The sequence below is a fragment of the Ursus arctos genome, unplaced genomic scaffold, assembly GCF_023065955.2.
Source record: "Ursus arctos isolate Adak ecotype North America unplaced genomic scaffold, UrsArc2.0 scaffold_30, whole genome shotgun sequence".
NCBI classification, from domain to species: Eukaryota; Metazoa; Chordata; class Mammalia; order Carnivora; family Ursidae; genus Ursus; species Ursus arctos.
In genome coordinates, this window is record NW_026622986.1 from 33,119,826 (window position 1) to 33,191,914 (window position 72,089).

Consider the following 72,089-nt stretch of genomic DNA (forward strand, 5'->3'; position numbering starts at 1 on the left):
CTCCCTATCAGGCTGTGAGGCACTTTGAGGTTCTTGACCAAACAGTGCCATGCAGAGCCAACCAACTCTAGGCAAAGCCCTAAAGGTGGCAGAGTTTATTTTGCAAGCATTTGGGTGTCCATGGACCTTTGTATCTGTTAGGATTGGGCTCCTGTGTAGGCTGTGGTATTGACAAAGAATAGAGAAATAGACCATTAGAAATTGACTTGTTCTTTCATAGTCCGCTCGATAGAGTTGACACAACAGGCCGGGGGGGGGCGGTGAGGGGGATACTGACTTAGTAAATGAGAACATTTGACTTTTGGTTATCTATCCAGAAAACCAAAACCCAATCTAATTTGATCCCACCTCACATCGCATATAAAGATCAAGTCCAGACAGATTAAAGTCTTAGATGTAAGAAACAAAACGTGAAATTTTAGAATAATGCAGAGGAAAATATCGACATAATGATGAGATTTGGGAAGTGTATTTTTAAAAAGACAAAAAAAAAAATGCACACCGTTAGGTAAAATATTGAGACATTTGACTATATTCAATTTAAAAATGTGCTGCCTATGATAACAACATTTTAAAGGTGAGTCAGAAGTTAGAAGAAAATATTTGAAACAGGAGAAATCAACAAGTGTTGATATGTATACAGTGGATAGACATATGTGGGTGTATTTTTTCATGTGTTTGTGTGTGTGTAGGAAAATGACAAAGTTGTAAGGGCATAAAAGACACAAAGAGGCATTGCATAGAAGATTTCATTAGGGTCTTCTGTGGACCTTAAAGTCACTAATAATACCTAATACCTGACAAGATTTAAAAAACCTATTATCGAAAGGTTCTGGGGACTGGACAGGAATCAGAAGGGTTTGGAGGGGAGTTGAATGTGAGGCAAGTCATGGGTGTAGAACACATTTCCATGTTTGTTACCAGCCTCTACAATGAGGGAAGCTTCTGGTGAGGCAGCAGCTACCCTGGGTGAGTAAGACTGGCTGGAGGAACAAGGGAGAAAAGCCTAGAGTGGCCAGAGTGACTGGAGAAAGACAGAACCCCGGGAAGGAGGAGGACAAACAAGGAACATCTGATTGTGAGTACAAGTGAAGGCCAAGGCTCCAGCCTAACTTTGAACCCCATTTGCACGGGGTGAACTGATAGTAGCTACAACAGAGGCTGAACTAAAATCTGTATGTCTTGGGTGACACCAGTGCAACGTTCTCCACACAAGAGTTGGGTGAGGTCATCGGCTTGCGAAGACAACAATGTCCACACTCTTCTGAGCAATGACAAAGTGTTCAGAACATACGTAACCCGGTGGATACAATTCCAAATTTCCTCACCTACAGAGATCCAGGACACTGTGACCTCATCTCAAGGGAAAAGATAATTAATTGATGCCAGCCCTAAGATGAACCCAGGTTGGAATTATCAGATAAGAACTTTATTTATTTATTTATTTTTAAAGATTTTATTTATTTATTTATTTGACAGAGAGACAGCCAGAGAGAGAGGGAACACAGGCAGAGGGAGTGGGAGAGGAAGAAGCAGGCTCCCAGTGGAGGAGCCTGATGTGGGGCTCAATCCCAGAATGCCGGGATCACGCCCTGAGCCGAAGGCAGACGCTTAACGACTGCGCCACCCAGGCGCCCCTAGTTATTTATTTTTAAACTCCAGTTAGTTACCATACAGTGTAATACTAGTTTCAGGTGTAGAATTTAGTGATTCATCACTTACATAGACAGGTGCTCATCACGACAAGTGCCCTCCTTAATCCCCGTCACCTATTCCCGCCATCCCCCACCCACCTCCCCTCCAGCAACATGCAGTTTGTTCTCTGTCGTTAAGAGTCTATCTGATTAAGAACTTTAAAGCAGTATTAAAGCCATGTGTGGTGTGCTAAGGGTAATACACTCACAGCAAATGAAAGTACAGAAAATGACAATAAGGAAATAGAGAATATGAAAATGACCAAATGGAAAATGTAGAACTGATGAACAAAGTACCTGCAATAATAAATTCACCAGAAGAACATCATTGCAAATTAGAGATGACTGAAAAAAGGTCTGTAAGGTTGAGGACAGATCAATAGGAAATATCAAATTTGAAGATGGGAGGGAAAAAATTGATGGGATCTTAGGGGACTGTGTCATAGGAGTCTTAGAAGGAAAGGTGACAGAGCAAGAAGAATCTTGGAGCAAAAGGAAAGTGAGAGCGAGACAAACAGTATTTGAGGAGATGATGGTCAGAGGCTTCCCAAATTTAGTGAAAGATGTAATTGACAGATTTAAGGCTCTCAGTGAACCCCAAATAGGATAAAATCAAAGCGAATCATGATGAGGCACATCGTGGATGAACCGCTGCAATTCAAACATAAGGAGAAAACCTTGATGTCACAGAGAAAGACCGACAAGTCCTGCACAGGGGGGTGATCCCCAGCAGCACAGACTTCTCAGCAGAAGCCGTGGAGGCCATGAAAAGGTGGAAAACATTTTAAATTGGTAAAAGAAGAAACAACATACACATTAACTCAGAGTTCCATGTCCAATAAAAATACCCTTTTAAAACGAAGAACAAAGACAATTTTCAGAAAAAGATAAACTCAAGGAATTCATTGCTGTGAGATCAGCACTTGAGAAATGCTGAACAGAGGAGCTTGGACTGAAGGAGAGTCATGCCAGAGGAAAGCTGGGTCTTCGGGACTAAATGAAAACCACTGGAAACGGAATTTGGGGGCAACCATGAAAGGCATTATTTCTCAATTTCTTTAAAAGCGTATGATTTTTAATTTTTACTTTTTTATATAATTTTTTAAAGTAAATAACACTGCCTTGTGGAACTTACAAGTATGTATGTAATATATAAGACAAGTAGAGTATAAAAAGTAACTGGAGAGGGTAAATGGGTTAATACAGTTGCATACTTCCGTATTTCACGTTAAGAGTGCAAATCCACTCTTAAGTAGTCTGAAAAGAGGTGAGGAAAGAGGGAAGAGACACAAAAAAACGGAATGACAAACAACTTAATACAATGGTAGACGTATCATATCAATAATTACATTAAATGGAGTAGATTAAAACACTCCACTTAAAAGGCAGAGATTATCAGGATGGATAATGAAGGAAGAACCAACTGTTTTCTGTCTATAAAAGATGATTTGCTTTAAATATACATAGTAGTTGAAAGGAAATGGATGGAAAAAAGTATGCTATCTAAATAATAAGCATAAGAGGGCTGGAATTGCTCTATTAATAGCAAATGCATGCATTTTCAGGACCAAAATTTTTTTTTTAAGATTTTATTTATTTATTTGACAGAGATAGAGACAGCCAGCGAGAGAGCGAACACAAGCAGGGGGAGTGGGAGAGGAAGAAGCAGGCTCATAGCGGAGGAGCCTGACGTGGGGCTCGATCCCAGAACGCCGGGATCACGCCCTGAGCCGAAGGCAGACACTTAACCGCTGTGCCACCCAGGCGCCCCACAGGACCAAAATTTTTATCAGACACAAGAAAATTCCATATTGATCAGAGGATCAGTTCATCAGGAAGTCATAGCAAACATGTATCTCTCTGTATGTATCTACTCCAAGAACCTTAAAATACATGAAGGGAAAATACAAACAGCATTATAAGGAGAACTAGGGAATTCCGCAAACGTAGTAGGAGATTAAAAAAATTTTTTAGCATCTGATAGAACAACTAGACAAAATTGATGAAGACATAGTCACTCTGAGTAAATCTGTTATTCATCACGATCTAATTGATAAGGAATACTGTGTCCCCAAACCACAGAATATCCTTCAAGTGCATGTGGTCTGTTTATCAAGGTAAACTGTATATATTGGGCCATCAAATAAGTCTCAATGAGTTTGAAAGTTTTGAAACTAGACACAGTATGGTCTCTGACCACAACAGAATTAAGGTAGAAGTCAATAAGTTATCTTGAAAACCCCCAAATATTTGGAAAATATAAACACCGCACTTCTTTCTTTTTAACTTTTTTAAAAAAGATTTTTATTTTATTTTTTTAAAGATTTTATTTATTTATGTGACAGAGAGACAGCCAGCGAGAGAGGGAACACAAGCAGGGGAGAGGGAGAGGAAGAAGCAGGCTCCCAGCCGAGGAGCCCGATGTGGGACTCGATCCCGGAACGCCAGGATCACGCCCTGAGCCGAAGGCAGACACTTAATGACTGTGCCACCCAGGCGCCCCAAAGATTTTTATTTTTAAGTAATCTCCACCCAACGCGGAGCTCAGATTTATAACGCTGAGATCAAGAGTCACATGCTCTACTGACTGAGCCAGCCATGTGCCCCCATGAACACCACACTTCTAAATAATTCATAAGTCAAAGGAAAAATCAGAAAGGAAATTCGAAAATATTGAACTGAATGATAAGGAAAAGACATTAATAAAGTTTAATAAAGTTTATAGCTTAGTATTTGTGGGATGCATGCAGTTTTATAGGGAGGTTGATAGCACTGAATGTTTATTTAAGAAAAGAAGAAAGTTCTAGAATTAGTGGTCCATGGTTCTACCTTAAAGAAGATAGGAAAACAAACGTGAGAACATCATTACTCACCAGAGAAATACCGGATTCAAAGTACTGTGGGCCACTACCACACACCCACTAGAATGGGCAAAATCGAGAACACTGATTATACCAAATGTTGGCCAGGTAGCAGAAGAAGTGAAACTCATTCTCTCCGGTGCAAATGCAAAATGGGGCAATCACTTCGGAAAATTATTGGGCAGTTTCTTAAAAGCCAAATGCCCATCCGTACGTGGAGAAATTGGAACTGTCACACGCTGCTACTGGAAACTTAAGCAGCACAGCCACATTTGAAAACTATCTTGTCACTTCCTCAAAATGTTAAACACGAAGCTGCGATACAAGCCGTCAGTTCCGCTCCTAGGTAAACACTCGTGAAAAATGAAAGCAGTTCCACACAAAAATATTCACGTGGCATCCTACAAAGTAGCCAAGAGTGGAAACAACCGAAATGTCTATCTGCTAAAGAAAGGGTAGATGAAATATGGTATAGCCATTGCAGTGGAACGTTATTAGGCCATAAAAAGGAATGAGGGATGATGCATCGACAGCACGGATGACCTTGCAAGTATTATGCTAAATGAAGGAAGCCAGTCACACAACAGCACAAATTGGTCACGTAGAATCCCATTTATAGGAGATATCCTGAAGAGCCAAATTAACTACAGAGACATGAATGGATTGGCAGTTGCCTGGAGTTGGGGGGGTTGGGGGGAAGGCATGGTGCCTTCTAATAGACACAGCATTTTTTTTGGAGTGATGAAAATATGAAATTGATTGTGGTGGTATTTGCCCATTTCTATGAATATTAAAAAAATAACATATTGCATGGAGCACTGGGTGTTATACGCAAACAATGAATCGTGGAACACTACACCAAAAACTAAGGATGTACTGTATGGTGACTAACATAACATAATAAAAAATTATTATTAAAAAAAATTGAATTGTATACTTTAAATGGGTGAATTATATGTTGTACGAATTATATCTCTGTAGAGCTACTGTGATATTGTGATTTATAATTAAAATGATCTGTTTGGTCTCTGCCCCCATTGCGTTCCTTGAACCCCAGGGGAACCAGCTGTGTGATTAGAAGGTTGGAACTTCTGACCCATTCTCCAAACTCCAGGGAAGGGAGAGTACCTGGAGGTTGAGTTAACCATCAGTGCCAGTAATTTAATCAATCGTGCTTGTGTAACGAGGCCTCCACCACATACCCAAATGATGTGGTTTAGAGAGCTTCCAGGTTGGTGAACACGGAGGTGCTGGGGTGGGAGGGCATGCCCTGAAAGGCATGGAAACTGCACCCTGTCCCCATACCTTTCTCTGTGCATCTTTTCCAGCCGGCCGTTCCTGAGTTGTATCCTGTATAATCTGTTAATTTAGTAAGTAAACTTTTCCTGAGTTCTGTGAGCATTCTTAGCAAATCATCAAACCTGAGGGAGGGGGTTGTGGGATCTATAGCAGGTCAGAAGCACAGGCGACAACCTACACTCGCACTGGTGTCTGATGTGGGGCCTTCTTGTGGGACTGAGCCCTCAACCTGTGGGATCCGATGTTATTTCTAGGTAGACGGTGTCAGGATTGAGTTAAAGTGTAGGACACCCAGAGAACTTAACAGAACTGCACACTTGGGTGGGGTGTGAAAAACGTCCACGGTCATGGAGTATAGAAGTATTCTGAGGAGGGAGAAACAGATGTTCCTTTCAGCTGTATTAAAAAACGTGTCCATCCACCACACAAACCAGCCCTTCCACGTTTAGGTATTTGCTGAAGAAAGATAATATATAGCCACACAAACGCATATGTATCAAAACTCATAATGTTTTTATTCACAATTCCTCAAAATTGGAAACCACCAAGGTCCATCAATGTAGGAATGGATAAACACGAAGTGGTGTAGTCAGAAAAGGGAGTACTACTCAGCAGTGAAAAGGGTGATAACCCACCACAACTGAAATAAGTCCCAGAGTGATCCTTCCGACTGAAAGAAGCCAGGTACCAAAAGACCTGTAGTGCTTGATTCCTACAAACCAGTCTGTGGTGAGTGTTGAAGGACTAATTGACCGAGCCACGGCGAGAAGTCTTTTGGGAGAGCTGAGGTGCTCTGTGTCTTAACGTGGTGGCGGGTTCATGGCTTGGAAGTAGGTTCACTCTCATTAGTAACTAGCGAGACACACATACAGATTAAAAGAGGGTAGCTTTTTCTTCTGACCAGATTGGCAAGAATAACGAGTTTGACAATACGCGTCCTTGAAAAAAACACGGGCACTCAGAGGGGTGTGTACAAACGTTGGTAGCTGCATGGCTCATAATAGCAAAAAGATAAAAACAAGTGTGTTCAAATGTCCACTTTTAGGCAAATGTGAAATAAATCTGGCTTATTTAAACTGTAAATATATACATGAGTGAAAGTTAATGGAATACTTGCTTATGTACCCACACAGATGTTCTCCGACACCTGATGTCAGGCAAAACTACAAATTATGTAGGGTAGAATTCCATTTATACACGTGTTGGTAACATCCAGGTGAAGCAGCATACTGTTCAGGGGTATAGACCACATCGGGGAAAACCTTAAGGACAAATACTACGATGATAAACACAAAATTTGAGGTCGTGGTTCCTTGTGGGAATGTGGAGCGTGTGTGATGGAAGGTGAGAAGGGTCTTTCAACCTTCTTGGTAGTGTTCCTTGGGGGCTGTGGGTGGAGCGTACTTCGGTATTCTTTACCATTATTCTTGAAACGATGCATATACAAAGTATGTTAAATGAGTGTGTTTGTTTGTTTTAGTTTATGGAAAAACAGACATGAGAAATAAAACTCATCCATTTTATATCTTTTTTTTTTGGTCTAGTGCAAAAAGATATTTTTATTAAAGCACAGGGACAGGAAGTGTGGGCAGAAAGAGCTGCACTGGGATCATGAAGAGTGATTGATCATATACTTCGTGTGTGTGTGTGTGTGTGCGCGTGTGCACGTGTGCAAAAGAAATTCACCTATTTTAAAGCAGCATAAGAAAATGTAGTATGCTCAACAAAAAGAAATGAGAAAAAATACGTAATACTGAATATAGGAAACATGAGTAAAATGATAAAGATAAATTTTAATATAATTTTGATTAGAATACATGCATTTGTGTCAAATTTGATAAAATTATAGACCTACAGATTCAAGGAGAGAAGAAAATCTAGCAATGCATGACCTATAATTGACATAGAAAAATACTCAGGTAGGTTAAAAATTACAGTATTGGAAACATGCAGGTACATCAGGCAAAAATAAAGCAAATGAATGAAAAAGCAATTTCACAGGGAAATACAATTTGACTCAGGACAGTCCTAAGAGACAAAGAAAAATGTAATACACTGGAACAATGAATCAAAAGATAGAATACAGGAATGATCCAGCCTAAAAATTGAGAAAGCAACTATTGATAAAAATTTTTTTGTTATGTTCAGTTGGCCAGCATATTGATACAATTTTAAGGAAAGTGAATTTTATTCAGAGATTTTAACACATTTGTTGGGAAATTTTAAACTCAAGTATACAAAACACACTAATAACGCAACATACAGCAGTTTGGTGTTTGCGGGTGTGTGTGTGTGCACGTGCGTGCGTGCACATGCACACACATGTATGCACTGTGTATAACTCTACATATCAAAATAGAAATCCATACTCTGCAGCCCATCTGGAACATTTACCCAAAAAAGATGATGTTGTAGGCTGCTCTGCATATCTTAATACATTTACAGGAGAAAAATAACAGTCTAAGCTTACTACAAATAGAGTCAAATTAGACCTAGGTAATAAGTAAAGCTGAAGAAAACCCCTTGTTTCAAAAAGCTAAAATCAAACTACCAAAACACTCCTAGGATTAAAGAGGAAATCATAAGAATAGTATAGAAAATTGAATGACCAAGAGAGCATTACATGTCAAGATGTGAGGGGCGGTGGGAAACAATACCCAGATGGAAGGGTCTGCATTTAACTGGGCACACAGAGAATAGAAAATGAGAATCAGGGCCGCCTGGGTGGCACAGCGGTTGGGCGTCTGCCTTCGGCTCAGGGCGTGATCCCGGCGTTACGGGATCGAGCCCCACATCAGGCTCCTCCGCTGTGAGCCTGCTTCTTCCTCTCCCACTCCCCCTGCTTGTGTTCCCTCTCTCGCTGGCTGTCTCTCTCTCTGTCGAATAAATAAATAAAATCTTTAAAAAAAAAATGAGAATCAGTAAAATCAAACAAGAAAGAAAGGAATCATGAGGACAGAAATCCATAAAACAGAACTACTACAAAAGCTTGGGCTCTGTAAAGATGAATAATTAAATCTCCGTAGGGCTGATGAGAAGAGAGAGAAAATGCAAACAAAAACCCAGAGTAAGAAAGAGAGAATTGCTGTCCCCAAAGGGTAGTTAGTCCAGAATGCAAGACAATTGTAAAAATTTCAACCTCAGAAAGTCTATGAAATAATTTCTCTCAAGAACTACAGGACAAGAGCCCCAGTATAATCTCCACAGACGAAGAAAATACATTCAAATGTATTGTATATATTTAAAAATCCTCCAAACATTAAGGAATGTTCTTAATTCTCTCAGTTGGTGTGTACTGAGGTGCCTGCTACGTTCTAGTCGTTCTTTCTGCCCTGAAATAGAACTTGGATATAATCCTTTTATTTTCATATCATGTTAATATTCTTGCAGAGAGGCCAACTCCTTCATGGGGAAGATAGTGAACCCATTTATAACCATTATGTAAACATCTAATGAATTGCAAGTTCTAGAACTGCCTCTCATTCCTTCAGATAATGATTTCACGGTTTTTTGTATTTGCCTTTATGGAGATCAGCGGTATTAGCACATGTATCAGATGTTGTTTCAGAATCCTGAAATGGAGATCCACAGTTAGGAGATAAACTGCAGAACCACAGACTTCGGATTTCAGAGGGTAGACAGCTTGTGTATATGTGTGTCCTTTGTAACTGACCTTTCTTTTCCTTGAAGACCCGGGAGGCATCCCCTAGACAGGTTCTTCGTGTTTCCTTAGATCAAAAGTGGCTCGAATCTAATTTTTTTGCAGGTGCTAAATAAAATCAAGATGGAGTTAAACAGATGGTCACACCTCCCTCTTCTCATCTCAGTTAGTCAGCCTGATTAAAATGGTCATTCTTCCAAAACTTGTGTATCTTATGCAAATGCATCAAATATTTCCACAAACCATATGGCCAATATCCTAACTTAAGCGCGAGTAGATTTATGTGAAAAGTTGGTATTGGCACCCGTTCTAAGAACACACTCTTGGAGACTCTCAAAGGGATTCTGATGAGTTGTTTTTGTTTGGTATACACCTATAAAACGTGGAGACTTTTATTCAAAGTATTACAAATATTGTCATAATTCTAGAAGTATTAATAGGAAGCAATCTGTAATCTGTACCCCCCAGAGGGATTCACGGTGCACTTGACAAAAGTGAAAGGCGTATGCCGTGCAGAAAAATTTGCATGTTAGCCTTAACCACGTTTTTTAAAAAGTCTTAATGACTTAAAAATAATTATAATTCTTTTCCTTCGCTTATTTAATCTGAATTTAACCAAAGCCCGTTCTTCTCAGGGATTTATGTGGAGCAAGCAGGTCTAGAGTTCTGAATGAATGCGTTGTCAGTTTATAGTTCTTGCTTATGTGGCTGACGTCCTCTTGAAGGGAGTTGGGTGGACTGATCATCCTGGTCTAGTGTAGACAAAGCTGTGAAAGTTTAAGAATAAAACCACCTCTACTCCCTTCCTTCTTCTCAAACTACAAATGTATATACAGCATATTATTATGCACACCCAGGGAAGAATATGTCACAACCTGACAACCGGTTTCATCCGATTAGCCTATTTTAATATTCTAGATCATTTTAAATCTAAAGAGCTTTGGGAGAACACCAAGAGCTTGTAATACGTTCCAATTTGGAACATAAATTTATTCAGCACCTGTGAACATAGCTTGAATTGGTATTGTTTAGAAAAGGTCCACTTCGTTAAATCTATTTGGAACGACTTTAAAAGAATTTTGGGGGTGCAAAACTGGGATGAACAATAAGTAAATAAGTGAATTTTTGCTTAGCCCCTTCAAACAGGCTGGTGGGAGGAGCCAGGCTATGGGGTCAGGGTATGGTAGTCCTAGCCCCACTAGTCATTCTGGACAATTCCGTGAGGTTTGAGGTCTTGGGTTCCATGCAGTTAGGGGAATAGTAAGATCTCCTTTTAGGTAGAGTTTGTGAGAATTACACTAGATAACTTACCAATGTAAAGAACATCTCCCAACAAATGCTTTAGGAGCTCAGTAAATTCCCCCTATCTGTAGGATTATTGATAAAATACTTTAATAATTGACCATTTATGGAACATTTACTCTGTCCATAGAAGATTGGAAAATAGCAGGCATTTCTGGGGGGGAAATATTTTCACTGATTCCATTGCTTTAGATTTTTGAAGATCTTTTCAAGATCTTCATGAAAGCGGCTGCCCACATTTAGAAAATTCTTAAGTGAGATCTCTGTTGTATGGGGATCCCTGATGATCAGTTTGAGACTGTCAAATTCTCTCTTAATTGCTCTGAAATTAAATTACCAATGAATCCCCAGGCAAAGGAAACGTTTAGTTATTCACACAAACATAGGTCACGGGCTCAGTCTCCTCCTGGCACCCTGGCACATATCCCTTATTTGAGGAAATTATAACCGCTCCTACTTCAAGTATGTAAAGGCTAATTACTGGTCCTTCTTGATTCCAAATGTGTGATTTTCAAACAAATCTACATTTAATGAAATATTTTATTGAAGTAATTTTTAAATGTTTCGTAAAATACACCACTAGCATACTAGAAATATTGTATAATGTGCAGTCGTATTAACTAATCAAATGGTCCAATTCACTGCCGCTGCGGTTACTTTCCAAGTATTCCCAAACTTGAGCCCTCCAAGAGGCAGAGGTGCAGAAAAGAATGCAGAAAAACTACTTTTCCATTTACTCGGTTTTTTTTAAATTTAAGATTTTATTTATTTATTTATTTATTTATTTATTTGAGAGAGAGAGAGGGGAGCAGGGGGAGGGGCAGAGGAAGAAGGAGAAGCCCAACACCCCGCTGAGCAGGGAGCCTGGAGAAGCAGGGCTCTGATCATGACCTGAGCCAAAGGCAAACGCTTAGCCAGCTGAGCCACCCAGGCGCCCTTACTCATTTTATTTTCTATTTTCCTCATTTCTAAGTTTCTACAGTGTGATTTTGTTTTTGTTTGTTTGTTTTGTTTTTATTTATTTATTTATTTAATTTTTTTTTTTTTTTATGTAAAGTTCGATGATTCATTAGTTGCATATAACACCCAGTGCACCATGCAATACGTGCAATCCTTACTACCCATCACCGGCCTGTCCCATTCCCCCACCCCCTCCTCTCTGAAGCCTTCAGTTTGATCACATAAATTATCAACTAAGAGATTCTTTTGCAGGTCATATGTCGGGTCATTTATTCCTACCATCGTATGGTTCCTGGATCGTGCCAAAATCTCTGGAGTTACTTCTGATTTAAAGATAATAACCTGTTTTTCCCACTGGGGCTCAGCCTCATGGCTCACTTTACACACACACTGTTACCACGTAACTGATGCATTCAATGTAATTGACCTGTTTTCTCCTAGGGTCTTCTGTTGGAGGTGGAACGCTTTTAGTTCGGGCTGCTGTAACAAGCATACCACGGCGGGGGGCTGGGGGCTCAGTCCTTAAGCGTCTGCCTTTGGCTCAGGTCATGATCCCGGGGTCCTGGGATGGAGGGCACATTGGGCCCCCTGCTCAGTGGGGATTCTGCTTCTCCCTCTCCTACTCCCCCTGCTTGTGTTCCCTCTCTCACGCTCTCTCTCTCTGTCAAATAAATACAATCTTAAAAAAAAAATACCATGCGCTGGGCAGCTTATAATGGCAGGAATTTATTTCTCATGCTCTAGAAGCTGAAAGTCCTAGATAGGCTGCCAGCATGGCTAGATTCCAGCGGGAGCCCTCTTGCAGGCTGCTGAGGACCGTCTTCTCATTTCACAGAGCTCAAAACAGCGAGAGGAAGCAAGGCCTCTCCTGACTCATAGGGGCACTAATCCTACTCGTGAGGCTCCAACCTTATGACTGCATCTGACCCTAATTACCTCCCCAAGGCTCCACCTCCAAATACCATCACATTGGTGTTTTTGACCTAGGACTTTTGGGGGGGCACAAACAATCCGTCCATAGCAAACACCTTTCAAACCACAGCAGTCCTGTGTTCTGTTAAACCAGCGGGCTGTTGTCCCTTCACATGATTCATTCACAATCAGCAGAGATCAACAATTGTAGTCATTCAATTTGTACAGCTACGCAGACGCACCAAACCCATAGCTGGATAGGAACTGTGAGCTAGAATGGATGTGAATTCAGAATCTGCTCAGTCACGTGATGGCATTTCGAATACCATGGGAATGATATTTCTGGGGTACCCAAGACCCCAAGTTGCAGATTTCGGAATCTGATTGTGTTCTGTATGATACAAAAGCGTTGTGATGAAAGCAGAGGGAATGAAGACAGTGTGCACGGATGACTTTATCCTCCAGAAAAAGCCGAGGCTCTCCGGGACCTCAAGGTTACGCCGTCCTGAGTTAATCTCCTCTTCAGTTCAGTTGGTTGCTTTTTGACTTACCTGAGGCTCACGGACTGAGTGTTCCTTCCGTTCCTTTCGTATGAGGAGACCAGAGCTGCTCCTGAGTGCATGAGTCATCTCCATGACCAACGGACTTAGACGGATTTGGCCGTCCTAAGAAGGCCAGACGGCATCTGGCTCCGATCGAAGTGGAAGGCTGACTCACTCTACCAAGCCCCCTGTCAATTTTCCGGATGATTTCCATGTTTCCATCAGTATGTCCCAGTCGTCTCACTCAGACTTTGGATGTTCCAAAATCCACTTTCCAGCTCACTCCCAACCTGAAAGCCCACGTGTGCACTTGGCCACTCTCCCCAGTCAGGGACTCTAATCTTGCCATTAGGTTTCATGGGATACATGGCTGTGTGTCGCGATGGGATTTGGGGCCACCCGTCATCATAAGGGCTGCTGACATCTGTTATTTAGAAACCCCTAGGATCACGAAACAGGAAGACATCCATTTGGGTCTTTCAAACTGCTGCATGTCTGTCATGGGACATTTCCTCTGCTTCCTGAGATAGAGCCCAGCCCCTCTTACAGAACCAAACGGGGAATATGTGACTTGCATTTGGAGAGTCAGACGGGAGTATTTCCTAACTCCATTTTGGTGACCATGTGGTAACGTGAGTCATAGATTTTGCAAGCTAAGAACTTGGGACGATAAGTGGTGTTCGTAACTCCAATCAGCACCCCAAATCTCATGACTGAATCAAGTAAACCGTTCCTCACACCCTTAGAGTGTTGAACACAACAGCAGATTAATGCAAAAATAAGTGCGGTTCGGAGTAGGCTTTTACCGAACTGGAATGAACATTTGGCATTTTGGCTGTGATTGGAAGTTAACCTTTCCCCTATAGAACCCAAAAAGGGAATCCTCTTTCTAAATATTCTTGCTTTCCTGTGCCAAGGATATCATGACGACTACTCTAGTCGTCGACTTCTTTTTTTTTTTATGAATAAGAAGTTGGTGTTGGGGATGAGTAGAAATTTTAATCATTACTGAACTTTCTTCTTTCCTTTTTTTTTTGCCTAAAACTCACTACATAATTCCTTGGAAACCTGAATTCCAGACAATGTACCTCTCTTTCTCCCGTTCCTGGTTACAAATACTGGTCTGAATAATGAATCCTGACTTGCGAGACTGTTCCCTCTGTGGGTCTGCACCCATAGAGGCCATCTCTTTCTACATGGCTTCGGATTTGCCCGGCCTCTTAAGGGATTTATTACCCTGCCCCTTCTATCATTTGTCTTTATCGTATTCCTTTCCCTGCCGTCCATGTGGTTCTCTGATGTGTTCACTAAGATGGCGTCTTAGGGAGTCCCCACTAGCTCTCATTTCCCATAAATGGCTTACCCTGGTTGCAGATCTCCCTCCCCTTATCCCTTTACTGATTCCCCGAGCGTGGTCACATCCCAGCAGGATAATCGACACATCAATTTCCGGTAGCACCCCCATAACATCTGCAAGGATGGAGTTCATATGTGGGCAAATCTGGAAGCCTGATCTGGCTGTTTCCTTCTCTGGCTGAGGTCGCTGCCCAGAAGGAAGGGGATATTCGAGATGCTTGTGGCCTTTTGTGGCCAGAAACCTGATGTCTGGCCTGAACCCCTTCCCTGCTGGGTCCTGTCTTGTGGTCAGTCTGGTCTCCAAAGGGGCTTGGCTCCTTTTTCCTGCTCTCATCACTCTGAGGACCAGAGTCCTGACCCAAAGCCACTTCCCATTGACTGGACCTCACTTTCCCTGAGCATCTAGCCCTCACCTGCAGACTGACCCTGACCGTATCCATGAATTGGGTTGTTGCAAGCAGAGGTTGAGGAAGACCCCGAGAGCAGGTGTTGCACAATGAGCTAGGTCAGGGGTCTGTAAACCTCGGTTGACTCTCCTTCGTTCTGCCTCCTGTGTGTACGTGCTCTCACTGCTCTCACTGCTCTCACTGCTCTCACTGCTCTCACTGCTCCGTACGGCTCACAGCTTCAGGCTTCTCATGATCTCACTGAATAATGTTTCATTGTCTGGATTGACCCATTCACTTACTGGAGAATATTTCGGTTGCTTCCAAGTTTTGGCAATTATGAATAAAGCTGCTATAAACATCTCTTTCATTTTAAAAAGTCTTTGCAGCCAAGTGCAGGTGGCATTTAATTCTTTACATCCCTCCCCACCCCCAATCCCCAGGCATGTTCTACTCTGCCTGGGAATGCTGCCACTTGGGTTTCGAGCATCATAAAAAGAAATCCAATAAGGAAAGTGAGTGTGCAGGGCTCCTGATGAATACGAGGGGTGATCCTGTTTCATTTGTCATGGAGGATGGGGTACTCCTCCGAGGCCCTGGGGACATCGCCCCCACCCCTGCTCCCAGCTGGGTGCTGGGCCTCACTGGAGAGATGGTTACAGCACTCTCTCCACCCTGGTCTCAGCCTGTGTGTGACACAGACATGAGTGTTCAAATCTTGGGGTGCCCCCCAGGAATTTTTGAGAGCCAACCCTCCGAATTTAGACGCGTGCATATCTCTGTTTGTGTAAATGCTTGAGATATCTTGTTTTGTTTTTACCTATTTTCAGATTTTGAGAGGAGCTTTTACCAGGTACCCTCATAGGACACAGCTTCGCACGCCAGCCTGGCTTGTGTCTCCTGACTGGGTTGCTGACACTCACTCAGCTGGGTCACTGCTGGGCTCAGATTCTAGCCGGTCTCTGCCAGAGATGTCCGTTGTCCACTGTGAATGTATGAAATGTGCTATCTGTTTTACATTTCCCCGTACTAAGCATGATTCCCTTCTTTTAAAAATATGGAACCACGAATATATGGTCTTTGTAGGAAATGTAGAAAAAACAATAGAGGTTTAAAAAAATTGTCAAAAACCGACCATCATGCTTTACTATGATGACTGTTCTGCACGTCTGTGTATCTGCAAAACGAGGGTCCTGTCTGTCTTTTGTGTCATTGGCACTTTATTCAGGGTACAGTCATGCTTACAATATTAATTATTTTCCTTATCTGCAAGAAAACAATTGCTTGGTTTCCCTAAAAGACTTGTAGCTTCCCTCCTGAAGCCACAAAGAAAAGCTATAAATAAATTAATCTTAAAAAGTTTGGTATAAAGTGCCAGCATTTGTCTGAATGCTTTCAGATAATTGGTTGGTTAATTGGCAGGCTGTTTTAATGATCTCTCGTTTGCCTCTCTCCCTCCGCGGGAGTACTGAGGGAGGGGAGTGATACCACAGTCACAGTGGGTGTCATTAATTGTCTGTCAAAGGGGAAAGAAAGGTATACATTCTGAAACCACTGAGTTTTAATTGAAGAAGAAACATTTGAACAACTCTACGCTTAGAAGGCATTTCCTGCGTTCTTAAATAAAACAAAGTAAATCTTGGTCTAAACTTCTTTTCTTCTCTTCTGGAAGCTCTATTATATTTATATTTGACTCTCCTTTTACCTGTCAGTAGGCATGGCTGTATAGCGCAAGTGTGCTTTGAGCTGTTGAATAAAAGATATATATAGCACATTTGGGAAAAGAATAATACTCTTAGGAAATCCTTTTCCTTAAAAGGGAAATTGTATATATGTGCTTTCTGGCCACACACCTCTCCTAATAGGCCTTTCCAGGCTCTGCTTCAGAATCTTCAAAAGTCTCCCGGTGAGACGCTTCTATATATGGTTGGACTACAAGTCAGATGCAGAGTTTCTCTTTTTCTTGAAGAGAGTTGCCGCCAGGAAAAACCCAGAAGTACAAACCGGCATTGTCATCCAGACCTTCTGGGAAGACAGCTCTCTGACTGTCCTGGGCAGAGATGACATCTTTCTCGCCTTCTCCTCCCTGTGTTCCTTCCCTTCCGCAGCAGATCTGACCATCACCGGGTTTTGTTGTTGGTGGTGTTGTTTTGTTAGTTTGTTTTCGGACATAGTTGTTAGGGGAGTTTCTGTGGTTATTTTTTAGGTAGTCCCAATTGTCCTTTTTTTTTTTTTTAAAGATTTTATTTATTTATTCGCCGGAGACAGAGACAGCCAGCGAGAAAGGGAACACAAGCAGGGGGAGTGGGAGAGGAAGAAGCAGGCTCACAGCAGAAGAGCCTGATGTGGGGCTCGATCCCATAACGCCGGGATCACGCCCCGAGCCGAAGGCAGACGCTTAACCGCTGCGCCACCCAGGCGCCCCTCAATTGTCATTTTTGAAAACACCTTTTATCAGAGCAGCAAATCCATCACTTAGGTTCATCTTGTTTGCAGAGAAAGACTTCAGGATACGCCTGGGACATGAATTCCTGGGGTGCTGTGCAGAATTCTCTAACCGGTTCACGGAAAATCCAGCTGCTTTCCTCGTTCTTACGTGGCTTGCTCTTTTATTTACGTGGGGGCAGAAAAGCCAAAGAGCCGTATACTCATCACCTGCATGTGAATTCTCACGGGCTTTAGAATTTACCATGGTTGACTGTTGCCCTTGGTGAACCTCTAAGGGAAGGAGATGCTGACTTTTTTACCCAGTTCTGAAGACGTGTGAATCCCGGGATAAGCGGCCATGAAGACCGACAGCCCCTAACGTGGCCAGGGTCCAGGCAGCCCCGAGCAGCCTTCGCCTTTCCCTCTCCTCCCAGATGCAGGGAGCCACCGCATTTCTACTAAAATGAGTCACCCCGGGAAGGAGTCCCACAACTTCTGAATATCTGGTTCGCGATATCCATTCATCTTTCACTTTGGACAGTTTGAGGTCAAAATACCCGTTTACCAGTTACGCTGACCCTGTGGTGCCTCAGAATCAGAAGAGAGATGGACAGTGCTCAGTGTTATTAGAGGAAAGCAACTAAGGGATTATTCGTTTGCTCCCACATACTTATTTTCCTTGATCTTACATAAAGAGACCTATACGTTCAGTTTCATTCATTCCTATTATATTGCATTTCTGTCATATATTAAGTATTCCTTACAGATACTGTGTTCATAAAAATGGTGGGGTTAACCAATCAGCATATAATACGAACACAGTAATCCTAATTGATAGTAACAATTTAGCATGGCTTTATTATCATAAGATATGACAGTAGTTTTTGATTATCGAAATGTGTGGAGCTTTATATATGCTATTGTTAAGACTGACCTGTCGGGACATTGTCGTAAAGAAGGTACCAAACTCAGCCAGTCACTGTCCCTGACATTGATGCTGTGCAAGGTCAGGAGACCCTTGGTCCTACCTCTGCATTTTTTTCCCTGCATTTCTTGGAAGGGAAGATCCTGTCTCCTAGCAAGCTGGTTATAAAAACCTGTACTATCGGCTTCAGGAAAAGGCTTGCTAATATACCTCTGTGTGTATTTTTATCTATATATCTCTATCTGTCTCTGTCTCTGTCCTCTATCTATCATCTATCTATCTATCTATCATCTATCTATCTATCTATCTATCTATCTATCTATCTATCTATCATCTATCTATCATCTATCTATCTATCTATCTATCTATCATCTATCTATCTATCATCTATCTATCTATCTATCTATCTATCTATCTATATCAATCGTCTGTGGCAGAAATTGGTGTAAGACTTACATGCATTAAGATGGTGAAGCATCTAGGCTATAGGAATATCCTCATTATGAACATAGGAAAAAATATATAAAACATTACTTTCTAGACACTGGACAACTGGCAGCCTGAGAAAAGAAAAATAAACAAGGTGAGCCCCAAAATTGCCTCAGATCACAGCCTGGAGGCAGAGTCCGGACCGTGCCACACAGGGAGAGGAAATTGAAGCAAAGTCTGGAGGTCTGGCTGAATGGAGGAGACTTGAGAATGGCATTTAGGAGGCCAGGATGGCTAAAGTAGGTGGGACAGAGTTCTTGCAGATGAGCTGCCCAGAATGAGCTGCTGAGATCTTCAGTGGGTCTTCTCTAACCCCTGGTGGAGAACTGACATGCACAGTCCTGATTTAGGGGAAACCATTTAGGGGAAGCCGCAGACCCAGCATGCCTGGACCTTGCTCAGGGCTGGTAAGTGCATGTGCTCCGTCAGAGTGGAAAGCATGCATAAGGGACGGCGTCTTGATCAGAGTTCAAGGAAGAGCCACACCTTAATTGTGGAGCAAACAGTCCTAGCATAGAGGCTGTTCTTGACCTGGGTTATCAAGGCTCAAAAACAGTTTCATAAAGATTAGAATGAGTGCAGTAGCTTTGCAGCATGCCGGAACGAAGGCATGCTCTTTAAAGAATATAACAGAATCCAGCACTCAATAATGTAGTGTTCTCAATGTCCAGCAATCAATGAAAACTTAGCAGGCACAGAAAGAAGAAGAGAAATATGAGTCATTATAGAAGAGAAGTTAATCAGGAAAATAAACCTTGAAACCACAGAGATGATGGAAGTAGCAGAAAAACCTTAAACAGTTATTATTAATCTTGAAAATATGTCAGATAATGTACAGAAAAAGGTGGATATGATGATGCGAGAGATGGAAGATTTAAAAAGATCTAATTGGATTGTCCAAGGATGAAAAACTGCAGCATTTAGAAGCCAGTTTGCACAAGTGGGAACATAACACTTCTACGTCTTCCCAATTAAGGCTAAAAATCCTAATATTGACAGAACAACTGAACTGCCTCAAGCTAAAAATTGTTCTATTCTTCTTAGATTAACCTTTGACCTTTTCCCAGACTCTTCTCGAAGAATCTGGCCCATCAAACCCACAGCTTGTCAGCTGCTCTGTTCTTGAGGATGAACGAGGCCTGCCCAGCCCCGCAGCGCCAGTCATTGAGGAGGGACATCTAGAAACCAGGGCAGGCCAAGGAAATCTTCCCATTGTTCCTCGTATATTCAGGATCGTTCTAGGCAATGCTTTCTCTCCACTTCTCCTCTCCAGACATGGAGGCTTTCATATCTGGTGTTCCTCTCTCACCTGTGTGTGTGCCATCCGTGTGTGTTGTATGCTCTGTGTTCACACATGTGTGCCGTGTTGCATGTATATGTCGGACGTATACATGTGTGCACTCGTGTCGTGTGGGTGGCGTGGAGCATGCATGCGTATTGTATGGTGTGCGCTGTGTCACACGTGTTGTGTGTTGCGTGTATGCACATGCATGTATGTCGTGTGCTCATGCACCACGAGTCGTCTGTGGGGCATACACGTGTTGTATGTGTCATGTGCACACACACACGTGTGCTATTTTGTGTTACATGTCTGCGTGTGCATGTGTGTTGCGTGCATGTTCATGTGTTGATGCATGTATTGTGTGTGCATGGGTGTGGTGTGGGGTGTGGTGCGTGTGCATGCGTGTCTGTCATACCCCCTGGCTAGCTCCTGTTGGTCCCTCAGGGCTCGCCTTGGGCCTCACACTCCCGCAAGAATCGCCGGTTCTGTCTCCGCATTCTCCGCTTACCCAGAACGCATCATGCTTCATTTTAAATGCTGTGTATGCGCGTGTATCACGTCAGACCACAGACCCTTTGACAGAAGGATCGCATTTATCACTGTTGCCGGGGGCTTGGGGTCTTTGTCCTCGTGCCATTATTAGTCACCATGAAGCTTCAGTTTGGAATCTAGAACCCACCAAACCTTGAACAAATCACAAGTACTCAGCAATGCGAACGTTCCCTTGGGTGGTGATGTCAGAGAGAGAAAGCAGGGAGGGGCAGTTTTATTTAGCAAAACTCTTTCCAGTGCGCTTAAGTGGCTGCAAAAATTTCAGTAACACTTGGTGCAAAATGACCCTTGTACTTTTTTTTTCTTAATCCCCTTTTCGCACTGAATATGCTTCTTTTTAATGCCAGAAATGATTAAATCTAGGAGATTTACTGAGGATTATTTGGTCTATTGTCTCATAACCCAGATGGGAGGTTTATTTTGCCATAATATTTCCAGTTTACTTTGAGAAATATTCCATTCAGCCAGTGAATGACTTGACAATGTATTTGACCATCCCCTTTGGGTTAAGACCGTTCATTTCTGGGCTTTGCTGATTTTCTCCATCAGGTCATTTATTAGGGGTCTCTAATTGGGCAGTGACTTTTTTTTTCTTAAACCGCATTGTCGAATTCACATTATCATTATCACCACAAACCCTTGTTGTTCAGACTGTTCAAGAAACACTATTGCCTGCGGCTAAGAGCAAGTTGACTGTCTTTCCCAAAGGAAAACACCAGAAAAATCATTTATCACTTCATCCTCCTCCTTATCAAGGATTTCTTCTCACAGACTGAGCTTGTCCCTGAGGCTCTTTGGAAATTGACAATTCAGGAAGAATCAATGGGGAGCTGCATTTTTGATGGATGAACCATTCGAAAATTCTATGGCATTCTTCCCATGACCTTTTCTGAAGACAGATAAATAGCCTTCCAAAGGTTGCATTTTATTTTATGTTCAAAAAAACCTAGCCAGTCAAGGTATATTAGAAACAACCGAGTTACATCAGCGCTTCCCCAATACGAAAAATAAATAAATAAAGGAGGAAAAAGTGCAACTTAGAGACATCTTCTGGAAGAGGATGAGAGATTTACAGAGAGAAACTTCAGTACCACAGGGCTCTGAACCACGGGATGCGAGACTGCAGAGAAGCTCTCCATTTCCTTAAAGATGATTTCTTTTATTTATTTAGGTTTTTTTTTTTTTTTACTTAAAGATAATTTCTAACCTGGCATCCCATCTTGCTAGCTATTTTGTACTTGATACGTCTAATTTATGTATCGTCCCACTTGTGCAAACCTAACACTGTACGGTTATCCATAGGGACGTCTCTAATTTCGGGGCCCGTGCTATGTTACGGAGGAAAAAAATTAAATACATCGAAACAACAACACACCGACAAGATGAAACATGGCCTTAGTAAATTCTCAGTATTTACACTCAGTGAGGCCAGAGCAAATGTGAGGAATGGTGATAGCATAGGAGTCAGGAAGTACTTCATGCAGTTTCTTTTTTTCTTTTGCTTTTTTTTAAAATAATTTTTATTTTGTTATATTAGTCACCATACAGTACATCCCGTTTTTGATGCAATGTTCCATGATTCGTTATTTGCAGTTTCTTATAGGATTTGAGTACAGAAACAGAGAGGAGCATCTTGAAGAATTTAAATAATAATACAGAAAATCGGTAGAAACAATAGAGTGGATGAAGCCACAGCTTGTGGCCAGTGATAGAAAAACTGCTTTTGAAGAGTCAGGAAAAAGGAGATGGGCTACAAAGAGGAAAGTGTGGGACTGTGGGCAAATTAACATTCCCAAATCCCGCCCATAGTCTGTGACAATTCATATATCTTGAAATGCTTAAACTATAATTTTATGTAGCTGAATTTCTTTTTTTTTTTTAAAGATATTTCATTTTTTTTTAAGATTTTATTTATTTATTTGACAAGAGATAGGGACAGCCAGCAAGAGAGGGAACACAAGCAGGGGGAGTGGGAGAGGAAGAAGTAGGCTCATAGTGGAGGAGCCTGACGTGGGGCTCGATCCCATAACGCCGGGATCACGCCCTGAGCCGAAGGCAGACGCTTAACCACTATGCCACCCAGGCGCCCCTATGTAGCTGAATTTCTGTTGCGTTGTGTTGTGCCGTGTTTCCTAGGGTTTCGGTAAGCTGGAAAAAGAGATGCGCGTGTTGCGCCATCGTGAATGTTCACACATGAACTTGTCGCATATATGAATGCCCTTAACCAAAGTCGCAACAGACCGTGTTCCTAGCATTCACCGTGTCATCCGCGTCACAAGCCGTGCCTTAATTCCCTTAACAATCGTCCGGTGACTGAATGGTGATTCTGTCCGTTGCATAACGTCAGACAGTGATTACAGCGATGAGGGCAGGAGGGTTTCGGAACTCTCCAGGAGGCAACTGGGTAATGCAGCGGCTCAGGCTCCGAGGCTGAGAGGTCTGTTACCAGTCTCTTTAATGTCACCCACTGTTGTCTTCCTAGATTCGCCAGCAAAGCCCCAGCCAATTTCAAGATGAGGAAATAGAGCGTTAGACTCTTCTGTTAAAAACAGTCTCCATGAAAAAATTTCATGCAAATTATTTACAAGAAGTAATAGAAGCTGGGATGAAAACCAGTCACTTTGACATAAGAGACACTGGCTATGTCTACAAATTCTGCAACTCAACTGAAAAAAAAAAAATCAGCGAGCTTTCCAAGAATGAGATAAAAACCCTTAACGTAAAATATCTTCAGTAAAAATCCAAAGACAAGAAATACTTTTTCAATTGTGACACAGGCAAATAAAAATCTCTAGAACCCTCAGAGGGGCTTCACTGTATTTGTGATGCGTTAGTCAAATAGTAAAAATGGGGGAAAAATTCTCCTTTGAGTGCAGATGTTCTTTTTTTTTTTTTTCATGTTTTCTGTGAATGACTAAAGTGAAAACCATTTTGGAAAATGAAAATAGAGTTCTTAGGATTTCAGGTAGATTTTGCAAATTTTAAACCATCACTTTCTATTTTCCTTATCATGAAATCCTCACTGAATGCAGATTATGGGCTTGGCATTGAGTAAAGGAGGGAAAAATAAGACAAAAAGAACCGTGCTCAAAGTACTCCAACCTGGTAAAACAAGTTTGCAGTAGACGAGGGGTAGACAACAGGACAACGTGAGATGCTACCGTCATGGGAGAAGATTAGCACTTACCTTATAAACAGTCAGCCCGTTAAGTTTGGAGACATATTATTTGACTCTTTTTCTATAAATGTGATTCTAAATAAGAGATTGAACAATACTAAAATTTTACATGATTGTGAAGGTAGGAATACCTGGAAAGAATAGTATTTCTCCTGTAAGAGGTACAACAGGAGAAGAAGAGATGCGGTACTAGCAGGAGACCTCAGCATATGATACCAGGCATGGGTTAGAATGTTGTCAAAGGATTTTTAGGAAAACCGTGAACTCTTAGTTATTGTTGAGAGAGATTCATGAATCCATCCCATTGTTCACGTAAAATACATCTGTCAAGAGACTGGTAGAAACAGGAAGGAGGAAAATACAAGAGAGAAAAAGCACCAGAACCCAACTAGTTCTCAGCTTAGAGAGGGATCAGGTCAGGGCTGTGGGTTAGAGCAAGGTGGTCAGTGGGTGTCCTGCGTAACGTCTGGTCAACATCTATTTAGAGAATGCGGCAGGAGTCATGGTGGCATCAATCAGTCTGTCCCCAGCTCAGAGACCTTGTGCTGTTAACCAGGCGCGTCTCTGGGGCTCTCACCTTCCACTTCAAGTGTCTCGGAATATTCCTCCCGGACCCATCGAACGTTCTCCTTCCAGGGAGCTCCAGTGAGTGTGCTGTTTTCCTCTTACTGCATCCCAGGGCTGATTGAGGGCCCCAGTCTTTTCTCGCCCCTTTCTACTGGCTCCCCAAGGAGCTGCCCTGCTGCACCATCCTGGAATCCATCGTTTTATCCAGCTCCGTTCTAGACAAAAATTCCATGTTTTGGAGCAGCACTTTCCAAAACATCCTCAGAATGCTAGTTTTATAAAAGCTCAACACGTCCTCGCAAAACAAGAGTTTTGAGTAGTTGCATACCTGTCCACGATGTCTATTAATGTGTCCAAGAGTCCAAGAATCCTTGAGTAGAAACAGACTCTGTATCTTAATTCATTCCTGTTTTTTAACACAGTGATACGACCGTGGCATCCTTTTGGCAAACACAGCTCCGCATGTGCTACAGATTATCGTCTGGGAAATGCTGAGCTACCGTTCACAAGTCCTCCTGAGAAGGACGCAGAAGTTCTGCACACTGGCAAGGGCATCTTCCGAATTATGAAAGTTGAGTAGCGAGAGCGTGAAACACTCAGCTTCCTTTTGTCGTTACGCGCTCTCGTTTCCTGCGTTACTGTGTCTGGACACTGTGCACAGTCCGCGCAACACACATCGGAGGCAGCATCCGTGGGGACTGATGCGCAGACCTGCTCGGGTCACCTGAGCTCTTGGGGGGGGTTACATAATGGAAATACTGGGGAACCCCACTAGGTGAGACATAGGATGTCTTTCATCAGCGAGGTGACCGTGACCGTGGAGGTGGGTTTTCCTGTGGCCTGAACTGCAGGTCCTTCTTGGGTCTGTGCCCTCTGAGAAAGTCAGAGCCAGGAGCCAAGTCAAGGCCGTGTTTGGTCCTGCGTCATTGAGTGTGAGTGCCCACCGAGTGTGAGTGCCCGTGTGGGTCCTCCAGGGAAGCCCAAGCGGGGGAGGTGATGACCATCAAAGCAGCTTCAGTTCAGAGGGGAAACAAGCGTGTGTCTCGCTGAGTTTCCTGAAACGCCACCGGAGGGATTAAGTTCCAGGTGACTTTCATGGGATGATGACTAACGGCCGTGTGTCACTAGGGAGCAAAACACAGTTTTATCCTCATGGCGGTCTTATTTGCTTTGGAACGATAGGATACGCCGGGAGATTTCTGGGTGGAAGTGAGAGGTCCGTGCAAAAGCCCATCAGCTCTCTGAGAACTTGGGAAGCTGTATCCGAGCCCTCACTTCTAAGCCCTGCCCAGAAATCATATTATCCTGTAAGATAGCTCTTCCAGTGGATGTTGTTTTCGGGAGTGGGGACTTAGCATGCGGTGTTCTGTTTTAAATATTGATGGCGTTTTATCATTCAGACCATGGCACCCTTTGGAATTCAGGGGGTCTCTCTCTCTGTTCCTTCACAAAGCTCTTTGGTGCGAGCATAGCGATGCTTTCTGAGCGCTTATTACGCGCTCCTATGGCGCAGTCCGCTTGTCCCTCCCAAGGCTCTGCGAAGGGCATCACTGTACCGTCATCATCATCTTCCAGATCAGACAGCTTGTCTTGGCTGAGCTAATGCTGTCTCCAGGCCAAGGATTCTTTGTGACTGCTCTGTGTGGCTCTTTTCCTGTCTTGTAAAATATATCCTGAAGAAAGAAATACGTAACTCTCCTGTGTCTAGACCCCGAAATAATTTTCATTATTTGCCTGTGTTTTGCACAAAACATCTTCCCAACCAAGTCCGAGATTATTAACAGTGAACGTTAGCCAATGTCTAATTTGTTTAATAATTATGTCTAATGTTGTTAATAATAAAACACATCATCAGGCTTTTGGAAAATCATTCATAATAGAAAAAAGAAAAAAAGGAAAAAGAAGAGAGCAGTGTTTTATCATGGCCAATTTGAAACAGCTTGGTCTTTTTTTTTTTTTTTTTTTTTTTTTGTTATCTCCATTATAGTTCCAATTACTGAGATATTTAAAAGGCCAGCTTAAGAAAAGGCAGCATATTGAAAAGAAAGCAAAGAAAAAATGTTCAGGCCTGTGTAAACAGTATTCCTCTGCAAATTGGTGTCAACAGTCATTAAATCTTCATATGAAAACAGCAAATAGAAACGTATAGTTCACTTCTATTTCAGAATTTGCTAAAGCAAGGACACAGAACTGCTTTGCTCTGTGTTTTAAACATTTTAGTTTCTCTTGTTCTTTGTGGTGTTTTGCATAAAATACTGTTAAGGACATTGAATGGCAAATAGAAATTACCCCATAGTCTGAAGGAGGCCATCCAGCATGATGGTTAAGGCTGGGCTTTGGGTGCGCGCTGGGACGGTAAAGCTGCCCAAACACACATTACCTGTCTACTGATGCATAGGCGTTTCATCAGCCTCAGCCGTGCTTCCCAGGCCCACTTAGAAGATGCAGAAGAAGGCCCAGGAAAGATGGCGCCCTGTGACTGGCTCACCGTGGGTCCCTGTGGGATGAGTGAGTACCGCCGGTCGGGTTAGTACAAGCACTAGTACTATGAATGAGTAACATGGCACATTTCCAAGTATTTGCTAGTAAGAAGGTCCATGACTGTCCACTTCTTCATACAAGCATTTCAACTTTGTACAAATGGAATTGAATTTGACTTAAAATTTTTGTTCTTAAAAATGCACGCATATTTAGAATTGCACATTTCAGAAATAGAGAACAAGAGAAAAAACCCTACACACACCATCCACTCTCACACCATCCTGCTTGTCTATGTGTCTTCTGATGAGTAGGGCATTCTTTGACACTATGGTTTAAAAAGTTTTCTTCTCTCTTCCCTAGTCAGGTTCCTTTCCTATGATAAATCATGTTACTTTTCCCCACAGAGCCGTCTTCTTGGTGGGCTCAGCTCTGTTTAGTTTTCTCCGCCTGACACTTCGACGCTCACCTTGAGAAGGAATTTCAGGCAGCTGGCCAAATCACACGCTGTTTGTCTGTGTCAATATTTATGCTGCCTCTTCTCTGACTCTACCCAAGTTTGTCTCCCTCAGAATTAATTATTAAGTTCTCAAAGGGATGTTTCCTTTGGTAAGATTTTTTTAAAATATAAAACTGCAGGCTTTTTAATTTAGAAAAACATCACACAAACATTCTGAAAATATAAAAAATGTCCATATTAGGAAAGAAAAAATATTATGTTCAATTTCTGCCTCATGACATGTGAAAATTATTATTTTTTTTACAGAACTTGTTCACCCTTGCATGTAATTTGACAGAGTTATAGTCATAATTAGATTATTTTTAAAACAGAGATCACTTTCAATTCCTCCACATCACCTTCACCATCAGCCAGTACCAAAAGAAGCTACGAAACAAGGTCAGGGTTGTGGACAGTCGAGGGGAATGCGGGACACTGCAGAAATTATATGTTATGGCGGCCATGATTTAAAGTATGGCGCCTGGAATCCCGCCATGAGCTCACGGGCCAGCTGTGCTCAGTAGTTGTGATACGTCACCCCTCTGGGCTTCCTCATCCAACGGGGGCTCTGGTCCCCAGCGCCCAGTGCTGGTGTGAGCATCAGAGGAGACCCAGCCTGCAGAGCAGTTAGCACCCTACGTGGCAGTAATGAAGGCTGATGTCATCATGACTCTCCTCCCGCACTAGCTCCCCTTGATTTGCACCCACTATTTACAGAGTACCCTGTCAGACATGGGGGTGGAGGGAAAAGACAGGGGACCAATCCGTATGTGTTCTTAAGTGTGGCCTATGTGGGGAGTCATCGCTGACCAACCAGCTGGGGCATTCCAACCTCCTTATTATTCAGTATCACTTCCAGGTCTGTTGGACGAGTCTCCTCAGACTTCTCTCCACGTGAAAAAGAGTGCTTCTGTTTCCCGCCCCAGGTGAAGAGCCGTGTCCACAGGGCAGTCAGCTATGTGATGGATTCATCCACCTTGCTGCGGACCGATCTACATTCCAAGAGTCAAAACATGGGACACGTCAAGGGGAATTTATACCGTGTGTCAATGCTTATCACAGGGAAACAATCTGGGTTTACAGAAGGACCTAACCACTTCTGCACCGAACGCGAGATGTGGAAACCAGAAGAATGTCATTCATATCCAAACAAATGACTGAAGCTTTGGGAATGAGTCTCTTTACTAAGTGTCAGTCATCGTGGAGAGAACGATTTTAATAGACTCCCGGTGCTATCAGTCCATGTCTAGTTTTCGCAGGCTGGTGCGGTTTGGGTTCACCTTGATCACAGAATCGTGGGTGGTTAAATCCCCAGTTAATGCTTAGTTAGCCAAACTCTTCCTGCTTACGCATTAGTGTTCTTTACAAATCAATACTGAGGTCCCGCCCACTCTGTCACCCTGTGTTACCCATGTCTCCTCTGCGTTGTCTATCTTCTTGGAATAATTAAATTCCCAAAGGAACTTAATACATCGATTTCATGCCCAGTGTAATTCACCTATGAATCACTATGCAAAAAGCCAGCAGGTGCAGAGAGCCAAGACTACACAAAGCTCATAGACGGGAAGAGAGAGACCCTGCATGGGTGACTATCTTAGAAGCAAAATAAGTGCATGGGAAAACTAAATGTAACAAAACCTGCCCGTTTCTGAATTTCTGGCCACAGTTAGTGGGAGGAATTCAAGGCTGTGATGTTTGGCTTGAAATATCCCAGGCTGATTTTTCTTTGTGATGGATGACGCTCTGTTAATGACGAAGTGACGAAGCGTCCCTTTTAGCATGCTGCCAGCCTCCCAACGGTCGCCCAGCTACTTCTGTTTTATCCTCACAAAAGCATACGAGACAAAGACATAACTCAGGAAGCTTAACCCTCTTGCACAGACCTCACAGGTGTATGGAGGAGGCTTGAGCCAAATTTATGTCAGAGCAAGCTAAGCAAATGGATTGTCTGTGGCTAATTGCCTCTGGAATATGGATCATAAAAATGCAATAAAGGAGGAATCAAAATCAACACACATAAAAAAGCTCAAAAAAAAGGTTAAGCCATTTGGTTTTTGAAAGGACAGAATTATCTGATATACGCAGTGTTTTGTTGCCTTGGTGAAAACCCCCCGGCTTCTGCCCTCAGAGTTTGACAGAAACAGCTCTTGCAAAGGTCACTGGTTATCTCCGCGTCACCAAATGAAAAAGGCATTTTCTCTTCCTCCTTTTTTTGAATTTCTAGCAACATTTGATGTGATGGACTGACTACTTCCTACTTCCTGAAACACTTTATTCCCTGGTCTCTACAATATCCCATTTTTCTGGTTTTTCTTGCACCATGCTGGATGATCTCTTACACCTGTTTGCTGGGTCCTCCTTTCTATAGAAATATTGAATGTTGCCTTTCCACTGAGTTCCTATCCAGGTTGATGGCTTCAATTACTGTCTGGTTGCTAATGCCTTTTCATTTGAGATTTCCGGCTCAGGCTCCTAGTATCCAAGTGTTTGTATTAGACATTGCCGCTTGGATGTTTCAAAGCATATTTAATTCAACATGTTACCAATGGGACTCTGGTTTCTCTTGCTCCCTCCCTGTGCACCCACCATTGTGCCCAGTACTTGCCCCTTTTTAAGGCCCATAGCTCAGTGAAGGGCTCCTTTATCTACCTATCTTCACCAGATGTTTGGGGAAACCTTGCCATGTATCAAAAAGGCAGACCATGGCTATTTCTCCAAACATCCCCAGAAAGACCTGTGATCTATCACCAGGACAACTGTACTTTGGGGAATGGAAAAGATCCAGATTTTCTGGGGATTATAAAATAATCTCTCTGATAGGATGTTAATCCCTAGAGACCAAAATATCATGATGGTCTGTTGGCCAAAGCAAAGCAGCAGGTGATAGCCTGGCGGCATGAATCCATTTCTCAGAGGATCCAGTTAGGCCGTGAGCTTATCTGTGGCTATTTACAAAGTCTTGGAGACTATAAATATATTTAACAACCATCAGAATCCCCACAGAGGTCTTACCGTCAGAGCAAGCACTATTACGGTAGCAAGGACCCAAATGGAAATTCCTGGATACGCCCTCATCTTCCAAACAGTAAACAGAATGACATGGGAGAGTAATGGAGATTTGTGTCTCCATCAAGATGTCAAGATGCAGAAGTGGGGATTCCTGTCACACCCTCCTCTAACTCACTCCTTTGGCTGGTAGAAAAGCCAGATGGATCTTGCAGAATGACTTGGATTATCACAAACTTAATCAGGAGTGATAACAATCACAGCTGCTGTACCAGATGTAGAATGTTCACAGGAATAAATCAACATAGCCTCTGGCCACTAATACGCACCATGCACCCACTGATGGAGTAAACTTTCTTTGCAATGCCCATCGGTAAAGATAACCAGAGGAGGTTTGCCTTCATCTGCCAGGGAAGCCATAGGCCTTCATTGCCATACCACAGGGCTATGCCCAACCTCCTGCTTTTCGGCACAATTCTGGAGGAGCCTGATTATCCCATGTATTCTTATCACACTGGTCTGTTACATCAGTAACTTCATGTTAAATGGACGTCGGAGACAGTGTTTACAAGCAGCCTAATTGCCAGCATGAGGGGATAATCACTCGGGATCTCCAGATGTCTGCCAGGTTGGGGAGTTCCTCAGGGTCTACTCATCTCCCATGTAAAGATGTCTCCTTCAAAGTAAGAGGCCAGTTGCGGGAGCAGAGCTCTGAGAGGATCTCTCTGGATTCTGGCACAAGATAGATCACGTCGGATTTGCTGCTCTGCCTCCAGGTAGCCTTCAATTTCTAAGCTTTGAAAAGAATCGGGAGGAGAAGGCTGTGCACAGAGCTGAGGTATGGTGAAAACAGTCTTGCTACCTGGACCTTAATCCCTAGTAGACCCAATGGTACCTAGAAGTATCTGTGGTAGAGGGAGGCGATGCCTTTTGGAGGTTCTGGCAATCTCCAGCAGCAGACGGACACACAGGCCTAGGGGTTTTGAGGAAGACCACGCCCACTCCTGATCACAATATTCTGCATTTGAAAAGCTGGTCCTGGTTTGCTCCTGGACCCGGGTGGAAACTGAATATCTGACCTGGGGATATCGGGAACTATGCTGTTATGCTTTGACATAACCCGTCAAAATTGGGGTTTATACAAAGCATTGGGTCATAAAAGTTTATTTTGAATATGCACAGCAGCATTTTGTTACAATGTGAAAATTGTATATGCAAGACTGGCCATGGGCAGGTGCACCAGGCACAGATAAATTGCCCGGGATTGACTCCCACAGGCCCTGCTCCTGTGGCTTTGCTGCCTGTCCCTCATCACATATGAAGGGGCCTCCTAGGGAGTTCCCTATAATGAGTTAATGGAGAAGGGAACGTGTTTTCCTGGCTTCCAGGTAGGTCATCACAGCACATCTGTGCCGGCTGAGTTGATGGCTGCTCTACCCCAGCCCCTGCGGGATGGTCAAGAAAGTTAGGGCACACACCTCCAACAGTCCGCTGGTTGTCCAGTCCATGGAAGGAGAAATGGCCTGATGTTCAGATCTGATTCTTAGACAGTGGCTACTTGGAAGACTGGTGACCAGGAGGCGAGGGAAGAGGAGTGAGGAAGGAGCATTCAGAATGGTGACAGAAAGTGAAGATCCCATGTCTTGCAGAGATATGCCAACTAGAGGACACTCATTTCTCAGGAAGCCCTCAGGAGACAAAGTGACCTCTCGTGTGACAGAAGACTGCCTTTTCCTGCAGGTGCTCTGAGTTGCCCTGGACACCTTGCACAAGTGTCCCCGCAGCAACAATGGGGATCTTGTGCAAGACTAATGACATGGACTCCCTTGAACCAAGCCCCGTGTGGCTTCAGCCACTTCTAGGTCCCAACCTGCCAACATAAGAGGCCAACGTTGAATGCTTGATATGGCCTTTCTCAGGGGAGAAACTCGGCCACATGTTGGATATTATAGTAGAATTGTTTCATTGTGGAGGGGGCTGTGATTTGTCCTAGAAGACCTTCCAAATACTCATCTGTCAACCCTACCCATAAAATTTGTGCCAGCATCATTTGTGGACTTACAGAATGCCTTAAATCACGAGCATATCACTGCAGAGACCATTGCCTGAGACTTAGGAACTCCTATTTTGACAAAGGGACTTTGGCACTGGTCTCACTGCCACTCAGAAGCAGCTGACATGATACCGTGGTGAGTTCGATGAATGCTAAATTATGGCATCAATTAGGAGGGAATATCCTACAAGGTTAGGACACTGCCCTTCAATGCATAGCACAAGCCTTTACACTAGGACCAAGGTATGACATTCTTTTTCCCAGCAGCCAAACTCTGTGGGTCCAGGAGCCAAGGGGCGGAAGCAGGAATCCTGTCTCACTGTCACATCTCACTACCCAGTTTCAGAGGTTTGCCTCACATCTGTGCAGTCTTGGGCTTCCGGTATCTGGAGACGCAGTGTCCAAGGGAGGAATGCTTTTGGGAACACTGCCATGGCTTTGTTGAGCTACAAGCTAAGGCTGCCTTTTAGCCTTTGGGGCATAGAAGGAGGAACATAGGAGGTCACTGTACTACTCGGTATGGTTCATCTCAATCACTAAGGGAAAATTGGGTTGATTGCACATGGTGATGGGTGGGCGGTTGTGAAACCCCAGGTTCACTGAGTTGCCACCTACTGCTTCTGTATCTCATCACTGTGGTCAAGGGAAGCAATAGGAGCTAAACAGACGCATGTCCACTAGTGATTTACACCCGTTGTTGGTAGGCTCTAGGAAAAAACAAACGAGCAAAACATTTTGTGAGCCAACACGCCATGCCAGCTGGAGATAAGGGGGATGTTTGGTGAGAGAGGGAAGCTGGGATGGTGAACTTAGGCCGTGTGAAGGAGGCTCTGCAGCGCCTCTGTTGCATATCTATCCTTTCTTGCTCCCCCATGCGTTCCCCCACCCCCACACTACTTTTCACAAAGGACTCTGGTTATGGATGATATTGTCTTTTTGGTTCTTAATGGAAGCTTGATTAAATGGACATGATTCTATGAGGAGCCAGTGGTTGATGGGAAATGAGTTTCACTTTGTTGGGTGTGCAAAATTTTCCATGAAAAAGGACAGATGGTACGTTAAGTGGTGAAAGGGGAAATCATGCTGGTGATTGTCCTCATGTCCCCTCCAAAGCCAGGTCCTGCCACTTTCTGTCCTGTCTCTGCTCTGTGACACTCACCTCCATGGACTGTATCGTCTGGTCTTTTTGGCCTCCTTAATCAACACAGCCATGGAGACACATGGAAGGAAAGAGAGCGGGGGTTTCCTCCTATTCCCTTGCTGCTGACGCAAGGCTTTGGCTGGGTGTGTGCACGTTCAGCCCCAGCTCTCTACAGAGACACTCCCGCATGGAAGCGGCCATCAGTGGGTCTGGCAAAACCCACTTCGGGGCAGGGCTCATAACTACCATTGCTTGTTTTCACGACTTCACTGTTGGTTTTCTCAACACTCTCTATAATGTTATAGATATCCTTGTTATTAATGTCTTCAATTAATCCTCGTTAATGTGCCATCTGTTTCCTGCAGGACACTGGCAGATACACTTCATAGATAGTTCTTAAATCTGCCTACTTTTCTCCGTCTCTACCCATATTGGTGAGTTTGGGCTGCTACAGCGAGATGTCACAGCCCGGGTGGCTTACACCATGATGACTTACAGCTCACAGTTTTAGAGGCTGGACACCCCAGATCAAGGTGCTGGCCGATTCAGTTCCCATGAGAGCTCACTTCCTGGCTTGTAGACAGCCACCTTCTCGTTGTCCTTGCATGATGGACAGAATGAGCTCTGGTCTCTCCTTAGCTTCCTATAAGGACAACATTTCCATCGTGGGGCTCCACCCTCATGGCCTCATCTGAACCGATCACCTCCCAAAGGCTTCACCTCCAAATACCATCACATTAGGAATTAGGCTTCAACACACAAGTTTTGGGGGACACAGATATTCAGTCCATAACACTACTGTTACCAGCCTACCCCAACATTAGCCTCAACTCTAGTCTTCCTACTGCTGCTAAAGACACAGTCTACTCTTACCACCTTCCCGCTCTGAGCATGTGTGGTAGATGGTTAGTGTCCCCAAGCATCACTTCTCCAGGGTACCGTTAGACATCCCTGCGGTGATTCCAGTAGCATGTGCAGAGTATGCGTCCCGCCTCATTGGCTTTGCTCCGACCAGTGGAAAGCTATAGGCTGGAATGCTGGAGGAGAGGCTAATGTGCTCCTGTGACTCGAGCTGGCCAAGTTCACTTCTGCCATCCAATGAGAGGAGCCAGCCCCGGCGGGCTACAGAATGAGAGCTCCACGTGAGAAGCAGACCCGAAACCACCCTACAGCCTGGGGGCACACTGAGCCCATTGTAGCAAAGTCCATGAGACATACTGGCTTTTAAAAGTGGGTAGCTGGAAGTTACCTAATTTCCATCAAGGTAGGAGTGTATAAGTAACCTATTAACCTATGCATAATAGTCACAGACTTTATACAATGCAAAGATGATTGCAATAACCTGGGATCTACTGAAAAGTACACCATTAAGTGGAACAGGTTATAAATTATATACTTCATACATAAGAGGCCACACATAGAAGAAAGGTTGGAAAGAAAAAAAATGCTAATAGCCATTGCATTTTTGAAGAAAAAGTATTTCACAATTTCTTCGTATTTGAGGCAACTTAATGGAGCAGAAAGAGCAAAGGTTTTGAAATCACGCAGTCCTGAGCTTGAATCCCCACTTAGCCAATCCTTAGCTCTATGATGTCAGAGGTTATTGAACTTCTCCAAGCTTCTGTGCTCTTAGCTGTTTCCTTCTCTTTAGCCTGTTTATCTCAGAAATCTATTGAGTGGATAGACGAGAAAAATGTATGTAAAACACCTGTAGCTAGATGTTCTCTATTTTCTTCTTATTTTATCACTCGTTATTTTTTATAAAGAGAAAACAGAGGGAAGGAAAGGAAGGAAAGAAGGGGGGAGGGGAGGAAGGAAGGAAGGAAGGAAGGAAGGAAGGAAGGAAGGAAGGAAGGGAGGGCTTTTCTTCAAATGAAGTAAATCACGGTCTTTCCGAGAGGGAGTTACCAAGTGAACACCATTGCAAAGATACACCCTCTCTCTAAGCAATAATAGAAATACAGATTTTCTTTTGAATTGGAATGTCTGGTAGTGACAGCCAGTACTCTCTGTTTTTTAAAAGTTCCACAGGACTTGTGGCTCGCCGTTGAGCGTCACTGATGGAAGCTCCGGAAGAACTAGTGTCACCTCGTGGGAAGCTTCAAGGCAGATTGACTGGTGGGTCCTGGGGTGCGTGGGTCTGCTTGTCATGCTTCCAGGTAGTTCCGGCTTCTGAGAACTGGCTGAGAAACCCGGCCAGTCTTGTCCACATGTCCATTTGTGAAAATGAAGACAAAAAGACAAGGAAGAGTAAACTAAGAGTGCTTTTGAAAGGCTCTGACCCCCATCCTGTCCTGTTTAAAGAACAAACCCAACAAAACAGATGGGTCGGGTTGGGTTTTTACCCTGGGAGCCGCCTCTTCTTCATTTCCTGTGCTCTGTGTGTAGACAGGACAGGATGTCATCGCACGAAGTAACCTATCAACCAGATGGTTCGTGATGGAGGTTTCTGATGCAGAAAGCTTCAGGGACCACGGGGCAAAATGTGAAATGAATTCCGGGTGAAGAGCTGTGGCCCAGAGCAAGTATGTGCGGATCAGGAGTGGAGTGGCCAGTACAGCTCCGCATATGGGCAGAGTCTGCTCGTCGTAGGGAATGGCGAGGTCCGTTTGCTGGTGAGCAGCCCCGAATAATAGCATTCGTCCGGGAAGGAAACGAGTGGGTGGCTCCAGCTGCCCTTGGAGGGAATCCCATTCGTCAGGCAGCTTGGGTGAAGCAGCCGGCACAGCTCTGGACGGTGCCTGTGAACGGGGACTTAGCAAACAGGCGGGCTGGAACACAGCCCCCAGCACAAAGCTGGCACGGGGGAAAATGTGGGTGATTCCCAGAGCAAAGGTATAAATCCCCAGCGAGCCAGAGACAGACCTGGTAAACAACAGATCCGGGGGATTTTACGCTCTGAATTTGTTTAGCACCAGGAGTCCCTACCTGTTGGAAATCGTCAGAATTGTTACAACTGTAGAAAAGACATGTAGAATGTTTCAGGTTTCAAATTGCACAATTTCATATTTAGTGTTTCATATTTAATATGCTTAATATTTCGTGAAGTCTATTACATTGGAACATAGTCATAAAGGCAGGGATTTGACTCCTGATTCCTCTAAGTAAAATCACAGAAACATTGCGTTAGACGTGATGGCTTAAATAATAACACAGTAAGTACCCGGGAAACGTGATTAATTTATTAACTGTGTGCTAGAGGTTACAAAGATCATCAGATTCCTAGTCACTCAAATGGGTAAGCTGCCTTTATTCGACTATTTTAAGAATGAAAATCGCAAAAAGTAGTCAGTGGTTTGAGATAATAATGAACTCTGGAGAGAGATTTATCTCCTAAGCCTTAGTCCCCTGCCACAGTTCCCATCACTCGTGGAGAAACCGAAAGTACTCTGATCTTCCAGCACCTCCTCCGAGCCCCAATTCTGTTCTGGAGGTTGCTTTCTAAGTGAGACAAAGCCTTTTTATTCATCATTGGAGGGAATTATCGGTCTCCTTGGCTTGTTTTGCAACTCCCTTGAACACAAAAGTTGCTATGACATTTCTTATCACCCTCGCCCCTTGTGAATATTTATCTTTGGTTTTTAAGAAAGCATCGAAACCTCTCTGCAGAAAATTCTGACCTCACCATGCCTTTCAAAGCAGAGGCTTGAATCACGACTGAGGGTTGGCCACCTATCATTTCCACACCCCTCATTTGTTTTCTGTCTTCTCGGCTGAAAGTAAGCTTTATGAGTTCTGCAGAACATACCCTCTGATATAAATACACAGGCAACTTGGACCCAAAGTCTGACTGAGAGGAACGGGGAGTGGACGTCAACCAGAGCAAGTGGTCTTCAAGCATCCATTAGGCTGGGTCTACCCAGGGCAGCGAATCGTCCACACATTTATCTGAGGAATGGAGACTGAGGAATACATAGCTTTGGGCTGCTGTTCTTGATGGTCTGGGTAAATCATCCTAGAAAATTATCTGACTCTTTTATTTTTTCATTGTAGACAAATACTTGAGTTTGGAGGGAAAGTAAAGTATTGCTGATAAATGTCACTACTGAATGTTTCTACGTTTTCATCTTTCGTGCCCAGAATGGTCAAGTACCAAGTTGACCTCAGTGTTTTACCACGACTTCTTTCTTACTCTGATGAAACCACGTACCACACCTGCCTGCAGAGCCAGCGGTGTAGACCGTCTGTTCCTCTATGGGCCTGAGCCGCTTGTCTCTGTGGTCGTTGTGCTAACCTGCATGGAAGCCTGTGCGTCCTATCAGGGGAGCGGCATGGTGTCGGGATGAGGAGTCTTGTGTTCGAATACTGACTCGGCCAGTCTACTGCGTGCTCCTGGCAAAGCACCTTAATACGTCTCACCAGGTTTGTTTTTTTTGGTAGAGTAAGATGATGGGGTAAATGAGTTCTGATCTCTATCCATCCCTCTCTCCATCCTGTCCTCATGGAGTTTTTTAAGCAGCATGTACAAAGCATTTTTGGTAGCCCTTCTGACGTGCGGATAGCTATCGTCTTCGTCCGTCTAAACGCGCACGGATCGTGTGTGGTCCTGTGCGTTTCAGGCGTCAGGTATGGGATCTAGCGAACCTCCATGGTCATGTGCCCTCGCGTGTGCCGGGATCACGCTATTTACTGGGACGACTACATTTGCTCTGCTTCCGCAGTGTTGGGTCCAGCGGTGGGAGAGATACGTAGGCAAAAGGAAGTGCAAATAGGCAAAGAAGGGAGTTGACACCCAGCCTTCCACCTGATAATGTATTCGCTTTGTCTTCTGCCTGAGAGCTGTTTTCTTTCCTTAGAAATCATTTAAATCAGGCAAGAGAAGCAAGTCTGGCTTTATTTGCAAATTATATGGCCTATTCCTCTTTATTTTGCCTCGGACACTGTTCACACTGCATCGTTGTCCTTTGGTGCGGAAGCACACATCGAACTATTGGCGACAGGACCGTGTTCACAGGTGTGAGTGCCCCTCCTTGATGCCGGTTGGATGAATGATGCTGCTGATCAGCATTGTAGTTCCTCTTTAAATGACGGGAAGTCAGCGTTCGGAATTCCTAGTTTCACCCATGACTTTATCCAATGAAAACCAATTTTAAGGTGTCTATTTTCCAAACAAGGGAGTTTCTCTGTCTCACAGCATGAACAATGAAGCCACTTATGTTTTGATCATCCCAAACATGCATTTTTTTTTAAAGATTTTATTTATTTATTCGACAGAGAGAGAGACAGCCAGCGAGAGAGGGAACACAAGCAGGGGGAGTGGGAGAGGAAGAAGCAGGCTCATAGGGGAAGAGCCTGATGTGGGGCTCGATCCCATAACGCTGGGATCATGCCCTGAGCCGAAGGCAGGAGCTTAACCGCTGTGCCACCCAGGCGCCCCACCAAACATGCATTTTCTGTACATAAATTTTATCTTTAAGAGTTTGACCTACTTCTGAAGCAAGGGCACTTTTATCCTGTGCTTCAAAGTTCTTTAAGGCCAGCTTTGGGAAGAAGAAATGCAAATGCACTGGGGCTCGAAGTCTGGATTTCAGCCCTGGTCCTATCGCTTCTGTTATTGCTTTTAGCTTCTTAGGGGTAGAGTGGAAGAAATTCTCCTCCTACCCAAAATACCTCACCTAATTTTTTGAGAATCAAATTTAAAAAATGTGCGAATGTTTTGAAAGCTATGAGGAGCTGCCTTGTTACAAATCCTCATTTGCAAATAAAATTCACCGTACAGGGGACATTCGTCCGTTGCATGCTGCAGGTACCGCGTTTGGCTTCTATATGTGAATGTGACCCTGAGATTGAGTCTTGTTATTCCTGTTATGGAACTGTGTTATAAACATACAGTGTGTTTATTCCAGAAATTTAATTTGTTATGAGATAAGTAACAGGACAAATATATTCCAAAGGCACCATTAATAAAGTATTTTTAGAACAACAGAGCAATTATTCTCGGATTTCTTTTAAGTGTGAAATTCTTTACTAGAATTCTGTTTAAGTGTATCCAGTGATATCCTAATGACATGCCAAGAAGGAGTGGTCTGTATTCCACTCAAAGGCCTCAGTATCGATGACATCTATTCCCACTTCTGGCTAATAAGAAGGTGTCAACAAAATTGAATTCCAGTGGGCTTTCAGGTTAGCTACAAAAAAGCATTGCACACAACCCATAATACTTGAGTGACCATTTACTCAACAAATATTGGCCATCAGGTGTATTCCAGACTGAATTCAGGACCCAGAGATTCAAAAATAACATCCACACAGCCTTTGCCCTCCAGGAAAACTCTGTCTCCTGGGGAAGAGTAGATGAATAATATATAAATGAGCAAGAATGGCGCCATGTAGCAGACATCACGATTCAGGTGTGGGGAGAGGGGTGTGTGGGAGCAGTGAGGACAGCATTATCCGTGCTCTTGAGTCCTTTTTATTTAAAGATTTTATTTATTCGAGAGAGAGAATGCAAGAGAGACAGAGCATGAGTGGAGAGGGAGGGGTAGAGAGAGAGGGAGAAGCAGGCTCTCCACTAAGCAAGGAGTGGGGCTCGATCCCAGGACCCTGAGATCACGACCTGAGCTAAAGGCAGACGCTTAACCAACGGAGCCCCCTAGGCGTCCGCGTGCCCCTGAGTCTTGATAAAAATTGTCTTAAAAAGTGAACTCTCCAATGGACACGGACAGTGATGCTACCTCGTGTTACGTAGCTGCCAGCATAACTGGGGAGTCCTCAGCAAGCATCCTCTCCGACGTTAGCAGGAACTGCTCGCGAGCAGCTATGCGCACCTGCTTGAATGATTTTAAGCCAAGGGGAAATGGGGTTGGGTGTTGGTGACTGTCAGATATATCTTAAAGCTCATGGCAGCATTTCAGAAAACTATTCAAAATACACTCTGTTACGTGGGGGTCACCAGGTGATGTATGGAAGTGTTGAATCACTATATTGTACACCTAAACTATATAAGACTGCATGTTAACTAACTGGAATTGAAGTAAAAAACTTGAAAAAAGACAAAAAAATACCGTCTGTTCTCATTGGCTGCTTCCTCTCCTCCCACCCCACCTAGACCTCTGTGGAGTGAGTTTTGAGTTTTCTTAGAGTGCCGTCCTATTTGATCGTAGGGTGCATTGAAGAATAACAAGGAAATCCCCACTTCAGATGATTGAGTCATGACTCTCTGAGTTCAGAATAGAGCTGTTTAGACCTCAGTGTTGCCCTGAGAAGGAATCTCCTTTGCAGCAACACTACTCACCCCAACTTCTATCTCAGTAAGTGGTGAGGGCATTATATGCCTCACAAGGCCCCACAGAGCATCCGCTCTCTCTTCTAAATAGCATCTCTCAAAGTATTGAGGACAATAGGTCTACTCTAACCTTTTCTTCCCCGAACCAAAGATCCCCAGTTTCTTCAACTTATTTGTCTAGTGACTTTGATTTACATTCTTTTTAGCCATCACAGTATTTTTTAATATGTTCTTTTTTGTGTCATTTTTTAGTAGTCTATTTAAGTAATGTCTACAGCCAAAATGGGGCTCAAAGTCACAACCCTGAGATCAAGCATCACATGCTCTTCTGACTGAGTCAGCCAGGAGCCCCAATATGTTCTTCTAAACTTCCTAATATTTCTCTTAAAATGCAGTCTATTAATTAAGAATATCAGATGTAAATGATGGAAACCCAATTCAAATTGATAGAAGTAAATAAGAGCCAAACAAAAACTGGGGCGGGGGACACACTAATTCATGAAGCTTCAGAAGCCAAGAGTGCAGCAGTCTTTGGCTATGAGTAAATCCACGTGCTCTAAGGACGCCATCAGGAATCGATCAGACTGTGTTTCCTGTGTCGATTGATTCTCAGGTAGGCTGTCTCCAAGCAGTAAAAAGATGGCTTCCAGGAGGTGGAGACCAGCATTTGGCAACCCCCAGACAGAACACCTGTTTTGTACGAGTTTCAGCAAAGGCTTGGGATTGAGTTGAATTACAATGGATTGGGTCATTTACCCAAGAAAATGAGGCTTGAGTCACATGCCTACTCTTGGAAATGAGTTGGAATGAAATCTAAAGCACATGGATTGACAGTTCAGAAAGAGTAGCTTTGATTGCTGGAAGAAGGGAGATGAATGGTCATGAGGGCAGAAGCAACCCATGTCCGCCACATACGGCACTGTGGCCTTGATCTCATCTCTGCGAACTCACGCCAGCAAATGTGCTACAAAGAAGCATAAATGAAGCTCAGGGTGGTGGCAACTCTTCCAGAATTCTAATTCCACTAATCCCGCTTACCTTATAGTCATCAAAATCCCTACCTTGGCAAAGAGCTAACTTCTTTTATCCCTTTGGAAAGAATTGTACACAATTGATGAGTAATAAACATGGCAGAAATGGAAAGGAAGGGGCGCCTGGGTGGTACAGTCGTTAAGCGTCTGCCTTCGGCTCAGGGGCGTTATGGGATCGAGCCCCACATCAGGCTCCTCCTCTAGGAGCCTGCTTCTTCCTCTCCCACTCCCCCTGCTTGTGTTCCCTCTCTTGCTGTCTCTGTCTGTATCTCTGTCAAATAAATAAATAAATAAATCTTTAAAAAAAAAAAAAAGAAAAGAAATGGAAAGGAAGTCTGCCTTCGGCTCAGGTCATGATCCCAGGGTCCTGGGATGGAGCCCCGCATCAGACTCCCTGCTCAGCAGGAGTCTGCTTCTCCCTCTCCTTCTGCCCCTTCCCCTCTGCTCATGCTCTGTCTCTCACTTTCTCTCTCTCAAAAAACTAAATAAAATCTAAAAAAAAAAAAAAAGAAAGAAATGGAGGTAAAGCAGCAGCTGCCATGTGTGATGTTTTTAATCCTAACTTGAAGGTTTTGAAAGGATGAGCTTTATTTTCCATTGGTCCTGGCATTCAACAATCCCTTCCTATCTTTAACCACGTTTTATTAAAAAACATTTAAATCTTGAAATCAGAATTCCATCATTAACTTCCAGGTTTAACTAAAACTGATAATTACATTTAATTATATTTTATCTGCTTGTTTAATTTTTTAATGTTTCCCTTCTTTCCTGGACCTGTTAGCCTTCTTCAAACTTCTTCCCCCTTTACCTTGGGTAATATGGTTATTTCCAATGGTTCTTCTCCATGCAAGGTATTATGGAAAAGTTCATTTTCGGCCTATGGACATCATTTTTTATTTTGTTTCCAGGTCGAGTGGCCATGAGCACAAAAAGGAAAATGAAAGCTACCCAAATATCAACCAAGAGAAAAGTCCAAGGGCAGAGGCTGAGCCTGTGCATACAGGTACTCGGGCAACCAACCTCACAGAGGGTGAGCAGAGACCATTGACCACACTTCCAAGTTGGAAGATTCTCGGTACATTAATTGAGAATTTACAGCAACAGAAATTGTGGCTAAAGTGAGTTTACCTGTCTACTACCTGTAACCAAAGGATTTCCTAAATGAGTTAAAAATAAATCAAAGCTAGGAACATATTTCAACTATTCAGAGAGCAAACTGTTCTCGAGTATACAATGCTATCGATGACCCGTTTAGAAATAATTGAAAGGCTCCACAGGACTAAGCTCCGTCTTTTCTTAAAACATGAATAAAGGAGCTCTTTGTCCCCAGATAACAGACTTCATCCTCTGTTCCTTCTTACCTGGCATATGATGTGACAGTTCTTCCAAGTAGCTTCTGAGAATATAATTCTGCTACTGATGGGCTTTTCCAGGCATCCCACTTGGAGCAGAACCTCCCACGGCTTCTGCGAGAAGTCAGGGAGCCTTGTTAGATGATGATGAATGGGCCTGGTAAAGGTCCCGGTCACAGGTGACTGGTTACTCCGACGCCGATGCCCAGGGAAACAGAAGGCTATTGAAAATCACATCCATCTCCAGACTTCCAGAGCCTTGACTTTCCTTCACTTCTCTTTCTATCAATCCTCTTCTTACCTATTTCTGTCTTCAATTTCTTTCTTCTACCATTTCCTCCTAACTGGCTTTTAAGCACAATAACATGGAACGAAAGTGACTGTAAAAATCCGTTATATGGATTGAATACATTTTGCATTACCTGCTTTGATTTTAAACTTCAGTTTAATTTAATATTTAAGTACAGTTCAGAAAAACTGCGTGTGTTTGCATCTTAGTTAATTTTTCTCCTGTGGGTGGGTGATTTTCAGGCTGAGCAAGTTCCTTAAAATCACCAACGTTCATCGCTTAGACTGGTTACATTTACTGTATGTGTCTGAAAATAGCAGCATGGATTTCTTTACGTAACTTACCATTCAGGCCTCAGATGAGCTCGGGCTGGCTTTCTTCCATGTTCACCTCCAGTTCTATGATCAGTTTGACGGGAGAGGCGGAATAAACTTGATCAGATTATCAAAATCTTCCCCAACGTAATCCAAAATGGAACAGAATCCTATCCCCGTGACTGACGGAGACCAGGTGTGAGACAAAACATTTGCTAAAGGTTAGAACAGTTTTCAAATGTTTGTTCGAGGCTACGAAACTCAAAGAAATCTTATCTGGCAGCATCCGTATCAAGTACACAGGAGAGCAGTCGTGTGGATTAAAGCAGGGTCGGTGAGGGAGGGGGTTGCGGGCAGGACCCAACTAGCTCGTCCTCCCCTCCCCACCTGCCCCCTCCCTCCACGCAAGTCCCCATACAATCCCCGAGGCATTGCCTTGGGAAGCCAGAGAGCCCTTGCAGAAGGGTCCGTGAAGACTTAGGTGGTGGGAGGTTAAGCACGATGAAGCTGGAAAATGTCGCCTGAGCCCAAGCTTTGCCTTCACGTCATTCACAGGAAGGACCAAAGCGGAGGTCCTCCACTTGGAAGATGCATGCAAAGCTCACTGTGAGCTCCTAGTGAGCAATGCACCCCTGGGGCCCAGTTCCTAAGGCTGTGGTTTGCTTGGAGGCTGCACGGTCGTGACTCCTGAACTGCTACCGGGCGGGTGCGACCGACGCTGCATTGTCAGAGAAACGCTGCTCCGAAGTTTCTCGGTCCTCTGAGTGACCTCTTTCACTAGGGACAGCATCTTTGGTTCCGTGGGTTCTTTTTCTCTTTTCAGGCTTTTGAGTGCTATTGTCCTTGACGCGCTGTTCACCCTGACCTGCAAATGCACACAGAGACACAAACACAGCCATAGTCGTGTCTCTCTTGAGCGCTGGTCCCAACCGGCCATGGGTCTCAGCCTGTCGCGAACTACACACACGCGAGAACGCTAATAGGAGGGTGTTCCGTGTCACCATCCTGACCCTGCTCAACTGTACCCCGACTTACCAGTTCCTTGGAGGGAGGGTACAGTATTCTTTCCCATACACGAGTGGGTTGGATTGAATTTACACACACTTGCCTTAAGGAATGTGCTTTCATTTTCAGCTACAAATATGAAATGCCAATCCAACAGTTGTCCAAAGAAAAACTAGCTAAAATGCTGCCAGTTTGCTGTTGTCAAACCATCCCATGCTAAGAATACCTCAGGTTCCTGCAGAGAGAGTCATTGTTCTCGATGTCTGTGTAGCTGTTCTATGCAGACCAAAGAAAGACCAATCAATGTCCAGGGGAGGGCGATTGGGTCTGTAAGGTCAACCTTTGGTACATGCGTGGTGAATTATTTTGAGTCATTGAAGTTCTGTTGAAACATTTAATTGGAGTGTTAACCATGACTGGTTCCATCTAAAGCTAGAAATGACTGCATACAAACCATATTTTCCAGAAAGACATCACTGCGTGAGCTATGAGTCAAAATCTCTATAAATCAGAAGGATCCGCTTAATTAAAATCTCTTCTTTTTGGGTATTTAAACTATGGGAAGGTAAAATCACAATAGGATTTTAATATAGCAAGGCATTCTCTCAAAAAGAAATAAAAAAGATTTTCTTCAATTTTGCTAATCTATTGGAACATTCTCGTTAGCCAGTAAAAACCAGTCTATTTATGGATTTTGGTTTCACTGGAAATGTACTTCAGTCCCTAAAGCATAGGCAGAATTAAGTGTCAGTAACTCAGCCTCTCTAATCTTTGCTGGGTGCATTTGCGTCCAACGTAGCTTTGCTTTTCTTGAAGACTTGAATCTTTTAGCGTAATTTTAGGTTCCCAGGAAAATTAAGGGAAGGGTACAGAGATTCCCCTCCCACCCCACCCCCACACAGACACAGCCTCCCTCGCTATCCACACGCGCACCAGAGTGGTACTTTTGATACAGTCGATGAATGTACATTGACTCATGATTATCATCACCCAAAGACCATACTTGATATAAGGGTTCACTCTTGGCGTTGGACATTTTTTGGGTTTGGACAAAATGTATAACGATGTGTCTGTACTTACGGCACCATAATATCAGAGTAATTTCACTGCCCTAGAAATCCTTTCTGCTCCACCTCTCCCTCCCTCCCTCCTCCAACCCCTGGTAACTACTCGTCTTTTTACTGTCTTTATAGTTCTGCCTTTTCCAGAAGGCCATAGACTTGGGATCACACAGTATGCAGCCTTTTCAGTTTGGCTCTTCTCCTCGGTACTATGCATTTAACATTCCTCCATGTCTCTTTGGCTTGATAGCTCATTTCTTTTTAGTGCTGAATAATACTCTGTTATATGGATATATCGTAGTTTCTTTACCCACCTGCTGAAGGGCATCTTGCTGCTTCCACGATTTGGAAATTATGGAAAAAAAAAACCCTGCTATATCACGTGCTTTTTGTGCGGACATCAGTGTTCAGCTTCTTTGGGTAAATACCAAGGAGAACGGTTGCTGGATCGCATGGCAAAAATGTGTAGTTTAGGGATAAACCGCCAAACTGTGCTCCTGGGGAGACGCACCATTTTTCATTCTCCATCTACCCTGGAAACTAACACTTGCTCTCGGGGCTGGGACCCAAATGCTGCTGTCCGTTCTGTTGGCGGCTGAGTCTTGGGCTGTGGGTTAATATGCAGACCGTTACCGCTTTGCCGATGAGACGGGCCACCGAGGATCGATATGTCTTCGTGCCTGTCGACCCTGCACACCCCAGAGGAAATCTGCAGGCCCCACCTGCTGTGTGACCATGTGGGCTTCTTCGTTCCTTATTTTGCGTGACAGAACCTCAGCTTCGAGATACGCTTTCCCTTTTGTGTTTCCCTGCCTCTCTTTTTTTTTCTTTCTTTCTTTTTTTTTTTTTGCAAAGAAGAGAAGTGAAAATATAAAAATGCCTCATTGCTTTAACCCCAGTGCCTGCGGGGTGGCTGGTGCAGGCGGAATGCTGAGCACAGCTGCTCAGGGTGACTGCCTCTTAGCAGCTGAGTGTCGGTGCTGCTGTGCAATGTAGGGCCCGGTACCCGATTCGCTCAGAGCCAAGGGAAGGAGAAGGAAAGAGAGACAATGTGAAGTGGGGAGGAAGGCGGTGTTTATGTTGATCTGATTCTTCGCGGCTCTCTTGTTAACTTTATCACTGTTATTACTCCTAACAGGGTTAGCTTCTTTGCACTCTGTTTATAGATGCAGCGACATGCCATTCGGGGTAATAGTGGGGGGCACGCGGGCTTGCTAACCCGGCGGCCCCAGCTGGCACACCGATCTCTTAATTATACACCGAGCCTTTCGGAGACAAAAGCTGGTTTGACTGCAGAACGTATCCGCTAGACATTTTACCAATGACAGGGCGCTCTTTCTTCTTCTTCGTGAGGCCAGCGCATCTTTAATTAGAGTTTTCCTAAAATGTCTTTCACGCATTAAGATCCTTCTTATATAAAGGTGACAAACGCAAACCATCTTGTGGTGTTTCTCCCATGAGTTCCTACCCCGATCTGAAGTTCAGAGCAAATAAACCCAAGAGGACAGCAATTAGTGGAGGCCCCTGGGGTCCAGCCCTCCCTCCTCTCTCATCCTTACTAGCGATTTCCACAGTGAGTGTCAGTGGCCTGCAGACTCATCAGCGGTCCAGGCAAGAACACCTCGCCTCCTTCGGCCAAACCCTGCCCGCACCCATTGTTGCAGTAAAGTTTGGGGGTGGCATTATGTTCTTCTTCTTCTTCTTCTTTTTTTTTTTTTAAGTAAGTTAAGGTAGGAAATGTCAATATTGCTTTTAAGGACATTTTTTCCCCCTGCCTCTGATGTGATTTTCATGGCATGGGGCAAGGAGAGTCAGAAGTGAGCTGCTGTTTTCCAAGCACAGGCTCCTGGCCCAGTAGGAGTATTCAGACAGGTGTATTTGGGCAGATTGGGATTCAGTTCAAGATGTTGTGTCAAGAAGCAGCTGGTGAAGGGCATCTCGGCTCCTTCCACAATTTAGCTATTGGTCCATATATACAATGGAATATTACTCAGCCATCAAAAAGAATGATTTTGCAACATTTGCATCAACATGAATGGAACTGGAGGAGATAATGCTAAGCGAAATAAGTCAAGTAGGGAAAGACAATTATCATATGGTTTCACTCATTTATGGAACATAAGAAGTAGGAAGATCAGTAGGAGAAGGAAGGGAAGAATGAAGGGGGGGTAAACAGAAGGGGGAATGAACCATGAGAGACTATGGACTCTGGGAAACAAACTGAGGGCTTCAGAGGGGAGGGGTTGGGGGAATGGGATAAGCTGGTGATGGGTAGTAAGGAGGGCACATATTGCATGGTGCACTGGGTGTTATACGCAAACAGTGAATCATGGAACTTTACATCAAAATCTAGGAATGTACTGTATGGTGACTAACATAATAAAAAATTATTATTAAAAAAAAAAAGAAGCAGCTGGGATCCCAGACAGCCTAGGATCTGGCATTCTCGTGGCTTTAAGATGTTAGTGTGGGCTGGGTCAGGCCACAGCGGAGTTGCCATTGGTAGTGACAGCCACACAGACTTCTGAGCTCCTTGGAATTCTTGGGAGACAAAGAGAGAGCTGTGTTCATGGCCTGAGAGGTGTAATGCACTCAGGGAAACCACTAAGTGGTTTCTAAACTCTGTTGATAAATCTGCAGTGCCTTCCAGAATTTAGTCGTTAAAGTACTCAGGTGTCCAGTTAACCTTGAATAATAATTCTGGAAGGCTGGATTATGGCAGGAGGCAGGGATGTTAACTTTATAACAGAATGTGGATTTTACTCTGGGTGCGAAAAGTAGGGCATTCAATATTACTTTAATTTATTCCTAAGCATGCACGTATGGTGGATAATTAAAGATATTTTATGATGTTTTCACATTTGTGACCACTCACATAGAGCTGAATCTGTAAGGTGTGGCAGTGCAGGGATCATTGTAACTCACTACTCATCTTGAGTTACTTCCTGGCCCGCTCCATTCAGGAAGGCATGAGAAAGTACCAGACACTGGGGGCACTGATGTCTCACAGCTCGGGAGCCTGGAGGTCCACAGTCCAGGCACCTGCAGATGTCATGTCTGGCAAGAACACACTTTCTGGTTCAAACCCCGCTGACTTCTTGCTGTGTCCTCACATGGGGGAAGGGGCGAGGGGGCTTCCTGGGGTCTGTTTTATAAGGACACTCATCCCATCATGGGGGCTCCACCCTTAAGACCTCGTCATCCCTGCAAAGTCCCATCTCCTGAGAGCATCACTCTAGGTGTCAATGTGGATATTGGCAGGGACACAAACAGGTAGTCCTAACACCACATTCACTGAAGAATAGAATTGAGTAGAAGGTTGGTCTATTGAACCTTATTGGAATGAATACATCATTCAGAATCTAGTCTGGAGCACATGGAGTGATGAGCTGTGTGTGAGGAGCGGTTCAAGCATTGTGTGCTTGCCCGTGGCTTGACACCTGCATTGCTCGGGCTGTCCCAGGTCAGGCTCCCTGGGACCCAACGCTGAGACAGCATTTGGAGTGCACAGTGTGTATGAGGTGTCAGCGCCTGTGAAGGAAAGGAGCGGGGGCCGGGAGTGAGACTGCCGTGCGTCCTGGACTGGGATGAAATGGTGAGTCGGCAGCTGTCTGTTGGTACCACCCTTTCCTGGAAGGGGCATCCGGGTGTGGCAACTCTGCGTCTACCACAGTAAATAAGGACTGGACAAGGCAGGAGGTAAGGAGGAGCTTGGCGGTCTCTGGGGCAGATGAGGTGTTTACTCGGGCCAGGTAGGGAGACCAGAATGGCATGGAGCTATGATAGTTTAGTATCAGGTGGATTGTGTTTGGAGAAATTTAGGTTCAAATCTCTCAAGAGAGGCAGGGTCTATCGAATCAGCGTGAGACACCCTCTGCAGACCTGAGGTCCAGAGACTGGGTGGACAGGGCAGGCATCCTCACTCTCAGAAGGTCACCCGACATCCTAGACTTCCCAACTCTTGTTCGAACCTCATCTTTTCTCTTGGGTTGCTAGAAGGGATGCTGGAGAGGTCTCTCTGCTTCCAGTCTTACCCTCCCTGAGGGCATTCTCCATCTTGCAGCCAAAATGACCTCTCCGCATCATCTGATGACATGTCCTCCTAGTCTCCTTTAATGTAGACCATTCACCACTTCATCCCTCCTTTTTTCTTTTCATGGCACTAACAGGTTGGAGAAACCCGGTGAGTTGTCCTGGAAAAGCCCCACACTCTAGCTATCTCTGTTTGTGGACTTTAATTGTTCCTTTGCCCCAATATTCCCATATTCGGCTTACCTCTCCTTCAGATTCCACACAGGAATCTCCCTAGTGGCCCGTCCTACCCAGAAGCAGGCACGGAAGGGGACTGTGTGGAGTGTAGCTCAGCTTGGAGTAGGGGACACCTTAGAAAGATACCAGACCTCTCTCCCTCAGCGCTGGCTGCGGACGCGGCAGCCACACCTTCTGCTCGTCATCACAGCCACTCTCAGACCTCTGGTGAAGCCCGAGATCATTAGAGAGAGGACCAAGAAGTTCATCCTGCACCAGTCAGACCAGTATGTCAAAATTAAGCTCAACTGGCAGAAACCCAGAGGCATTTACAGTAGGGCAGGCAGAAGACTCAAGGACCAGATCTTGATGCCCAGCATTGGTTATGGGGGCAACAAGAAACCAAGCACGTGCTGGCTGGTGGCTTCTAGAAGTTCCTAGTCCACAATGTCAAGGAGCTTGAAGTGCTGTTAATGTACAACAAATCTCACTGTGCAGAGATTACTCCCAACGTCTCCTTCAAGAACCGCAAAGCCATTGTGGAAAGAGCAGCGCAGGGGGCCATCAGAGTCACCAATCCCAATGCCAGCCTGAGCAGTGAAGAAAATGAATAGGCAGCTTAGGTGTACATCGTATTTGCGCTAATAAAACCATAAAACTGAAAAAAAAAAGAAGAGAGTCACCTAGAGTTGACCTTGGTCTGCTCATTAACGAAGAAAGGGATCATGGGTTGGCAGCAGAGCAAAGAAAAGGGGCAGCGCTTCAGGAATAATTACCCTAGACCTGCCTGGCAGCATCAGGCTCATTACGGCCCATCTCTGGGCTTTCTGCTCCATCCTCAAGGCCACTCCACGGTCTGAAAAGGCTACTAGAGCACAGACCTTCCTTTCTGGAGGTCGGGAGTACACAAAAATGGACATCCAATGTGAATCGGACACCCGTGATGAGTCTTCCAGAAGCTGCACCCAAGACTTCCTCTTGCATCTCTTGGTCACTATGACTTACGGTGGCCATATATTTTCATTGTCCAAACTGGGACGCTTTCGAAAGTGCCACGTGCAACATTATTGATAATTGCATCAGCTTATCAGGCTGGAAAAGATACTATTGCAGGCAAACCTGAAACTGTGGCTAACATCAACCCTAGGAAGGCGGAGTATATAGTCTTTGAATTGAGTGCTTTGCTGTCCCAAATAAACCATGTCCTTTATGAGTAATGGGGGAGGTAAAATGGCCATTGGCTGGGTGACAGGCAGTTCTACCACAAAGCCCACCTCCAGCAAAATGTTTCCTATAGATGACTGAAAACCAGCTACTTAGTGTCATTCATTTGTGCCTTTTCTCTTTCCCTGTTAAGGAAACAGCACAGTCAGTCTCTAACACTTTAGTGGGAATAATTAGGGCAGAACATAGTCTACTGTCAGTAGCATGGAGAAGGCTAGCCTGAAAATATGGCCTTTAGAGGGATCCGAGAGATGGGGGGATTTTTCCTGTTGAAAACTTAAGGTGTGGGAGGTAGGAGGCCTTGGTCAAGGATACCCAAATGGAGGAGAGGATGGATAGTGTTATCTACACATTTGCTTATAACCTCGTTCCTCCACCCCCAGCTGATTTTGTGGGGAGGAGACCGAGGCTGCTAATTTGGGACTAAGCTAATCTGACAGCAACTACTGTACAGACATTTAGGATATTAGTTTAATAGGAGCGCCATGCAGAACATTGATAGCCATACTTGGAAATAATGAATCAATCTGTTGGATCTGTCTCCAATTAGAAATGATTATTACCCAGCTTGTCTTTTCGCCTGCTCATTAGGAGAAGTGGATGCCCTCTGGAGTGGACAGCTCAGGGTCAAAAGTGTGAAAGGCAGCATGTGAAGTGCATCTTGGTAAAGGACAGGACCTCGTGTTTCCGCATGGTGGAGAATGCTCGGCTCCCGGCACTGGGAGCTCCACTTGCCCGAGTGCTTGAGCAGACACTTAAGACCTAAACTCTCTGTAGTCCAGCAATTGGATAGGAGCAATTAGCGAAGAGGGTTTCTGACTAATTCAGTATTTCAAGGACAGACCCTGTAACTCCCGATGAAGTCAAGACACAGCATGTGGCATCAGGTATGACCTATTCTGACCAAGACAGTGAACCTCAATCTGATGAAGGCCTTAGAGTGACTTGAGTTTATGGGAATATTGGGGCCAAGGGACAATTAATATCCACCTCGAGGAAACAAACAGACCAATGTGGAGTGTGGGCTTTCCCAGGACAGCTCATCTGTTTCCTCAACATGTCAGTGCCCCGGGAAGAAGAAAGGGGGCTGGTGGAAGGTGGAAGGAACCAGAGAACCACGGCAACCAGTGAACACGTGGGGTGTGCAGGAGAAACTCTAATAAAACATTGTCCAGGCCACCCTTGAACCTGGAATATGGATTCTCTGTCAGCTCTCACCCAGGAATTATTGCTAATTTTGTTAGGTATAAAAATAGCATTGTGTTCGAAAGTCCTCCTTTTCAGAGATAGGTATGGAAGCATGTGTGGAAGCGTGATGTCTGTGATTTGTTCTAAAACGCATCAGAAAAGAAAGTAAAAGAAAGTAAGAGGGAGTTTCCAGTGTGGCACCGTTCTGGGAAGTGGCCAGTCTGGGTCATAGGCCGATGTGCACTCCTTATGCCCTGTGTTCAACATTTTCTTATTCTTTCATATTTTGATTTTTTAAATACATATCCCTAAGGAGTATTTCAGCTCTAAGATTCTGTACGATTGAAGTACTGTCCGTCCTGCTGACTGAGGACAGTACTGGAGATGCAGCTAAAGGTATGCCTTGAAATAAAGGGATTCCAGAAGTCCGCCTGGGAAATTCTGCTTCACAGAATTCTCTACTTGGCTCGATTGTTGGTGGCTTGCTGGTAATGGACTAACAGCATATCTATTTATGTAATATCTATGTTTCAGCACATGTATGCACACACACCGACGTTCACATCCTTCCAGAAAACTGGGACGGATATCTGATGCTCACGTGACTTCCTCCTTGGGCTTCTACCTCTGTGCCCTTGCAAACAACCAGCAGGAAATCGCCCCTGCTCAGCTTTGGGGAGCTCTGCAGTCAGAACTAACGATGAAAACATCTCTGTGCTACTGCATCCTGGCCCATTGGCCCTGGACAAGCTCTGTACTCACTGGGCCTCAGTTTACTTCTCTACAGTTATAAATGCGGTCATGCCTACTGATTTGTCTTGCCACCATCGATGGTTTAACATACGTAAAACACCAAGGGGAGTCTCTGCCCTAAGAATGAGAACTCTCTGCTCCTAAGAGCTCTCAGACTTAGCCCCCAACTTTAAAAGTCAGTTTTATTGATGTGTCATTTACATACCATAAAATGCACCCATTTTGGGTCGTCAGTCTGGTCAAGATCTAGAACATTTCCATTACCTGTCAAGGTACCCTGTGCTTCTTTGCAGTTTCTCTGTCCTCTTCCCTACGTGGATCCTGGCTACCACCCACTTGCTGTCCATCCTTTCAGATGAATTGGCTCAGCTACAATTTCACAAAAATAAATCCTACCTTGGGCGTGGTCTTCTGCATATGGCTTCTTTCACTGGGTTAAATATTTTGGGATCCACCCATGATTTTGCATGTTACCAATTGTTTGTTCGTTGCTTATTTCCCTTAACGAGTGGTATCCCACTATAGAGATAAATCACAATTTGTTCATGCATTCACAATTTGATGGATATTTCAGTTGTCTCCCATTTGGGGCTGTTATGCTTGAGAAAGGCTATGTTTAACTTAAACGATAAGTGTATGTTTAGTTTTATAAAAAACTTCCAAACTATTTTCCAAAGTGGCTTGCCGTTTGCCTTCAAACGTGGGAGGGTTCCAGTTGCCCCGCATCTCCCACTGCACTTGTACCGTGAGGTTCTTGCTCGTTTTCTGGTTTGATGGGTGCTCTAATAGGTGAATGGAATCCCGCTGTGGTTTCAATCTGTGATTGTCCGATGGCTCATGGTGTCGCGCATCTTCAAGTGCTTCTGGACCACCCTTCTTGGGCTGAAGGCTTCGATCAACTCTCTTTTCTAAATGCCAGATATGTCTATTATAAGTATTTTCCCCAATCTGTGCCTGTGCTTTCATTGTCTTACTAATGCAGAGTTTTAAAATCTTGGTGAAGTGCAACGCACCCATTTTTAAAGTTTATGGTTTATTCCCTTGTATCCTATCCATGAGATCTTTGCCTAGGATTGCATGAGAACAAAGGTTTCCTCCTATGTTTGCTTTCTGGAGTTCAACGACTTCAGATTTTATGTTTGGTCTCATGGCTCATTTGTGTGTAATGTGAAGTGAGTTGAGTTTTCTTTTCCATTGGATTATATAGCTATTCCAGCGCAACTCGTTGGAAATACCATCTTTCTCCGTTGAATTAATTTAGCACTTCTGTCAAAAATCAAATGGCTACATATATATATATATATATGTCTATTTCTAACTTCTCCATTGTGTTTCATTATCCACATTTCCATCTTCACGTCCGCATCACACTGTCTTGATTACTGCGCTTTCTAGTAAGTCTTAAACTCAGTCAGGGCAAGTCCTCTGGCTTGGAAATGATGTAGAGAAAGCAGGACTGTGGGGACACGAGCATCGTGCTCTAGAATGGCCTGTGTCACTCACTGGCCGTGTGAACCCAGCAAGGTCACAGAGCCTCTCCACGACTGAGGTCAAGTTTGAAGAATTGAAATGGACTTTGGAGTTACCCTCTGTGTCTCCACCTGTTAAATAATGATGACAATGGCAAGCAGGACGCATGCAAGACTACCCGCGTGCCCAACACAGCCCCAGCACGAGGCACATGTTATAGACTGCTTCCTCGCTTTCACGTTTGAGGCGCATGATCATACTGCTTTCTCAGTTTATAGATGACGGCACTGGAGCCCAGAGAGGAATTGATTTGCTCAAGGGCATGTAATTAGGACATGATCAAGCCAGGACTCGGACTCTACCTTGTACAGATATTGTGAACAGCTAATAAGGAGCACAAGTGAGTTTAGGGTTTGACCGTCCTCGCTGATACACAATGGGTTATTTACACGACAGGGTAGTTTCTCAAGCTGTGATTTAGCAACACGAGGTGTGTTTCCCTGATAGACGTACGAACAGGAAGGAGCGCCTGAAAAGGAGACCACACGTACATCTGGTACACCTACACCCAAGCACGTATTATTTCCATCTTTGGAGATGTTATAAGTATGTGACCATTTAATTCTATATTGACAGAACTTACTTTTGACTCAAAATCAACAGACCAGTTTCTAGGCTATAGTTTGACCATAATTGTGACCTGTAAATGAGATCACCTGAAACCAGCCCCCGCATCCTTGCTGGTTCATGCTTTGCCTCTGAGCATGCTCGTGTGGCTGTGTGGGGCACCTTGATTCCTTGACCTCTGTGCTTTCAGAAGGCCTGTCCTGGCTCTGAATTTCTAGGATGAGAACATAGTCAAGGATACAGGTTTGCAAAACAGGTGCCTCCACGTCCTCTAAATGCCGGACGGTGACTTCCTCCATGTGCTGTGCAGCTTACCCACAGACCTGCAACAATCTCAGTGGAAACACTTGAGATTTTTACCATGTAGAGATCTCTTCTCTTCTGTAATGGTCTTGATCTGTTGGAGTTTCTCCTGGGATGGATGCAGGGGGGGCTGTCGTCTGATTCCACCATATTTGTCTTCCTGAACTAAAGCCCTTTCAAGAACGAAGAGTAGGACGGCAGACATTCCGGCTAAATTCCAGCCCTCTCCCCTAGAAGCGGGTGTTTACTTTTATGTGATTCTCTAATTCCCCGCATCCTGGAGAAACAACTCAAGGTCTAATTTGCCTACCCATCTAATGGAAACCAGATAAGGCATGTGGCAGAGGTAGTGAATCAGTGGGGAAACTAGATAAGAAAGTACAGAGAAAAATAGTTTAAAATATCTAATTTGTCGTATACTTCAGTCCAGACTTCCGAGGCTCTTCTTTGGGGACGCGTAGAAAGATGACCATGATCTTCTACTGTGGGTTTTTGCCCAAGTTCTTAGTGTGAACTCCTCCCCAGTTAGTGCTCAAACCTGGAAGAGTAAAATCTTGGAATCTCCAGTGTAACAAAGACAACAATGAAAGCTTTTATCAGATAAATTATTAATCATTGCAATATATCCCTCTTGACATCAACAAAGCCAGAAAAATCAATTTGTCTCGGTCCGTGTGTGCCGGTGGCTGGTTTGCTCTGTAAGGTAGGTCAGACTCCGACTGGAGGCTCTAAAAACGGGGCAGAATAAAGGATTATATGATTGAAGGTGGTCCTTTCCTGTGCCTGCACGGTCAGTGCTTCAAATACAGAGCCCAGGAAAGCAACAGCAGTGGGAGGGGCTGCCGAGGAGGGAGCTGAGACCCCCCAGCTAAGTGGACATGACAACTGTGGTTGGGGGGGCATGGGGTAGTAACCCTATGGAGGGTCTGCCCCGCCGCTGCTGTTCCTGTTGGGAAGGTGCCCACCAGTGACGGACGCGGAGATGGGGACCTGTGTACCTGACTCGGGTTTGCCGCTGCAGTCGGTGAAAAGAAAACTGTTTTTCCTCGAGAGGGAGCGCCAGAATAGAAGTCGTATACCCTTCAGATGTTTTGGAGAGGGAGAGAGAAAAGGGGAAAGATGCTTGATCCATTTTTCTTAAAAAGAAAAACAAAAAACAGGGCAGCAGGCTAGCATGGTTAAAAATAAACTTGAGCTGGGTTCCCCCTTGCGTCTTGCAGCCACTCACATCACTAGAAACCCACTCTTGGAATAAAAAGCCTGGGGAGTGGCCTTGTTCCTTTTGACCAGTAAGCCCTGGCCATAGCCCATTGGGTTGGGAAATCTGGTCAGGAGACAGCAGCTCTCCGTAGGGCTGTAGAGGGTGGGCGCCTGCCCGCACCAGCTGCACGTGGCTCCCGAAGCATGTCCTCGGCCTCCTGCACTCAGGGCTCCCCAGGCCTCTCCAAATCTGCATGCGCCTCTGGAGGGGCAGCCAGCGTGCCAGGAAGCCTCGCAGGTGCTAAGGAGTTGCTGTTCCGGGGTCTCTGGCTGCTGCCGGAGCGTGTGCCCTGCGTGTGCCCATCAGCCATGGGCCACGACCTCGGTGGGCGTCCTGAGCCCGTCAGGCATCCTGTGAGCTGGCCAGGCAGGCAGGGCAGGGACACTCACTCTACATTGAATCCAGGGAAGCCCAGGACTGGCCTGGGGAAAGAAGCTCCATCACTGGTACCAAGTGTCGTGCGTCATCCCAGACCTCCCCCCAGGGAGCCCAGGGGGGTCAGCCAGCCCGGGTTCAAATTCCCATCACCACTTCGCAGCTGGAGGTCTGGCATTCTCCGTTTGCAAACCATAGAATGTGCATCCGGTAGACACACAGATTGGACGATGCACGACCCTGTCCCTGAATGTATTTCAGTTCCCACTGTCAGGAGCAAGCTACCAGGGACCCCAGAACACCGTGGGTAAAGCACGTGTCCCATGCCCATGTATTCTGTGGGCCAGGACTTGACATAGCACAGAGCGGCCAGCTCCCCTCTGGTCCTCGGTGTGGGGGTCTGGGAGTGGTGGCCCGACGCCAGGCCAGGGTCACCTGCAGGCCCTCCGCTCCTTTCTCACAGGGTATGGCTGATGCTGGCTGTCAGTTGGGATCTCAGCTGCGCTGTTGGTGGCTGTTAGGGCCTGAACCGTGTTCCCTTCAAATTCATGTGTTGAAGCCCTAACCCCCGGATCTCAGAATGTGACTATATTTGGAAATCAGGTCTTTAAAGAGGAAGGTAAGTTAAAATGAGGTCCTACGGGTGGGCCCTAGTCCAGTCTGACTGTTGTGTTTAGAACGGGTTAGGAGACAGGTGGGCAGAAGCCCGTGGGAGGACCCAGGGACAAGGCCAGCGTTTGGTACCTTCCAGAGCTGATGAAGGCTACCTGGAAACCGCCAGCCTGGCCCCCTCTCCTGAATCCAGGTTCTTTTTTTTTTTTTTTAAAGATTTTATTTATTTATTTGACAGAGATAGAGACAGCCAGCGAGAGAGGGAACACAAGCAGGGGGAGTGGGAGAGGAAGAAGCAGGCTCACAGCGGAGGAGCCTGATGTGGGGCTCGATCCCAGAACTCCGGGATCACGCCCTGAGCCGAAGGCAGGCGCCTAACCGCTGTGCCACCCAGGCGCCCCTGAATCCAGGTTCTTATACCAATTTATCTACTCTCATTTCCATCTCAAGCCAGATGTGTTCCAGACAAAATCAGCCCTTCTCCTGATGTGTCTGTGGCCTATTACCACCAATTTATTATTCTTTCTGAAGGTTTTTCTATTTGTCCCACCAATTCAGTGGTTTAAAACGAGACACATGATCTCAGCATGTGTGGATCAGAAGTCTGCAGGCAGATTGGCTGGGTTCTCATCCACTTGTTTGCTCACCTGAGGCCCCCATCTCACCTGGCTGTTGGCAGCATTCGGCTCTTTCCAGAGTTCTGGACCGAGGGTCTCCATTTTTTGCCATCTGTCAGCTGGTGGCTGCCCTCAGGGCCATGCCATATGGCCGCTCACAGCACCTTGCTTCTTCAGGGCCAACAAGAGAAGGCATCTTCTAACAGCACAAGTTACAGTCTTGTGTGACATCATTGTGCACACATCATTGCCTACATGACAATGTGGCCGTATTCTGTTGGTTAGAAGAAACTTATCTGTCCCGTCTACACTGCAGGGGAGAGAATGGCACATGGTGTGAATGCCAGGAAATGGTGATCATGGGGCCACCCTAGAGTCTGCCGTGACACCCTAAAAACACAATCTGTTTCCGACCTCAGCCACCGGAAGCCTGACCCTTACCATTGCTCCAGTCAAAAACCTGAGGCTTCTCCCAGCTGCGATCCCACATGAAGCCCAGATCGGCTGATGCTACTTCGGGACTGTGTCTGCGGCCTGACCATGCTCCCACCGCTCTGGTCCAAGTCTGCCATCGCCCACCTGGATGGCTGCGGTTCTTCACTGTGTCTCGCTCTGCTCTTGCCCCTTGAGCCAACACTCAGAATAGCAGGCAGACAAGTGCCCTCCAATACAAATCGAAAGTAGATCAAGCCACTCCCTGTCCAAACCTTCCACTGACTTCCATTCAGGCTTAAAATCCTTATAGAAATAGCAAAGGCCCTTGCATCCCTACCCCAGACCCTACGTCTCTCCTGTGGGCTGGTTCCCCTCCTCCCTGGTCTCCCACATCTTCTGTGCAGAGCCCCCTACCACCTGCTGAGCTGAGCCCCAGAACCCCCCCCCCCCCAAAGGCCCTTGCTGAGCATCCCGTGTAAGGGACAGTACCACGCCCCGCATGCCTCAGCCAGCTCCATCACCTCCTAGCACATGCTGCGTCTCTGCGGCTTATTGCGGCAGAGGTCAGCTCCCCTCCCGCTGGAAGACCAGGTCATGGGGACAGACGTGTGTTTGCTGCGAGAGCCCCAGTGCCTGGGCAGGGCCCAGCACAAAGTAGGCGCTGAATGATCCGTTATTGAATAAACCCTATAAAATGCATAGCTTTATACGTTTTATGTTGCTCTTGTGTAAAAAACAAAATCTTCTACTGTGATCCAGTCGTTTCTTAGGTAGTCTCTGGAACTGCAAAGAGTTAGCCTCTGAACCTGGAACATACTCCTTTCCACACGCCATCGGAGTAAGTGTTTAAACTCTCAGCACACCCGTCTCCTCTCTCCCGGGTTTCTGTAAGGGACAGCGAACTGAATGCTTGCTGCTTCTGCTTTTCGATACAGCTTCCTCCCAGCCATGAAATGAGGGCTTGAAACCCAAGATCTTCCTGTCTTCCTTCGTGAGTACTGATGAGTTTGAGGACGCAAGGCGCCCCTGCCTGGGTCTCTGGCCTCACCCCCGCCCCCACTCCTTGCTTTGTAAATGGCCTCAGTTCCTCACTGAACTCCCCCTTATCCTTTAGGGCACTTTCCGGGGTGACCCCAGACTCTCCGAGCTGCTGTGAGGCTCCCCTCGGAGGCATTGCGTCGATTCTCCTTTATGATGAACTGTCTTCTTCTGCACCAAACTGCGAGTTCACTGAGGAATGTAAATTCAGATGAGTCACTATTTGTCATGTGCTTAAAACTGTGCCTGCTGGTGCTAAACATGATCTAATTGTTTAAAAATTAAATGAAAGAACTGCGTAGAGTTTGTCTTTTTTACCCTACCCTCGGAGCCTAGCCCAGAGTGGGCAGCCAGTGAATAATGGCTAAGGGCCTGAAGGAACCCAACAAAACACAGGATGAAATAATGAGAAGTGGAGTCATTGCATGAGTCATAAAAGGCCTGAGTAAGGAAGACACGCTTTGGTAAATGCACTGTGATGACCTTCAGTGTCTCCCAGCCCCCAGCTCCCCAGCCCTCTGCCCGATTCCTGAGCCATGCTCTCCAGAGTTCTTCAAAGGGCCTCTCCATTCTGTCAAGGGCCTGAAGCCCGCTCAGATGTCTGCCGCGGGCCTGTTTTGTAGAAGGCCCCATACTTCTGGAAGATCTGTAACGAAGGCTTCCCAAGCACTCACACGCAATTTCCCTCCACGGGCTCAGTAATGCAGCCGCGATCCTGTTTCCCCTGCATTGGCTTATCTAATTATTTTTGCCGCCCAGGCCTTGTTGGATTGATCAGAGTTTGTGAATTACTGGGGTCTGAAGTAATCAGGTCTTTCAGGAGCTTTAACTATACGTAAAGGTGACCGGATAATTACGTCATTTAAGGCAAGACCGAGGGAATTAATTAAACGCAAGAAAATGAGGCTCAGAGGTTAGGTCTGAGAAGGGTTAACTCTAAGATGTGGATTCCGATTCAGAACAGCACAGAAGGGTCGGTGGGTCCTGGTGGGTGGAAATCCTTGCAAATAAGCCCTATTTACGTGTGCCTGGCCCTTGTCAATTTTTGTGTCCTGGAGGCACAGGTTACGGAAAATCTCCTACCGACCCTGTAGAAGCTAAGATGCCCCGGGTTTGTGATATTATTGCAACCATTTTCTGAAGAAGACGAGGGAAGTCGTATTGACACGATCTACTGCTGGAGAAAGGTTATAGCAGAAGTTCGTGTCTGAACGGAACAACTAAGATTTATATTCCAGGAATTATCAACCGCTTTTATGCTAAATTTGCTTAATCACACACACACACACACAGAGCTTTCTCTCACATCTAAAAATGCTCTCCAGTCAGTGTGGGCTCATTTTCCCCTGCATTCTTCTGATGGACTTCCGTGTGCACACCAGTCATGATAAAAACCTGGTTTTGGGGGGCGCCTGGGGGGTGCAGTCGTTAAGTGTCTGCCTTCGGCTCAGGGCGTCATCCCGGTGCTCTGGGATCGAGCCCCACGTCAGGCTCCTCCGCTGGGAGCCTGCTTCTTCCTCTCCCACTCCCCCTGCTTGTGCTCCCTCTCTGGCTGGCTGTTTCTTTATGACAAATTAATAAATAAAATCTTTAAAAAAAACAAAAAAAAACCCCTGGTTTTGGGGATGCCTGGGGGGCTCAGTTGTTAAGCTTCTGCCTTCTGCTCAGGTCATGATCCCGGGGTCCTGGGACCGAGTCCCACATCGGGCTCCCTGCTCAGCAGGGAGTCTGCTTCTCCCTCTGCCTCTGTCCCTCCCCCAGCTTTTGTTCTCTCTCTCAGATAAATAAATAAAATCTTAAAAAAAACCTGGGGCACCTGGGTGGCACAGCAGTTAAGCATCTGCCTTCGGCTCAGGGCGTGATCCCGGCGTTCTGGGATCCAGCCCCACATCAGGCTCCTCCGCTGGGAGCCTGCTTCTTCCTCTCCCACTCCCCCTGCTTGTGTTCCCTCTCTCGCTGGCTGTCTCTATCTCTGTCAAATAAATAAATAAAATCTTTAATAAATAAATAAATAAATAAATAAACCCTGTTTTTAAAAGAAAACAAAGCACCGTTTGAATGATCTTGCTCAGTAAGATATTCTTGACTTTGTTGGCATGTGAGGACGGGTCTGATTTCTTTGGTGACCACCCCTGTCCACCCAGCCTCTCGCCTCAACCAGCGGCTGAACTGGCCCCACGGACTCTGAAGGACCCACTACCGGCGTGATGAGCAAATCTGTGTTCACGTGGAGAGTGTGGACCTGGCAGCCTGAAATTGGCCATCGTGGGAGCCTTACGTTGTAGAAATGGGCAAACAGTACAATGAGGGATCTCTCACCACCCCCAGAGCTGTTTTTTTTTTTTTTAAGATTTTATTTATTTATTTGAGAGAGCACGTGAGCACAGCAGGGGGAGCTGCAGAGGCAGAGGGAGAAGCGGACTTCCCACTGAGCAGGGAGCCCAAGGCAGGACTCGATCCCAGGACCCTGAGATCATGACCTGAGCTGAAGGCAGACGTTTCACCGACTGAGCCCCCAGAAACCCGCAGAGCTGGTTCTGAAACACTAGCTCCCAGGCCATGCCTCAAGGCCACGTGCACAGTCCTGTTCACTATTTACACCAAGTAAAGACCGAGGAGCTCATTGACCGTCTTGCATCGCAAATGTGTATTATTGCAGAAAACTTTGTTGACAGGACACATGAAGCAGTTTGAAATTACTCCAGATTATCATGCACACATTTTATTCCATTATTTTAAGGTTATTACATATTACCGCTAAGGAGGCGTGACATCTTCGCATTTTGCAAGCTAGCGACCGAGACTCAAAATTTTCCATAAGACATTAATCAATCGAAAGGTTTAGATCTAAGAATGGAACACATGGGTCTCAAACGACGTCTTCAATATGGAAACCCCAGACCTCTGTGGAGGCCAGGCTTTGAGAATCTGGGTCTCAGCATCTTCCCAAAGCTGACTTTCATCCCAAACCAACATGACCTTCTGGACTAGAGCAGGCATGAGACCAAGTCGGCCAAGGAATGATTATAGATTTTTCTTTAAACCAAATTAGCATTCTGCAATTAAATTAACAGGCCACCTATATAGTTTGGGACTGTGTTTAAACTGCAGTTCATTGGCCCAAGGCCGATTTCTTTCTTAAATAAGGAGACACATTCCCATTGACTACCATAGAAATCAAAGTTTTCTACTCCTTATTCTCTAAATTTCTACTGTATTTTGCACTTGTTCTTTGGATTTTAAGTAGGAAATAAGAGAAGGGTGAATTAAACTTCAGCTTGTCCACAGTGTGCCCGGAGCATGTGGGTGACGACCTGCTTGTTCATTGCCCCGCTCTTCCTCACCTCTACCTCCGTGTGGTTGGATTCACCATCGTTCCTTCTGGCAAGACCTTTTCAGACTCAGTACAAGAAAAAGTGTCAGTTGACTGTAAGGCGGGGGGAGGGGGGAAGATAACTACATCAATACTTTGTAAAAATATTACCCAGCTACCTAAATTAGGTGAATGCTTCTGCCTGTATGACCTTCCTGAAAAATTAAACACACCTCCATGATCTCCACCCAGGCCCCCCCCACCCAAAAAAAGAGGGGAGATTAATTTCGAATTGATTTCAATCACTTCTGAAAGGTTTGAGAAAAATAATAGTATGATTGGTACTATGACTTCCTTCTTGAATGGACTGCAACACTCTACTTTCTGTTTGAAATACACATTAAAACCAATGTTTATCACCACCGATGTATTTTAAGCTACGAGGATCTGCAAAAAGAGACCCAAACATGATATGAAAAATGTTGACAGGTGAGGCGTATAAATAAACATGCCTTGATATCGCACCATGTACAAAGCAAAACAAACCTTATCTTCGGATCCCTTGGGGACCTCCAGTTACTCCTCCGCCTCGTGCTGCCTTCCCGTGAGGCTTCTGAACCCCTCCTTACCCATGTCATCCCTGCTCCTTCCTTCCACCGCCTCCTGGGGCATGTCCAACGAGTGTCAGCCCCTAAGGTCACTCTTCCAGCCTTGTTTTCCTTCTCTCTGAAACACTGAACATGACTGCCTGCCCCTTCCTGGGGTGCCCCCACCTGGCCACCCCCCTCTGTATGTTTCCTCCTACCCCTGACTGGAAATGTTGCAGCACCACAGGTCATGGCTCTGGGACCCCCACTTACTCCATGCACCCCTTATAATGGCATCGAATTCTGGAGTTTTAAACATTCCGGAAGTTTGTGATTCTCAGATTTCTATCTCTATTCCCACCTTTTCTACAACTGCTTTTATCCTGTGGCCTATTTGGCAAACATAACAATGCTACTGCCTCTCTCCACTGTGCATCCCAGAAGATGCGTCGGGATCTGCAGCTCCTGAAGCTGCAAACCCCATCGGAAGCAGCCTGTTCCTGAAGCATGTCTCAGATCTATGTCCCCCCACCTGCTCTGCTCTCAACCATCGTCTGCCTGGCCCATCACATGAGCTTCCTAGCCGGCCGTCCTTCTCCAGCGTTACGCCTTCTGTATTTCTCTCCACACAGCAGCGAGGGTGGGCCGTGGAAAATTATAATCAGGTGGTATGGGTGCCTTCTCGTACCTGCAATGGTGTGTCCTTGGCTGAGCTTGAGGTCCCGTACGGTGGCCCCCATCACCCGTCTGTGCTCTCTCGCCCCTCCCTGCTACCTTACTGTCCATCCCACCCCATTGCACCGGACGTCCTGAGGTTTCTTGAACAACTCAAGCTTGTTCCCATCTCAGGGCCCTCAAATGAGTCACCTCCTCTTCTTCAAGGGATATATATGTATTTTTAACATACCTTCGCACACACGTACTCTCATCCTTCAGGACTCAGTGCAAACGTCACTGCTCAGAGAGGTGATTTCTGAGGACACACGTCACGCAGCCCGCTGAATCTTCATCGTCACATTGCCCTGCTTTGTTGTAATCACGACGCCCCTCTCCATCTGATACTGATGGGTTCATTTGTTTATGGTCCAACTTTCTCCTTCTAATGGAAGCTCCATGAGACAGACTTGTCTACGTATTCCTCGTGGCATCCGTAGACTCTAGAACAGTGTCTTATACTTACCAGGGGCTCAGTCCGTGTGTAGGGGAGTGGATATATTAATGACCTCTCGGTTTAAGTGGCATCTGAAGTTGGCTTAAGCGTAAGATGGAAGGAGAATCTTCACTCATGTTCAGGTTTGTCAAAGAGACAAGCCCTAGCTTAATCATATTTGTCATATGTGTCCCTGTCCTTACGTGTACGCACACACATGTATCTGTGTGTGTGTGTGTGTGTGTGACAGCTTCCTGTGTGTGTGTGTGGTATGTTAAGACCATCTTTCAGTCAATATCCTGATCATGTGTAAACTTGTAAGAATCATAAAATAGGAAATAGGAACAGGTTAGAGGGGAGAAGGAGCGGTTGTAAGAAAGAAAAAAAAAGAAAATGCTTGCTTTTCAAAGAGCAGAGGATGAAATTCATCCGCCTGATTACTGGTTCATTTCAACTCCTTTTTCTTTCTGAGAGATTTCTGGAAACCACGGGATTTCAAAGTCATGTTCTGTAGCTGGAAATTCTGAATGATATAAATAATTCTCAGTAGGAAACAAAATGACTGATATACATAAATAGGAAAGAAATGTTCTTGGATTGATATTTCCAAAAAATTTTCCAAACCAGCTTCACATGTTGGCCTAAGAGCATGTAATCAGAATTCCCATTGGCTGAGTCGGGCCAGTTAGGGCAAAACCCCTTCCTACACGGCCAAAACATGTAGATGGTCTCTAAGAACTTGGCAGTATTCGTGGCAAAGGGGAATAATCCAAACACAATACACGTTGCTGAGATATGGGGGAGAGAATTCTAGAGAGTATTTCACCATGGTAAGGGCAGCAGAAAAAATACAAAAATAATGATCAATAGTCTAAAACAGAAGCCAAACAAACAAATACCACAATTAGATTCAGAGCTCGTACAGAGCGGGATCCTTATGCCAGAAGGGAAGTGTCACTTCTTCCATAGCAGGGAGAAGGGCTGGATGAGTAAGTAAAAATTAACAACAGGTGGAAAACATTGTATTCCATTTCCCTGAACTTCCCTTACCATTAAGGGGTTAGTTTTTATGGCAAAATGCTATTCTTAACAAATGCTTCCCTTGGAAACTTTGAAGTTAGAATTGGAAATAAATTCTAGTTAGAAAAGAAAAGATCAGAGGTGTCTCTCTTCAAGCCTTCCTGCAGACATCATTGTAGTAGTGAAGTAATATTTCAGAGGAAAACATAAAGCAACTCTTCCCCCTCCCCCACCCGTCTTTGGGTGGTGCTTGGGGACAGTCCTGTAATAGCTCCAAAGCCACTGGAGTGCAGTTGACTGCTGTCAATCTCACGTTAGCCTCCCAGGTGATGTTATCTGCTCCTTCTTGTGAACTTAACGTTTTGTGGACATTGTCACCTAAACTACCATTTAGGTAGTTTCCAGGCTTACCGAACGTAAAAGGAAAGAGGTTTTAAACCAAAGCCCTTAATTGTATTTCCTATGTTGGTTAAGAACAGTGGTGTTACATCTACCTGCTTGACCTCCTGCCCTTGTCTGTCCCGGGTGAGATTAAATTTGTAGACTCAGAGCGCACCTGAGCGCTCCGAGCGCACACCTGTTTTACAAAGGAAAGCATCTCGGGTCAGTGGGTGTGCCTATCTACCTGTGTTGTGCCCACTTTGACTCTGTCCCAAGGATACCAGCAGTTGAAGTTCTGTTTGTCTCCCCCTCACCTGGCATCTGTCTTGGTCCTTGGCAACTCTGTTTTAGTGGGGTGCATATTGCAGTGATTCACCTTGCATTCCCTCCGCCCATCTCCTCTCAGCAAGGAGTCATGTTGCCTTCCCCTAGTCCCTTCCCCAAATGCCTCCAGGTCTTGTTCACCCCAATATGCTCAACATTATGCCCATCAGATCTTGGTTAGGTCAATTGGTTTGCCTAATTTATATACGATGCTGTCTACGGCCAACGTGGAGAGCCAGAGGGAGTTTGACAGAAGCCAGCCTTCAGGAAGCTCCTCCTGTCTTCCATGTCCTTTGGTAATTCTCAAACAACATCTGTGCACAAGTGTCATGCTCATATTAAATTAAAATGTAAATGTCTGTTTTGGAGGAGTTTTGTGTTTTCTGCCTCCCCAGCCCCTGCTACCAGCTCGTCACCCTCCTCTATAGTTCTGCTCATTTTGCGGAACTTCCCCTTTTGCAGACGGAGATGCTGAAAGAGTTATTGATCACGAAATACTGAGCAATCAGTCCTTGCGCCCCACTGTGTGAAATGACATCTTTTCACAGACTCACCTAATCACAGCCATTTGGTCAGAACAAATTTATGATTGTTTTCTTAGTGACATGAAAGGAACAACACTGGTAAATTTTCTAGGTGAAAGAAAGAAATTCAGTAAGTCAATTTAATCTTTCTATTTGTTTGGTTGTGCTTTTGGTAAATTTTACAGATTCTTATTCCTTTTGGAATGGATACTCTGTTACGCCCATGATGGTTCATTTTACGTGTCAATCTGACTGGGCTAAGGGTTGCTCAGACAGTCGGTAAAACATTCGGTGTAGATGTGTCTGCGAGGGAGTTACTGAAAGAGATGAGCATTTGAATCAATACACTGGTAAAGAAGGCAGCCCTCCCCAGTGTGGGTGGGCCTCGTCTGATTAGTTGAGGGCCTGAATAGAACAGAAAAGCAAAGGAAAGGCACATTTGTTTTTTTGCTCCAGCTGAACTTGGACATCTGTCTTCTCCTGCCCTTAGATATCAGCGTTCCTAGTGCTTAGGCCTTCGGACTCAGATTGAATTACACCCCCGGCTTTCCGCTATCCAGCCCGCGGAGGAAGATCATGAGACCTCCTGGCCTCCGTAATTACGTTAGCAAATTCCAATAATAAATCTGTGTGTGTGTGTGTGTGTGTGTGTAATAGTGTAACAATATACTACATATCATATAATTATGTAACATATATTTTTATAATATATAATATATATAATATAATACAACCCTTCCATTTTTATTTCTGTTTTATCACAAGGAAACTCAGTATTTTGGTGGTAGGGGACGCCACTCTAACCACATGGAATTATTGGCATGAAACACTTTTTTCCTATTGCAATTTAAAAACATATATAAAGACATCATCAAGGTCATAAAATGAGGTCCATCCTTGTTAACTCTAATGCCACCGTTCACCATCGGGGGGTTGCCTTGTAAGAACCAGCTGAGCTCCTATTCCCTTAGAAGCAGGGAGACAGTAGTCTTCAGGTCAGTTACCCGAAGTTCCACAAAGACTGCTTTATCCAAATAAGAACAGTGTCTGATAACAAGTGTAGCTGGATCGTATGGGTAGACTGTACCTCCATGCTTTAAAAAGACTTCATCTAGTTTCTTCTGTAGTAAGAAATAAAACGATGCTGATATTCACAAGTCACTTAAGTAGCTTTAAAGATAAGTTAGTATTTTGAGGGAGTTTTATCTCAGAGCCATATCTATAGTCAGCTGGGGGAATTCTAGGCAAGGAGGTCTAATAAGAGGGACCAATAACGCCCAAGTCTATTTTAGCAACACGGTAGACTAAATAGGGGAGGCGGCACAAAAAAACGGGTGAAAATCTTGACTTTGAGGTTGATGAAGGGAATCTTGGATGCCATATTTGGGCATATCAATTTCCTTCTATAAGTAAGGGAAACATACAGGAGTTTTAAAAGAGGAGACATGAGATACATCTTTGGTGGTGGTGATGTAAGGTCTGCTAAAATGGCAGACTGAAAGTTTGGGGGCACCAAGTAGTTATTTTGGCCAGAGATGTTGGACGCTTGACTTGGAAAAATGGCCCTGGGGATAGGAATGGCAGAATGAGCTGGTGGACAATCCACGGGGTGATGGTGGCTGTATTCGGATATTTGTCAAAAAGGAGAGGTAAACGACCACACAGAGATGTCTACCTTGGTAACTCGGTGGTTGGTGCATTTTTAAAACAGACTGGAAAGGGAAATATGGCACGTTGGGCCACATCTTGTGGGCAGATGAAACTATGGTGTGGATGTCAGGAGAGCCGTTAGTCCTAGCAATATAGATGATCCTCAGATGCAGAAAACAACAGGAGAGTCAGAAGAAAGAGCAGAGAGGCCAGGGGGGAATCGGAAAGCAGAGGCTCAAAGAAAAAGAGCACAAATAAATTTCTATTTCTATTTTTATTAGTTTTCTGGGGCTTTTTCTATTTTCATTATTGTTAGTTATTAGTAAAATTAACAGTGAATAAACAAAAACTATGATGCTGTATAAAAGGGAGCAGAGGAAATGACTACTGATGCTGAGGAGTGGGGGGCGTCTGCTGGGGTGAAGGCCCAGAGGGGAGAAGGAATTGAAAGTGTTTTTATGCTTCGAAACACTTCTGATCCCAAATATGTGGGTTTTCCGCACCAAGCAATTCTCCAGCCGTCTGGACACCAACGGGATGTCCTGTAATTCAGTTCAATCCTGAGATTCATCAGTAAGAGCTCAGTCCCCACAGGGTAAGGACGCAGACCCACAAGACCACCCCCCGCTTCAGATTCCAGTCGTCAAGTTTTGGGTGCCCATAAGCTTCTGTCCAACATGGCTGCCAACCGGGCGTTCCCAAAACATCCCCTTTCAGGTTCCTGACTTGGCTAGAAAGGCTCTCAGAACTCCAAAAAGCACTTACGTACTATTGCTGGTTTATTACAAATGGGTAGAACTTAGGAAGAGCCAAATGGAGGCGTTGTCTAGGTCGAGGTATGGGGGGGACGAGGCGCAGAGCTTCCAGGCCCTCCAAGAGCACACCACGCTCCCAGTACCTCGCACTGTTCACCAACCTGAAAGCTCTCTGGATTTCATCCTTTTGGAGTTTTTATGGAGATTTCATTACACAGACGTGATTGATTAAATCACGGCCTATTGGCGATTGATCTCTCCAGCCCCTCTCCTCTCCTCCGTTTGGGCTGGGAAGTTCCAATCCTGTAGTCATGATGTGGCCTTTTTGGTGACCAGCCCTTCTCTGAAATTATCAAGGGGACCCCAGCTATCGGTCGTCCCATTAGTATGCCAAAGATGCACATCACTCCAAGAGGCCGAGAGTTTAAGGATCAGCGTGCCAGGAACTAGGGACAAAGACCAAGTTCATATTTATCGTGGTCGTCGATACGGGAAGGAAAGGATCTGCGTGTGCGTGTGTGTGTGTGTGTGTGTGTGTGTGTGTGTGTAATGGCATCATTTAGAGGTAGGTAGAGCTGAATACAACAAAATGGAGAAAGGCTAGTTTGCAAAATTTAGGGAAAAAGCAAGCTAGTGAAAAGTTTGAAAAGTGTCCTCTTTCTTTATTTTGATTTAAACCACAAGGTGAGATTTACGTCCATTGAAGTTGGTCCTTTAGTAGTTAAATGTATGATATATAAAAAAATTAAAAATAGTTACATGTAGAAATATATAAATCACCCATAAAACGTGGTTTAAGTTGAAGCCAATAAAATGACCGGAAGAGACGGAAGCTTGGCGGTCTTTACTATTGCCTCGTTTTCATCCTGGAGAGTTGGTAGGAAGATCCAGGGTTAATCCCTTAAGAACCATGGCTGACCTAGTTTCCCCTGGGCTCATGTGTCTTGGGGATCACGATGCGGCTGCTGGGGGTAAGGGAGAGTTGTCCTTCTAGTCCTGGCATCCTGCAGTGGCCTCGTGGGCACTTGATGCCCCTGTGTGTGCTTGCACGCGTGGGTGTGCACGTGCGTGTGCCGTGTGTGCACACCGGGGCTAGCTCCACAGGCAGGCTTTAATTTCCGTGATCGATTTCTCCGAAGAGCTGTGGGAACTCGCACTGCCTGGCTTGGAGCATTCGGGCATGGGATTGCATCAGTACGTTCTTAAGAGGACCTCGTCACTTTCTTGAGCCTTTTTTCTTGGCTAAGCATAGCAGCAACTAAACTCGGATTTCTTTTTAATCACATCTGATTAAGTAGGACAGCGGCTTCGCGCTGGGAGAGTGTTCCCCCGCACCTCACCTGCTCCCGGCAGGACGCGCTATTTCAAGAGCATCCTAAGATTTACTTACATGCCTCTTGTGGACACGCAACTTGAAAGGAGCAGGTAAATCTTCCGGCACAGAAACCATTTAGTAAAATTATATTCGCTGAGGTTATTTTTATATATGCCTCAGCTTCGTGTTTGAATTAGGGGGTTCCCCAGAATAGTTCCAGCTGTGAGCTGCCTGTGCCTCGGCAGGAATTTTCTCGCAACAGAAAGAGCTGGTAGTTCATTCCAAGATGATGTGATACCTAAATAATTTTTAACGTGAAGCCTCTATTGGGATAATAGCATAACTTATCAAAAAAGTGCATATGTCAGCAAATACCTGGCTTTATCATTAGCCTTTTTGGAAGTCTGAAAACACTATTCATTCTTGAAAATAAATTTTCTTTCACATAGCAAATAATTTTATGACTTCCTTCTTTCCTGAAGAATAGCCAATAATTCAGCTCTCACTTTACAATATCACAGCTTAGCACCTTCCATACTTAGAAGGCTAAGTATTGCAACATCATTCAACTATCATTTATCTTGTCTCCCCATCAATATTTTAAGTGCATGAGCATATAGTACTTGTCAGCACAAAAAGAAGCTTCTAGTAACAATGGGGCTGATTCCTCTAACAAGGTGAAAGTAACAAGAGGGGGTGATTTGGAGAGTGTCTGGCCAGTGACCAGGATGAATGGATGTGGGGCAGACAGGTGTACATTTCTACTTTTCCACCTTTGTGGCCCACAGACTGTGCTTATCGGACTGTCCCAGAAGTGGGCTATGACCCATGGCATTGGGGGCCACCTCCTCCCTTAAGGGAGGGGGACTTATCTTTTCATGAGCCACTTCTTCTCCCATTGTCTCCTCTGTGCCCTTGAAAATTCCTCCAGGACTCGATGCTTCCTCTCGCTCCTCATGTCCTCCAGTCTCCACACCGACATCTACACGGTCCACTCTACGATGTTAGCTGCCCTGAGTTCGAGCCCCTGAAAACCAGTCTCCTGTGTTACAAAGCAGCAGGCAGTTATCCG

The 72,089-nt window shown here is 44.8% G+C and overlaps 1 long non-coding RNA gene and 1 pseudogene across 1 annotated transcript; both read left to right on the forward strand.

The window, feature by feature from the left end:
* Positions 1-35,165: 35,165 nt before the first annotated feature.
* LOC130542166 (uncharacterized) lies at positions 35,166-39,495 on the forward strand. Its single transcript, XR_008956525.1, has 2 exons — positions 35,166-35,688; positions 35,959-39,495. It is a non-coding gene; the product is annotated as an uncharacterized LOC130542166 (long non-coding RNA).
* Positions 39,496-49,019: 9,524 nt separating this feature from the next.
* LOC130542174 (60S ribosomal protein L32-like) lies at positions 49,020-50,709 on the forward strand (annotated as a pseudogene).
* Positions 50,710-72,089: the final 21,380 nt, after the last annotated feature.